Source organism: Sturnira hondurensis, unplaced genomic scaffold, assembly GCF_014824575.4.
Source record: "Sturnira hondurensis isolate 20B ecotype Veracruz unplaced genomic scaffold, ASM1482457v3 Scaffold0012488, whole genome shotgun sequence".
Classification (NCBI taxonomy): domain Eukaryota; kingdom Metazoa; phylum Chordata; class Mammalia; order Chiroptera; family Phyllostomidae; genus Sturnira; species Sturnira hondurensis.
The window spans coordinates 4291466-4363554 of NW_028085119.1; the positions used below are offsets into that span (position 1 = coordinate 4291466).

The 72089-nt window shown below is 42.0% G+C and overlaps 1 protein-coding gene across 4 annotated transcripts; it reads right to left on the reverse strand.

Moving 5' to 3' along the window:
* Positions 1 to 16988: 16988 nt before the first annotated feature.
* MSRB2 (methionine sulfoxide reductase B2) lies at positions 16989 to 46895 on the reverse strand. 4 transcript variants are annotated; one of them, XM_037060809.1, is made up of 5 exons: positions 46758 to 46895; positions 37175 to 37275; positions 32541 to 32617; positions 27056 to 27230; positions 23897 to 24370 (listed from the first exon to the last, which is right to left on the reverse strand). In XM_037060809.1, the coding sequence occupies exons 1-5, from the start codon at positions 46873 to 46875 to the stop codon at positions 24266 to 24268; spliced, it is 576 nt and encodes a 191-aa protein (XP_036916704.1). In that variant the 5' UTR covers positions 46876 to 46895; the 3' UTR covers positions 23897 to 24265. The 4 variants fall into 4 exon arrangements, with proteins under 4 accessions (XP_036916706.1, XP_036916704.1, XP_036916705.1 ...); XM_037060810.1 differs by having other exon boundaries at positions 27056 to 27203; positions 37175 to 37278; XM_037060808.1 differs by having other exon boundaries at positions 37175 to 37278.
* Between the last annotated feature and the right edge of the window lie 25194 nt (positions 46896 to 72089).

Below are 72089 nucleotides of genomic sequence, written 5' to 3' on the forward strand. Positions count from 1 at the left end.
CTCACAGAACACAGAGAGCATAGAGAATGATGAAAATTTAGAAATGGCTTTACAAAACTGAATAATCTAACTTTCAAGGACTTCACTTCCTAATTTCCTGTATTTTTTTTTTGGTGAAAAATTTGCTGTTGTTCTTCTCCAGATTGAATATGGCCAATGTGAGAATAATTCTGATTAACTCACTTTTTAACAAATTGTAAATTTGAACAGACATCGAACCTATTAATGATTAACTCTGCATTTTTTTCTGGGGGGAACAAGAGTGGGGCGGTATGGAGTGGGGAGGGAAAGAGGAGTGTGTGTACATATGAACACCTGTGTCCAGAGTTCTAGAACTTTTTTGATTGAGGTATAATTGACATAAACATTATCTCGGTTTCAGGTGTGCAATAGAATGATTCAGTATATGTATTGTTAATATAACTTTTTAGGCCCAAGATAGAGTCATTCCTGTCTGGGGTACCACATCAGCAAACTCAGACTTAGATAACATCCACGTTCCTGTAAAGGCTCCTCTTGACCAGAAACAGCATGTCTAGTCAACCAATGCCCAAATGCCAAGCCTCTCTACGCCTCCTCAGCCAAGTAAGGTTGACTATGTGGCTCTGGCCAATCAGATATTTTCTAGTTTTCTCTTCCTTGTTCTTTATTCTGTGTCTCATAAAAGCCTCCTGCCTTCTACTCCATTTTATATTAATAGTTTTCAGAAAGGACACTGTTGGCTTCATGAGGTGTTAAACAACTGTATCACTTAAATTGTCTTCTTTAATCATTTCTAAGGTTATATATTGCAAAATAATCACTACAATATCTACTTAACATCTATCCATCACCACCAATAGTTACAGAATAGTTTTTCCTATGATGAGAAGTTTTAAGATTTACTATCTTGGCAACTTTCAAATATACAATGCAGTGTTATTAGCTATTGTCCCCATGCTGTTGCACCTCTAGGGTTTACTTATTTCAAAACTGAAAGTTAGTACTTCTTCAGCCATTTCACCCATGCCTCACACCAGGATTCTAGAACTGAAAGACCCATCTATGTGCGAGGCAAACAATTATTGTATCAGAAAGCTCTAGTTCCTTTGTGCATTTTTTAAATTAATTAATTAATTTATTGATTTATTTATTTTGTCTACTTTAATTTGGATATGAATTTTTGATTTATAAAAATTTACCCCATAGCAATTTTAAATAATCCATTAAATTGACTCAGGCATTGCCCTCACTGAATTTTTTAATTATTTATTTATTTTTTATATATTATTTTAATTGTTGTTCAAGTACAGTTTTCTGTCTTTTACTCCCATCCCAGCCCACCCCAGCCCTCCCCATCTCCCTCCCATTTCCATCCCTCCCCCTTCATTTTTGTCCACGTGTCCTTTATACTTGTTCCTGTAAACCCTTCGCTTTTCTTCCTGAAATTCCCTCCCCTCTCCCCTCTGGTCACTGTCAGCCTATTTTCTATTTCAGTGTCTTTGGTTATATTTTGCTTGTTTGTTTGTTTTGTTTTTTATGTTCTTGTAAAGATGAGATCATATGGTATTTGTCTTTCACTGCCTGGTTTATTTTACTCAGCATATGCTTTCCAGTTCTATCCATGCTGTCACAAAGGGTAGGAGCTCCTTCTTTCTTTCTGCTGCATAGAACTCCATTGTGTAAATGAAGACAAGCAACCCAATTAAAAAAGACTTCCAGCCAAGATGGAGGCATAGGTGGAAACACTGTGCCCCCTCCCCACAACTAAATTTAAAGACAGCAAAGTTTTAATAACAAAAATGCAGCCAAAACAGTGAAAATTGAACTGTATGGAAGTCCGACAACAATGAACCACTCAGCCAGACCGGTAAGAGGGGTGGAGGCAGCGGCAGAGTAGGGTTGGGCTGGAAAGATTCTTCAGTCCGACCAACCCACTAGCGGAGGTGGAGGCAGTTGGTGGATCCCAGGCCTGGGGTGGTGACGGGCGGACCCAGTGAGGGCACAGGGCGGCTGGCTGACTGCGGTCATACATTTGCACACAGATAAACCAAGCAAAGGAGCGAACAGTGAAACAGACCGCTCAGGCTAGGGCCTCAGCGATGGGAATTAGAGCCTGAAAGCACCAACTGGAAAGACTTTCTTGGGGTCAAGAGGCCGGGAGAGACTCCTAGGCTCACAGAGAGTTCGTTGGAGAGACCCACAGGGTCCTGGAGAGTACACGGGCCCACACACCGGGGAACCAGAACCAGAGGGGCCAAATTTGCTTGTAGGAAGCCGCAGAGGGAACAGAAATCTGAGAGAGAGCAGAGCGGAGCAAAGCGCCATTTTTTTCCCCTCTCTGACCCCGCCCCCACATACAGCATCACAACCCAGACACTGGGTCACCAGGCCCTGGTGAACACCAAAGGCTCCGCCCCTCATACATAACAGGTGTGAACAGACCAAACATTATGACTCAAGAATAGCTCAAAGTCCCAGAGCCTATAATTCTTAGCGACCAAGAAATAGCCAACCTTTCCGATGCACAGTTCAAAATACTGGTGATCAGGATGCTCACAGAACTGGTTGATTTTAGTCACAAATTAGAGGAACATATGAAGGCTAAACTGATGGAAATGAAGGGAAATGCAAAGGAAACCAATAGTGATGAAAAGGAAACTGAGACTCAAATCAAGGGAGTGGACCAGAAGGAAGAAAGAAACAACCAAACAGAAAAGAAGGAAGAAACAAGAATTCAAAAATTGAGGAGAGGCTTAGGAACCTCCTGGACATCTTTAAATGTTCCAACATCCAAATTATAGGGGTACCAGAAGGGGAAGAGGAACAGCCACAAGTGGAAAACTTATTTGAACAAATAATAAAAGATAACTTCTCCAATCTGGCAAAGGAAATAGACTTCCAGGAAATCCAGGAAGCTCAGAGTCTCAAAGAAGCTGGACCCAAGGAGGAACACACCAAGGCACATCATAATTACATTAGCCAAGATTACAATGAAGGAAAGAATTCTAGAAGCAGCAAGAGATAAGGGGACAGTCACCTACAAAGGAGTTCCCATCAGACTGTCAACGGATTTCTCAAAAGAGACCTTACAGGCAAGAAGGGGCTGGAAAGAAGTATTCCAAGTCATGAAATCCAAAGACCTACATCCAAGATTGCTCTATCCAGCAGAGTTTTCATTTAGAATGGAAGGGCAGATAAAGTGCTTCTCAGATAAGGTCAAATTCAAGGAGTTTATCATCACCAAGCCCTTATTATATGAAATGTTAAAGGGACTTATCTAAGGAAAAGAAGATAAAAAATTCGAACAGTGAAAGGACAGCAAACTCACAGTTATTAACAACCACACCTAAATCAAAAGCAAACTAAGAGGACAGCTAGATCGGGAGCAGAAACCTAGAAATGGAGATGACATGGAGGGTTAGCAACAGAGCAGTAGGAGGAGGAGAAGTGGGGAGAAGGTACAGAGAATAAGTAGCATAAACGGTAGGTAGAAAATAGACAGGGGGAGGGCAGGAATACTATGGGAAATACAGAATCTAAAGTACTTGTGACACACATGAACTAAAGGCGGGGGGAATGGGACAACTGTAATGGCATAATTAATAAAATATATTTAAAAAAATAAAAAAAATAGGCTAAGGACTTGAACAGACACTTCTCCAAGGAGGACATACAGAGGATCCGGAGACACATGAAAAGATGCTCAGCATCACTAGCTATCAGAGGGATGCAAATTAAAACCACAGTGAGATACCACTTCACACCGGTCAGAATGGCCATCATAAACAAACAACAAACAACAAGTGTTGGAAAAGTTGTGGAGAAAAGGGAATCCTAGTGCACTGTTGGTGAGATTGCAGACTGGTACAAACACTGTGGAAAACAGTATGGAATTTTCTCAGAAAACTAAAAATGAATCTGCCTTTTGACCCAGCAATTCTACTCCTGGGATTATATCCTAAGAACCCTGAAACACCAATCCAAAAGAACTTATGCACCCCACTGTTCATAGCAGCACAATTTATAATAGCCAAGTGATGGAAGCAACCTAGGTGCCCATCAGTAAATGAATGGATCCTTTGTGTATTTTTAAAATGAAAATTTTAACTTAAAACATGGCATCTTTAATCATAGTCTTACCTTCTTAAAACATTGTAAACTTAGGAAGTCTGTGCTAATTTATTTACATTTTTCAAATTGAATAATCATATGAAGTCATGTTATTATGATGTTTTGGTTAGATTTAAGAACTTTGTCAAACCAGAGATTTCTTTCCCTATGGGCATTCTCAAAGGTCAACAGAATTGCATACAGTACAGGAACCGTTTACCTCTGGGACAGAGTGAGACAGAAGCCTCCTACCTAGCAGTCAGGTCTCTCAAAATTCGACTAAATTTAAAGTAGCAAATTTAACAAAATAAATATTAAAAGTGATTCAGAATCCATTCAAAAATATTAAAATGTTATATAAAAATAAAAAATTATGTTTAAAAGCTCTTTAGACAGGAAACCCTGTCAATTANAAGGTCAACAGAATTGCATACAGTACAGGAACCGTTTACCTCTGGGACAGAGTGAGACAGAAGCCTCCTACCTAGCAGTTCAGGTCTCTCAAAATTCTACTAAATTTAAAGTAGCAAATTTAACAAAATAAATATTAAAAGTGATTCAGAATCCATTCAAAAATATTAAAATGTTATATAAAAATAAAAAATTATGTTTAAAAGCTCTTTAGACAGGAAACCCTGTCAATTACATTTTTTCAGTGTTATTTGTATAAAAAAATCACTTATACTTCTGAAGTGACTCATTAGGCCACTAGGGTGTGAATTTTTAAGAAACTAGTGTTTTGATGTGTGTCAGAATCAAACTTTGCTTACACTGCAAGGGAACCCTCAAATTGAAGTTGTGCCTGAAAAAATACCCGAGCAACTTTGTGAGTGTGTTCTCTGATTGTTATCCTCAAGGCTGAAATTTTTTTTTAAAGATTTTATTTATTTATTTATCTTTAGAGGGGAAGGAGAGGGAGAGAAACATCAATGTATGGTTGCCTTTTGTGCATCCCCTGCTGGGAGTTGGCCTGCAGGGAACTGGCCTGCAACCCAGGCATGTGCCCTGACTGGCAATCGAACCGAGATCCTCTGGTTCACAGACCCACGCTCCGTCCACTGAGCTACACCTAAAGGCTGAAATTTTAATGATGGTAGTTGGAATAAGGCAGACAAAATTTTCAGGTATTCTCAAAAATAAATGTGGTCACTATGTTGAGACTGTTGCCTGGGAGCCTTGAGTGACATCACGGAGAGAGAGGTCTGGCTGGAACACTTGCCTCTCTCCAGGTGTTTTCAAAAAATGTTGTACTCTGGGGAACCAGAGGATAGTCATCAGACTAATAATTATCCCCCATTGTAATGCCGCAATCTTAAAGGTTTTAAAACAAAGAACTCAGTAACTATACAATATGACTTGCTATTAAACCACTATGATATCATATTGCATAGACATATAAATATACTGAAAGTATTCTTAATAGAAAACGATGTATTTGAAATTAGATAATGGATATCATTTCAATTAGATAAAGAAGATGTGGTACATATATACAATAAAATATTAGTCAGCCATAAAAAAGAAATCCTACTGTTTGTGACAACGTGGTAACACCATCTACTTAGAAGAATGGCGGGTGGAGCCCAAGGAATGAATGTGGGGATGGGACGTGTGGTTTACAGATTTTTGGCATCCCAGCTTTTCTTGTCACGACATGGCTTAAAGCGCCAGAGAAAGCCCAAAGAGGGCTGTTCTCATTCTGTTTCCACAGGCCGACTGGCAGGGACTGGCTGCATGACCGGGGCCAGTCACCCCTTCTCCTGAACTTCACTTTCTCCATCTGGGCGAATTGGACTTGACTATGATGATCCTTCTTGGTACAAACGTTCTATTTTATTTCAGTGAGACCTGAATTATAGGCATATAATGAATGCTACATACTATTATATGCCAGACTGTGCTAAAACCACCCATTACCTCGCATTCTCCCTCCAACAACCCTCTGCCAGGCCCTGTTCCATCATCTCCAGTGTTACACAGGAGGAGATGGAGGCACAGAGAACTTAAAGAACTCCCCTAAGGCCACACGGCTAGTGAGGCACAGAACCAGGATTCCAAGGGTAGCTGGCTGCAGGGGCTGATCTCCTGCTGCACCACGAGGTCCTGGGGGGTCAGTGTGGTCGTCATCCCTGAGGGCTGTCCCGGGGCTGCGCAGTGGCAAGTGGAGGGCCCCAGACTGAGAGCCGGGCTTTGTCTGAATCCGAAGTCCATGTTCACCACTCTGTGGCAACAGCTCCCACGTGCCCTTAATAACAGCCAGGCCTTGGAAACGTGAGTGTCAGCTCCAGTGTCAGGGCACTCGTTGCATAGACAGTGGCACAGCCACACACAATAGCCTTAAATTACAGGGGAGAATGTTTATGTATATGGGAAGGTGTTCAAATGCATGAAGTGCGGAAAGCAGTTACAAAGCAGTGATTGGCTTAAATTCACGTGCAGTCATGGAAAGTGCAAAGAAAAAGAGAGTGAAAAACAATTCTAGCTTATTAGGTGGACCAACGTGAATGGTCTGACAATACCAAGTCTGATGAAGCTATGTGGAAGTGGGGACTTTTCTAAACTGCTGGAGGGAGTACACATTGGCAAGACCACTTTGGAAGTCAACTTGGCATCGTGAAATATTTACACCCTGCACCCGAGCACTTCAGATTTTAAACACACATCCCCAGAAACCGTAAGGACATGCACAGGGCAACTTGTACAGGGGTTTCCTTGCAGCAATGGTTGTAACAGTAAAATATTTGCTACAACTTAAATTTTAACAATAGAGGAATAAAATACATGTGACATTCGTACAACAGGCTACACACAGCTGTTTAAATAAATCAGTTACCACTACCTACACCAACATGGAGACATCTAAAAACTGTAGAGTGGAAGTAATAGGTTTCAGATCATTATGCACAGTAATTACCTTTTATGTGAGTTATGTAAACACATACACTAGACACACACACACACACAAACACACATATATATATACATATATATAACTATACATATATATATGATAGTAGTCCCTCCATAGTCTAAGTAGACACATTCCAACATTTCCAGTAGACCTCTGTACACACTGTTTTTTTCTATATGTGCATACCTAAGAGAAAGTTTAATTGATCAATTAGGCACAGAAAAAGTTTTACAAGAATAATAGAACAATTATAACAATGTACTATAAAAAGTTATGTGAATGTGGTCTCTCTCATTGATAACCAAGGTGTCTGTACGAAGTCACTGCCAGGTGCTGGGTGGTTGGGGGAGGAGTTGTGTCCACGGTGTGAAGATGCTGGAAAAAGGGAGGAGTCACCTCCCAGGTGAGATGAAGTGGGATGGCATGAGAGTTCATCAGAATACTCATAAAACAGCATGCAATTTAAAACTTGCAATTTAAACTGTTTATTTCTGGAATTTTCTTCTTAATGTTTTCAGACCACAGGTAACTGAAACTGCAGAAAGGGAAACTACGGGCAAGGGCAACACTGCACACACAGCTGTGGCCTGTGTGAGGGTTCAGGCTTTGGTGACCCTGGGAAGATGAGGACGAGGAACGGAACCACAGAGAGGAGCGAAGGGATGCCACCTCACCTGGAGCACTTCGTTCTCACAGACACGCAGGTATGCAAGTGCACACACACACACACAAGCACATCGTTACCAGAGGTTCACACCTGGCCGTACTGCTGGTGGATGGTGTGGGGTGTGTTTGTTAGATACTTCGGTTACTCTACACTTTCTGTATTAAAATGGTTTTCATTGGCCCCCATGAAGTGCGCTTTCATTATTATAAAATAAAAAGTAAGTATTCACATGGGGGGAAAATGACCTCAAAATATTCATAGTGGTTATGGAATTGGGATTATGGTGATTTAAGTTTCTCCTTTTTGCATACCTATATTGTCTAAATTCTCAAAACTGAGTATTTCTCACTTTCATAATAAGGGAAAGAGACATTTACACACAAATCTAGAACCTCACATGAACCTAGAATCCACGTGAGAAAGGAATCTAGAGCCCTGGGTGAGATGCTTTCACCCCCTCCCTCTGGTGGTCAGTTCATCCCCCCAGCCCTTGAGGGTTAGGTAGCTGTTGGAACAAAGTGGAATTAAGACGGACTCTCCCCTGCCGCTTCCAAAAGAGGAGTTTAGGGTCCATAGTGAACTTTTTAAAACGGGTGGGGCGAGGACAGGAGGGTGGCAGACCCCTTTCTGCAGACAAGAGAAAACCGACTCCCACCTTCACTGCCAGGCTGGCTCAGAGCACGTGTCTGAGAGAGGTGCCGCTGAACTACGTAAAACCTGGTTCAAAAATACGAACCCCTTGAAATGACTCTGACTTCTTTACTAAGATGTTTGTATTTGAATAGAAGAATTTGTATTGACTGACACTTGCGATGGGGTGTCCAAGTACACTGTCATCCATTCTGGGGAGGGTGAGTGCGACGGGGAATATTGGGGCACTCTGACACCCAGGACAAAGGTCGTCTAACTACGATCCCTGGAAGTACTTTGTGCAGCCCATAACCCAGGCTCCTGGGCGTCCAACGTGCATTCAGTAACGCAAGGAGTGTTTACTGAGCACCCTCTGGGACACAGGCACTAGGTACACCCTGGAAAAACAGCAGTGACCACTACAGACCCGGGCGGCCCCCTCTGGACTCATCCCCTCCACCGAGGGCACCAGCCCTGCCTCCGGAGATGACTCCAGGGCCCTCTGCTCTGATTCCTCCGTGGTGGGGGGTGGGGGGGTGGGGGGAGCGAGGACATGGACGGGACTGCAGCTAAGTGTTGGGGTAACAGCAGTCCATCCTTAAGAGAAAAAGAATGTTAGTTTATAACATGATTTATGAATTCCAAGTGTAATAAGTGACTCGAGTCCAGGGTGTGTAACAGGATGATCTGACCTGGTTTAGGAGCTCACAGGTGTCCCCAAGGCAGCGACAGTAAGCTGAGGCCTCAGAGAGACGTAGGGCTCAGTCTGGTAAGGGGGAGGGAGGGGGTGTTCCACGCAGGATCCTGTAGGTTTCAAAGTGAGAAGGAGCACCGGGCACATTCAGGGATGCAATGGCGCCAATGTGACTGGAACATAAAGAAAGGATGTTCATATGGTTGTTTATTTATTTTCCTAATTCTTTTTATAAAAGGAAAATCACACCCTGTCCTTGACAGCTGCGCGTCACTGTGAGCATCTGACAGCAGTAAAAGGCTTTCTGGAGGTTCTGAGTAAATCGGCCTGTGGACGCTCCGTTTCCTGGGTCGGCTGGCACAGACCAGGGCCAGGGAGGAGGGAGACCTTCGTGATGCTGCCCCAGGGACAAAGCAACTCTGTCCCAGCTCAGCAAGGCCAGGGTCCCTGTGACTCGAGCTGCTGGGTTTCCACATCAGCTGGGACTGAGCTGAACTCGGTCAGGGTCCCTCTGTGCGTTTCTATGAGCTGATCGGTTTTGACGTCCCAAACTCCTTCTTGCTGCTCCCTGTGTTAGGGTTTTATCTTTCAGCGGCACTAGAAATCCTGTGTCCAGGCACAGTCACAGAGGGGGCCCCGCCTGACTGATCAGTGGGACGGGGCAAATCTGGCCCCCACGGAAACAGGCTTCTTGCCTCCGCAGGGCCTGCTCTGCCAAGTTTTCTGCAGTAGGACTTTCTCCACCATCATCATCACTGGAAAGTCCCTTAGGATGTGGGCTCCACACTCATAACTTGGTGGGGGCAGAAAGCACATCAGAGCCATGAGCAAGTTTGTGCTAAGGACTGCGTGAGCCCACCAGCAGGCAGCACTGCCCAGCTCCTGAAGCCGGACCCCCGACAAGGGCCAGCGCACAGACGCCCACAGCTCCGGGAGCCACAGCAGAGCCGCGGGTGCCACAGCAGAGCTGCGCGTGGCACAGGGACGTGCTTGTACCGGCCAGGGCTCCACACAGCACAAGGGCAGCCTACAGGGTGGACACGCTGCCCCACGCCTGCATGCTCTTTCTGATTCTCTCTCTAGCTTCCAGGGGAGGAAATTATGATAGTTACAATATAGTGCTAAAACCCACAGATTTTGGATTCAGAAAGATCCAGGTTTGAATCCCAACTTTGCCGCTTCAACTCCTTAAATGGGAATATGGATGCCCAGTGCACGGGGCTGTTGCTGGGGCTAAACGAGATGACGTCAGTCAGACATTCAGCATGGTTCCGGCCAGGCCGTGTGTTCTTAGTAACCGTCTGAACCAGGGAAGAAATACTTGTTTCCCCCTTATCCTCCTGCTGGAGCTCGTCTGCTCTGCAGGCTGGGCCAGGGACACTGAGGGCTGGATGTAAGCACCCCCATGTTCACTGCAGCCTTCTTCACGACAGCCAAGGTCTGGGAACAGCCCAAATGCCCATCAGCAGAGGAGCAGATAAGAAAGCCGCGTACTACAGTGGAATTCCATTCACACAGGGGAACACTAGGCAGCAGTAAAAAGGGGGAACTCGTCTTTTGTGACAGCATGGGTGGACCCAGAGACTGTTATGGTAAGTGAAATAAGCCAGTCAGAGAAAGACAAATACTGTACGATCTCACTTATATGTGGAGCCTAATGAACAAAATAAACAAACGAGCAAAATAGAATCCTAGGCATAGATACAAGGAACAGACCGACAGCTGTAGGAGGGGGAGACCCCATGAGGTAAGAAGGGGAAGAGAGTAGCCAAAGGACATGTGTACATGACCCATGGACATAGACAACGGGGTGGGGATGGCCTGAGGGAAGGGGGCGCCGAGGGCTGGGTGCAGCGGGTGAAAGGGGGAAATTGTGGGGACATCTGTGATACTGTGAACAACAAAAATAAAGTCAGTCAAAGGCTTTGTGATTCTGCCCGTTATTATCCATGGGCTTTTAAAACTGAGTAAAGAACGTTTGGAAGTTGGTCCTCCTCAAACCTCAAATTAACATTGCCTTTCACTTCAGACCACCTGTGCCCCTACTGTCTGGTTTGATAAGAACTTTCAAATGACAAAAACAAGAATAAAACTTCCTAATCTCATGCTAGTAATTGAGATGCAATGTGAAATAAAAATTAAAAGAGGTGGTCATTGAGGTTTTTTAACATTCAAAGTACATTATCAATTTCTTATTGCCTCAAACAGTAGTTTAAGGTTCCCTAAATGTTCTTTAAAAGGGACATGGCTATGCTGATGTGTGCTAGTCATTTTGAAGGGTCTCTAAAGAGGACCTCAAATGTGGCCACCAGGCAGTCCATGAGCTGTGGCCACCACGGCTGGCTGCTACCCTACTTTCTCCTACAGGTGGCTGGCATGAAGTTTGCAGTGAATGAAGAAACTCCCAGCCTCACAGGAGAGTTTGTTGGAGAGATAGACCCACAGGGTCCTAGAACATATACAAAACCACCCATCTGAGAATCAGCACCAGAAGGGTCCAACTTGCTTGTGGGTAGCAGAGGAAGTGACTGAAAGCTGGCTGAGAGCTAAGCAAGTGACATTGTTCCCTCTCAGACCCCTCCCCCACATACAGTGCCACAACACAGCAACATGGTTTGCTCTGCCCCAGTAAATACTTAAGTCTCCGCCCCTTACTACATAACCTGTGTGCCAAGACAAAGAAATATGGCCCAAATGAAGAACAAATCAAAGTTTCAGAAAAAATACAACTAAGTGATAAAGAGATAGCCAACTTATCAGACACAGAGTTCACAACAATGTTAATCAGGATGCTCACAGAAAAGGTTGAGTATGGTCACAAAATATAGCAAAAAGTAAAGGCTATGAAAAGTGATATAAAGAAAAATGTACAGGAACCAAAAATGATGGGAAGGAAACCAGGACTCAAATCAATGATTTAGACTAGAAGAAAGAAATAATCAACCAGAACAAGATGAAGAAACAAGACTTCAAAACAATGAGGAGAGGCTTAAGAACCTCCGGGACAACTTTAAATGTTCCAGCATCTGAATTGTAGAGATGCCAGAAGAAGAGGAAGACCAAGAAATTGAAAACTTATTTGAAAACACAATGAAAACTTCCCCAGTATGACAAAGGAAAGAGACTTCCAGGAAGTCCAGGAAAAAAAGAGATTCCCAAAGAAATTGGATTCAAGGAGGAACACACCAAGGCACATGATAGTTACATCACCCATTATTAAAGATAAGGAGAGAATCTTAAAAGCAGCAAGAGGAAGGGAAACAGCTACCTACAAAGGAGTTTCCATCAGACTGTCAGCTGATTTCTCAAAAGAAACCTTGCAGGCAAGAAGGGACTGGAAAGTAGCACTTGAAGTCATGAAAGGCAAGGACCTCCATCTAAGATTACTCTATCCAGCAAAGCTCTCATTTAGAATGGAAAGGCAGATAAAGTGCTTTCCAGATAAGGTCAAGTTAAAGAAGTTCATCATCATCAAGCCCATTGCTTTACATTTTTTACAATAATTTTCATCAGTGATTATTCAGTGTCATAAGCTATCAGCCTATTTGTTAAGGGCAGACTGCTCACTGGGGGGTCCCTGGGGTCCCCAGTCACTTGCTATCCAAGGCAAAATGATATCTAAAACATTACCTCAGGCATTGGGAGTGCTACTGAACTTCCAGCTTTAGTTTAGGTTTCACCAGCCACTGATGGCATTTTGCAGGGGTTTGTGCAGTAACCATACCTCAGCTCTTCTTCCCAATGTCCCTGGCCTTTGGATTGCCCGAGGGTCTAGCCTCTGCCGTCATTGTTCCAACCCTATAATGATAGTTGAGCCTAGGATCCCGGGGACGGGGGGAACACATGTCTTAGACAAGGGGGAAATGGCCACCAAGGGCCTCTAGCGAGGGATCCTCCCTTCCATTCCGAACTCAAACCCAGGGCCCAGGGGTGGTAAGCTTGACCCTGCTGGGGATATTTCTTCTCTATCATACCTCATATTGCTGACTCATGTAAGTGTTGATATTCTGTCCAGATCCCTTTGCCCTTTATCATTTTCATCCCCTGTGCTCACACCCTTTGGGGTATCCCTAGGAATGAGTATGGCAAAAGAAACAAGTATCTTGGGTGTAAAACATCAGCATAGCTGCCTCTGGGCGTCTGAGAGTGAGAGCCCACTGAGCAGGCAAGTGCCTCCCCCACCCCAGAGCAGCCCTGGCCTGACTGCAGTATGCACCCCAGTCCTCAGTGTTCTGCTTGGGGACAGTATGCGGGGGTGAGATGAGGCAGGACAGCCACTTGCTCACACGGAGGACCGCCAGTTTTGGCAGCTCTCAGAGACTCCTCTAGTCCATTCTTCTGCCTGAAATCAGAATAATACCTGAACTGCTGTGCAAAGTGATCACCTTGTTTTTGCAAAAGAGAAACCATTTCACATAATTTCCACCCATGAAGACCATCTAGTGGAGGGACTGACCTAGGGATTCAGGAACGGTGGGTATGGTCGTGGCCGGCACTAGCTAGTTGAGTCCCTCTGAGACTCCTGTTTGTTCACCTGGAAAGTCCACAGGGGTTGGATCCAATGGCTTCTCATTCTCTTCTTTCCATCGCTGGCATTTTATGGTTCTGGGAGTCTTTTACCCTGGGAATAATCCTAATGGGGTAGTATTTTTAGGCAAAGCACCTTGTGGGCTGAGGTTGGGTTCCGGGGAGAGCACAGCAAGTCCTCTGCCAGCACTTGCTCTGGGCGGGTGGTTATTTATGAAGACGTTCCTCCCAAGGAATGGAGACTCAGGGGAGTCCTGGTGACTCCCGGGGGCGTGTCCTTAGGACAAGGTATCAAGTTCAGTGCTCATGTTAGTAGATGCACCAGCCCTGAGAGCTGCCTTCCAACACGTGAGGCGCCTTGTGCTTCCAAGTGCTGCAGGACCCGTGACGACGGCGCCCTGAGCGAAGCTGTGCCTGAGACTGAAATCAATCAAGCAGCCGTGTTTGTGTCCTAAAGGGTAGAAAATAGATTATTTTAATTGCTAATTGTTCCCGAGACCTCTAGGTCTTGTTTAGGTCTTGCCTAGGACAAGATATTTGTGTTAAATGTGGCATAAATGTTTTTGACGGACATGGTGGAGGAATTACAGTTTATTCAGAGGCTGACGTGCTGCTGATTGAAGTACAAAGAAGAGTAATCAAGGTTGGTTTTTTAAATATGGCTTTTAACATTTACAAGGAAAATGATTTCGAGGGCTATGTGCTGGAAAGAAATAAGCTGTAGACAGTTACCAATCAGCCAAATACTCCGATTACTAAGAATATTCCCTCCACTCTCATCTCTTACCACCCCTCCCCCATGTTCAACATCTCGATGTAGGAGGAATTATTCTTTTGTTCATAACTCTCCGGGAAGGAGAAAAAGGGTCAGATGGAAGGGCATCCGTGCACTGGGACTCCAGGACCTCATCTTGGATAACTTCACAGCCAAAAACCTTCCTCCCTGACACAGGCAGGGGGGGCAGCTTTGTGAGAGGCGCGCATTCAGATGAAATGAGCTGAAGCCGCTCAGTGGGCCTGCCCTGGAGGCCAGCCTCCCAGCCCTGCTCTGCAGAACTAGACTGGATGGTGGGGGCAGGGCTCAATTTGCATGTTTTTAATATGGAAGAAAGGTAAGAGTATGAGAAGAGGAAATTGGACGGATGTAGAAAGCAAGTGTGCGGACTACCGATTCTTCCAAGAATGTAGCCTAGGGTCCAGGGACTACGAATATCATAGACACGGTGGAAATAGTCACCTACAGGCTCTGGAAGGGTTTCCTCCCTTCCACCCCTGACTCAGACCCAGGGTTCAGGTGTTGTGAGCCACACAATCGCAGCCCGACTGCCAGACCGCTGGGTAAGGAGGGGGAAATGGAGATGGACGGCAGGCCCCTGGCCAGTGATCCAGTCAGGCACGTCTATGTGAGGAAGCTGCGTTGGGGCGTGGGTGAGCCCGCTGGGTGGAGACACATCGATGTGCGGGGCGGGCGATGCCTCCTGAGTCACAGGGAGAGAGCTCAGACGCTCTGCTTTGGGACCTCAGCCGATGGGTCTCTTCACTGACTGGCCTTGATTTGTATCCTTTAGAATAAAACTGTGGTAATAAGCACTGTATTTTCCTGAGTTCCGTGAGTCATTCCAGCGAATTATTGCACCTAAGGGGAGTGGCAGGAGCGTGCCTGAACTTGAAGCCGGTCAGTCAGAAGTGCGGGTAGCCTAGGTCTCCCAAACTGGCAGCTGGCCTCTGACATGAGGTCAGTGTTACTGGGGACTGAGCCCCAAACCTGCGGAGTGGGTGCTGACTGGGAGCTGGTATCCGAACTGCACCACCGCAGCATTGCAGGCAGTACCGATTTCACATTTTATTTGTGCTGTTTAACACTAATATTGAATATTATGTGATAATAGTAATATTTCATTTACTTTAAAATAACTATAAATTAATCTACTTACTACAGTTGACATACAATATTACATTAGTTTCAGGTGTATAGCATAGTGATTAGAATGAAGTGATCACCCTGATAAGTCTAGTACCCATGTGACACCATACGTGGTTATTCCAATATTATTGGCTATATTCCACATTCTCTACTTTATATCTCCATGACTATTCTGTAACTGCAAATTTGTACTTATTAATCCCTGCACCCTTTCACCCACCCCCTTAAGCCTCCTCTTATCTGGCAACCATCAATTTGTTCTCCAGATCTGTGAGTTTGTTTCTGTTTTGTTTGTTCATTTACTTTGGTTTTTTAGATTCCACAGGAAATGAAATCATATGGTGTTTGTCTCTCTCTGTCTGACTTATTTCACTTAGCATAATACCTCCAGGTCTATCCATGGTGTTGCAAATGGCAAGATTTCATTCTTTTTTTAATCCTTCCTTCAGGGCATTGTTTAATTGCTGTTAGAGAGAAAGGAAGGGTGTGTGTAGGGGGACGCAGTGGGAAAGAAATATCCGTGTAACAGAGAAACACCAATCGGTTGCCTCTTGTAGGCTCCCTGACTGGGGGCCAGACCCACAAACTTCTGGTGTATGGGATGATGGTCCATCCAACTGAGCCACACTAGCCGGGGCAAGATTTCATTGTTTTAAATGACTAAGTAATATTCCATTGTATACAAAATGGGGAAAATATAGGTTTACAGTGAGTATGCAAAACACAAGAGTTTACCCTTGTATTATTATTTATTAATTACCATATTGTTTTCCATATGAACCCCTATTAATCTCCTTTTGCCCACCCCATATGTCCCTGCATTTTTATCTGTTTATGTATCGATGGACACCTAGGTTGTTTCCATATCTTGGCCATTGCAAATAACACTGCAGTGAACCTACTGGGGCATATATCTTTGCAAATTAGTGTTTTGGATTTCTTTAGATTAATACCCAGGTGTGGGATTGCTGGGTCACATGGCATTTCTATTTTTAATCTTTTTAGGAACTGCCATAATGTTTTCCATAGTGGCTACATTAATTTACAATCAATCCCACCAACAGTGCACGAGGGTCCCCTTTTTCCCACATAATCACCAACACTTGTTCACTGATTCATTGATGATTCACTGATTTATTGATGGGGTCATTCGGAAATGTGGGAGTTGCTTTCTCATTGTGGTTTTCAGTGCATTTTCCTGATAATCTGTGTGTTCACCTTCTTTTCATGGGTTTGTGAGCCATGAAATATCATGTTGGAGAAACACCTATTTATACTCTCTGCCCAAAATGCTCTCACATTTTGATATTTCTTACAGATCTTAAGATATAAGTTAAAACAGTCACTTATGGGATGTTTTGGGTTTTTTGTTAACAAAGACAAGTAGATGTGTAACCAACCACCAACACATAATCCAGTGATCATTTCTTTAGCCATAAGTCTCTGTAGTTATTCAAACCAGTCACTGGCTCCATGTTCTTAGTATATATATACATACATACATACATACATAATATGTGTATGTATGTGTGTATATATATACATGCTTTTTACATTGTGTATATGTGTACTAATTTGATGATGAAGAGGTAGGCATGAAGTTCCTGAATAGGAGGTTAATCTCAAAGTCATTAATCCATCAAAATGATCAAGATTCTCTTCTGTGGCCGGAGAAAGCCACACCTGCAGAGATAAAGATGATGGTCTATCAAACTCCTGCTATCCTTCCACCTGGGCTACTCGGCACTTCAGTGTGAGTGGCATGCAGTTACTCGTGCTTCACACAGCAGAGGCCTCCAGAAAGCTGGGTGGACTGAGGCAGCAGTAACTGCTTCTCTTTCGGGGAAAAGTCCTTAAGTGAAGACGGACTCAGAGTGAAAGCTGTGGGGAACACTCCTGTAATTGGGAAATTGTGGGGGACAGTGCTACAGAGGTGGACACAGGATGGGGCGAGGGGGCTTTCTGACTAGTCAGTACTTTCTGGATTTTCTCTTTTCTAACCTCTTAGTCCAGGGAACTACATTTGAGATTCCATGAGATCCCAAGAGTCTGAATTATGTGATTTCTGACAATTAGGGTGCCTTCAATTTCTTTGTTTCAAGTGGGTGAGATGCAGAGAAGGAAGGAAGGAAGGAAGCAGAGCCAAGCAGAGTTTCCCTCCTAGAAAGAAACAAAAAGGCACAAAAATGGAAATCAACATTTAATGTCAAAGAAAAATGGCTACCATATAAATATACAACTGTTCTTGCTGGAATTCCTTCCCTTCTAGAATAAACACATTTCCTCAAATTACTATACAGGGATAAAGAATGATGTAGTAGAATCCAACAGACCAGCAAAATGAAATGGGCACCAGGGATTTTTTTTAACCAACAGCATAATAGCCAGCAAATGGAATATGTGGTCTTTAATAAAAATTTACATTTTTTATAATATGATGATAACCAGTTATTAATGGTGATTTATATTTTTGTAACAAGATCCCAACTGGTCTTCTGGCCAGGATGGAAGCATAAGTAGATAAACTTTGCCTCCTCGCACAACCAAAAGAAGGACAATGACGAATTTAAAAACAAAAAAACAATTAGATCTGCCAGAAAATTGAACTGTATGGAAGTCTGACAAACAAGGAGTTAAAGAAGAAACATTCACCCATACTGGTAGGAGGGATGGAGATGGGCAGGCAGAGTGGAGAGGATGGACAGCAAGGCAGTGGCTAGAGATTCAGCAGGCAAGGTGGAGGCTGACAGAGCAGATGGTCCCACATTTGTATGTGGGTAAATGGGAAGGAACTACTGAGATTGAGTCAGACCATGCAACTCAGGGTTCTAGGGCCAGAAAAGAAAGCCTCAAAATCTGTGACTGCAAAAATCTTTGGGGGTTGTGATGGCAGGAGAGACTCCCAACCTCATAGGAGAGCTCATTGGAAAAACCCACAGGGTCCTGTAACTTACATAAACCCACCGACCTGGGACTCAGCACCAGAAGGGCCCAGTTTGCTTCTGAGTAGCAGAGGAAGTGACTGAAAGCTGGTTGAGAACCTAGTTGGCTGAAGTGTTCCCTCTCTGACTGCTTCCCCACATACTGCACCACAACTCAGAAATGTGAGTTGCCCTTCCCTGAGGAATACCTAAGGGTCCACCCCTTACAGGTGCACCAAGATGGAAAAATATGGCCCAGATGGAAGAACAAATCAAAGTTCCAAAAATAGAACTAAGAAACAAAGAGATAGCCAACCTATCAGATGCAGAGTTTAAAACACGGGTAATCAGGATGCTCACAGAAATGGTTGAGTATGGGTGCAAAATACAGGAAGAAGTGAAGGCTATGAAAAGTGAAATGAAGAGAAATATACAGGGAACCAACAGTGAAGGGAAGAAAACTGGGACTCGAATCAATGATTTGGACCAGAAGTAAGAAATAAACTTTCAACCAGAACAGAAGGAAGAAACAAAAATTCAAAAGAATGGGGAGAGGCTTAGGAACCTCCTGGATAACTTTAAATGTTCCAGCATCTGAATCATAGGGGTACCAGTAGGGGAAGAGGAAAAGCAAGAAATGGAAAACTTATTAGAAAACATAAAAAGATAATGAAGGGGAACTTCCCCAATATGCAAAAGAAATAGACTTCTAGGAAGTCCAGGAAACTCAGAGAATCCCAAAAAAGTTAGACCCAAAGAAGCACACACTAAGGCACATCATAATTACATCACCCAAGATTAAAGATAAGGAGAGAATCTTAAAAGCAGGAAGAGAAAATGAGACAGTTACCTACAAAGGAGTTCCCATAAAACCATCAGCTGACTTCTCAAAAGAAACCTTGTAGGCAAGAAGGGGCTGGAAAGAAATATTCTAAGTCATGAAAAGCAAGGACCTACATCAAGATTACTCTATCCAGCAAAGCTCTCATTTAGAATGCAAGGGCAGATAAAGTGCTTCCCAGATAAGGTCAAGTTCAAGGAGCTCATCATCACCAAGCTTTATTATATGAAATGTTAAAGGGACTTATCTAAGAAAAGGAAGATAAAAATATGAACAGTAAAATGACAACAAACTCACAACTATCAACAACTGAACCTAAAACCAAAAGTGGAAACCAACTAAGCAAACAACTTGAACAGGAACAGAAGCACAGAAATGGAGATCACGTGGGGGCGATCAGTGGGGAAGGAGAGAGAGGAAGATGAGAGGGGAAGATACAGGGAATAAGAAGCATAAGTGGTAGGTACAAAATAGACAGAGGGAGGCAAAGAATAGTATAGTCTCCCCATGGACATGAACTGAAGGGGGGAATGCTGGTGGGAGTGTGAATAAAAGGCAGAGGGGAATAAAGGGGAGAAAAAAATGAGACAACTATAATAACATAATCAATAAAGTGTACTTTAAAAAGATCTTAACTGGCTATAATATAGTGAATATACTTTAAAACCCACTAAAGTTTGGAAGCCAGAATACGGTAATCTGTATTCATTGTCAGCCTCCAGCACAAAACATCTTGATTCACCCAGTACCACAGAATGAGTCCAGCAAGACTATTAGGCATCAGCCAGAACCACCATATTCCAATCATTCACCAAAAAGGCAGAAACAAAGAGAAAGAGGAGAGGAACCCATTATAAGTTCTCTAGGCCCATTAGGAAGCATGGAGCCATTCCCTTGGCCACACACACGTGAAGGTACAAGAAAAGTGATATCGTAGACATCAAGGGAATGCCCCACCAGTGTCACTATGGCAAAACCAGAAGAGTCTACAATGTTACCCAGCATGCCTAACCTTAGTGTGAGGGGTAAACTAACAAGGTTAAGGGCAAGGTTCTCGCCAAGAAAATTCATTTTTATTTTAAGCATATCAAGCCTGAAGAACATGAAAGAAAAGAGTAGAAAAATTATGGAAGAGGTTATATGATTGCATAAAATTATTAACATTCAGTAAATTGTACAGTTAAAATAAGCACATATTGCTATATGTAAGTAATTTGAAAAACAAGAGTCCTTGATTCTGATCATGGGCCGTAGGAGGTAGAATAATGAGAAGAGGACTGGGCATGGGGTCTCGGGACCTGTGTTGTAATCCTGACTTGGCTTCTTACCCATTATCTGATTTGGGGTAATTTGCTTAAGCTTCCTGAACTTCCGTTTCAAATATAAAATACAGATAAACATTCTGTCTTTGTCTCCCTTACACAGATGTTTGTGAAGGCAAAGTTAAAACTGACAACTAAAAATTGTAGGTTATTACTCAGGAGCAATGTATAGTTAACAGTGTACCAGCACTCTCATCCAGAAAAGCTACCAGAACTGGGTAAAATACGGAAACTATCTCTCCGTAGGCAGCAGAAATCTTCTGCAGTAGAGATTCCTATATTCATTTTCTATTGTTGTTGTAACAAATAACCACAATGCAGCATCTTAAAAAACATATTTATCTCACACAACTGTGAGAACAGGGTCTTGCTGGGATCAAATAGATTTCTGGAGGCCCTAGCAGAGAATCCACATTTTTGCCTTTTCTGGCTCCGAGAGGCTATTGACATCCCTTGGTTTGTGGCTCTCTTCCTCCACCGTCAAAGGCAGCAATATAACATCTCTTTGCCCGTTCTTCCACCAGCACATCTTTCTCCATCCTCAGCCGGGACAGTTCTCCACTTTAAGGATTCATGTGATTAGGACAGACCTCCCCAGATAATCCAGGACAATCTGTCTCCCTGTGTCAAGGTCCTTAACCTATTCACATCTGCAGAGAACCTTTCACAGGTCTGAGGACTCGGGTTTGGGTTTCTTTGGGGAACATTGTTCTGCCCCGCAAACTCCAGGGAGAGAAGAACCCCAGAGGCCACTCGTATCCTGGGATCACTAGCCAGTCATGAATTCTGACAAGAGTCTGGACTTCATGCCCACAAAGGGCATCTCCCAGGGGACACAGAGATGAGCAGAGCATTAAGCAGACTTGGAGCCCTAGGGAAATGGCTAGTTCTCCTCCTAGAACATTTGAATGTGGGGCCTGTGTGGGTTAGGAGGCTAAAACCCTAAGTGGAAAGCCTCTGAAATGCAGAGCATTGTTTTTCATCAGTTTTGTGAGCAGAGATTAAAAGTTCAAACTGCTTTACGATGAAGGCCTCACAGAATACACAGGCTCTCAGTTGACCTTCAGGCTGGAAGGTCAGGGGTAAAACAGAGGTACACTGAGCCTTATCAGGTGTACAACCAGCTTCTGGATATGCAATGTAACACACTGAATTGAATTAAATTCCTGTCGGATTGAAATGAAACAGTGGCCACCACTCTATCTACTCATCACAGAGAAAAGCGTACCTCTCTAGAGGAAGGTAAGAGTGCAATATATGCATTTTTTATCCTCACCTGAGGACATGCTCATTGATTTTGGAGAGCAGGGAAGGGAGGGAGAGAGACAGAGAGAGGAAGATGGATGTGAGAAACACCAAATGGTTTGGTCTTTCCTCTGATCAGGGACCTGTACGTACTCTAGGTATGTGCTCTGTCTGGGAATTGAACCCACAACCTTTTGGTTTATGGGACAATGCTCCAATCAACTGAGCTGCACAGGCCAGGGCTTGGGGTGCAATATTTTAAAGATACATAATATCTGAAATTCAATTAAAAAACTCCTACACATTCTAAAAGGCAAAGAACACATAATTAAAAATCAAAAGACAAAATACACCCGCAGGTGATCCAGATACCAAAGTTTAGATAGGAAGGGCTTTTAAAACTATGCTTAATGTGTTCAAGAAAAAATAAAAAATATTAAGAAAAACACACCTATGGAGAACTTCAACAGAGAAATATAATCTATAAAAGAGAATCAAATGGCTATTTTTAGGACTAAAAGAAGTACAATTAAAATTAAGAACTCATAAGATGTATCTAAGAGCAGACTAGATATGCAAAAGGAAGAAATGGGTAAATTAGAGAGCATATTGACAGAACATTTCCAAACTGAAGTACAAAAAATGTGAAAGAATGAGAAAATATAGAAAACAGCTTTAGAGGTGCATGGAATGTGATGATAAATGGTCTAAAATTTGTGTAATTAAAGTTCCAGAAGGAGAGTAGGGAAAAAGCAATACAGAAGAGATAATAACAGAATTTCCCAAACTAGCAAAAGTATCAACCTAAGATTCACAGAGTCTATGAGTCTTACATTCAATAAACACAAAGATAACCACACATCACAAACTTATGAAAACCAAATGAAAACAGAAATTCATAAAAACAGCTGGGGAGGGAGGGAAACACATTACTTTCAAAGGATCAACAATAACTCTAACCAATGACTTCTCAGAAGGAACAACAGAAGCCACAAGACAATGGAACTTTAAAATACCAAAAACTTTAAAATACCAAAATAAAGTTTCTCCAATTTGGAATTCAATATCCAAGGAAATCAATTCCTCGAAAATGAAAGGAGACCAAACTCACAAAAATTTACTAAACATGTGCAATTTTTATATATAAATTTTTCCTTAATAAAGCTTTGAAAGTGAAAGGAGAATAAATACATTTCTCACCAACAAAAACTGAGAAATTTACCACTAAGACTCATGAACTAAAAGAAACAGTAAAAGGAGTCCTTCAGGCAGAAGAAAAATAATCGCACATGGGATTTCAGGAAGAAATGAAGAGCAACAGAGAAGTTGCAAACATTCAGGTAAATACACCTGATGTTGGCACACACATGAACAATGTGTGGGGTTTCATGTGTGTGCAAAATTAAACACGTGACAACAGTAACATGAAATATGGGAGGGTGGTAATGAAATTTAAAGTGTTCTAACATTAGCATTTTTAGAGAAGTAAATAGGAAAGTAATAATTTTCAGATGGTCATAACAAGTTAAGAATGTATGCTGTGATTTCCAAGGCAGTCACTAAAAGAAGAAGTAAATCATGTATTACAAGCGAATCAAGAGAAAAATGGAATAATTAAGTTTTCTTTCTGCCCATAAATCCCAAGTAAAATGATTCAAACACTTTCAATAGTAAATTATTCAAGACTCTCAATTTATAGCACACTTCAGTTGCCATTGGTATTAGCAATAAACAAATGCCTACAACCATATGATCTATTTATTTTTTGGCATTTGATTCAGAGTCTTTTTTCATAAAAGAGCAAATTCATAGGCTTAGACAAAAAACAAACATAAATTTTAGTAAATATTTGATCTTGAACATTTTGAAGTTTAACTTTGTAGACATTTTTACTCATTATCGCTGAAATCTAACACACTCCCATCGGAACTTATTTGAGGGCCACAAGGGTGGACCTAGAATGTTCAAGACATTCTAAATTTTGAAAAAGAATCATGCATCCCACCCACAGCCGTATGTGCCTCCCAAAGCACAGCTCTTCCATGATCCTACTCCGCGGTGCTTCTTTCATTGCTGGCTTGTCGATCAGTCCCCTATTTCCCTTCCTCTTTTGCACTTGACCCCTCATCTGTACACGCCCATGAGGACTTAACCACAATGGAAACTTCAGGGTAGTTTTGTAGAGAATTTTTTGCTTATCAGCCTCCTCATGTCCCCAAAGAGTCATGCCCTCAGATCCCAGGTAGAGCCTACAGGAGCCAATTGGCTGGAAATGGCTGTCCCTCTGCCTTACTGTGAGACTCCATAGTCAGAGCAGGAGTCAGGGTCAAGTTCATTCCAGACAAATAAATTATTAGAGAAGCTATGACTTGATTTATGTCAGCAGCAAACTTAGCCCAGTTTGGGATTAAATGAACAAGTCAGTCAGGCGAATTTTGAAAACTGAGGGTTAAACGAAGGAGAGGCAAGGGAACGGGACTCTTGGAGAGAGTCAGGGTTTCCCTGGTTTGAACTTCAGTGCCACACTGTTGATGCAGAACCTCTGACCAGTGGGCCCAGGTCCATCAGGAAACACATGGCCAAGGTGAGCTTCACACTGCAAAGGAGAGAGGCCTCTGTCATTTCTCCAATGAGAAAAAGCTCTTTACATTATAAAAGTAGACAGACAAACCCCATGTGGTCACCCAGTGTTTGACATGGGTGTGGGGAAAAAGTCTATTGAATTTGTTTAAGAAATGAAAGAATGTAGAGGTCAGCAGTGGTAAATAGCTCTCTGTTTTATCAGAGAGAATTCGAGCATGTTATTGAGCTTAGGCCTTGATTAACTCATCCATAAAATAGGGATAATAATAACTGTAGCTATTTAATAGAATTGTGTGACAATGAACTGATATAATGCATAGAAAGCATTTACACAATTCCTGGGGAGTTACTCAATAATGTTGTAGCTAGTGTATTATTATTTTTAATTGAAAATAAGACTACGTGTTTATCTGCTTGCCTTGGTGTTTTGTAAAACCAGAACATTTGAACACACAGGATATCAACATAAATCTGTTGTCCAGACTTAAGCACTGTCTTCTACCTAGCTCACAGAGGGAACAGTGTGCTGCTGTCACCTGCAGTGTCCCTCTGATTGTCACTGACATGCTGCGGACTGGGGAGGAAAATGAAGAGATGCCAACCACACTAGGCCTTTGCTGCCTGTCCCTGTTCAAAAGAATGTGAGGGGCCACGAGATATCAGCTCACACCTGTCAGAATGGCCATCATCAATAAAGCCACAAACAAGTGTTGGTGAGAATGTGCAGGAAAGGGAATGCTTGTGCACTGTTGGTGGGAGTGCAGGCTGGTGCAGCCACTGTGGAAAGCAGTATGGAGATACCTTAAAAATTAAAAATGAAACTGCTTTTTGGCCTAGCAATCCCACTTCTGGGGATATACCCTAAGAAATCCTGAACACTAATTCAAAAAAATGAGGTCTGTCCGGAAAAAATCCAGCCATCATTAATATAATGAGAACAGTTTACACACATTGATGTAATCTGGTATCCAGAGTGAGTGGACTGGAATGTGCATAAGTGAACAGTGACAGCTTCATTGTACTAGTCAGTGGGGCCACTGAGTGAGCATGTGTACTGTGTGGTTCTAGGATGCAAAATAAGTGAGTAGAGCAATGAATCTGCATCAAATTTTACGTTAAGCTTGAACATTCCTCCATAAAAACTAATCACATGATTTAGAAGGCCACAGACATGGGAAACTGGTGATCGGCAGCTTCATCACAACAATGTACCCACTCACGCATCATGTCTCATGCAGAGTCTTTTTGCGAAACCATCAAATCACCCAGCTGTCTCAGGCCCCATGCAGCCCAGATTTGCTGCCCTGTGACTTCTTGCTTTCCCCCAAACTTAAATCATCTTTGGAAGGGAAAAGATTTCAGACTATCAGTGAAATTCAGGGGCAGCTGACAGTGATTGGGAGAACTGTGTGAGGTCCCAAGGTGCCTACTTTAAAGGGGACTGAGGTGTCATTGCCCAAAGTACAATGTTTCTTGTATCTTGTACCTTCTTCAATAAATGTCTCTATTTTTCATATTACATGGCTGGATATCTTCTGGATAGACCTCATATATGCATCCCTATATTTACTGCAGTGTTATTTATAATAGTCAAGATCTGGAAACAGCCTAAGTGCTCATCAGTAAATGAGCATATAAAAATGTGTGGAACATTTACACAATGGAATACTACTTGACCATAAAAAAATCTTATCTTTTCTGACAGCATGAATGGACCTGGTGATTATTATGCTAAGTGAAACAAGCCAGTCAGAAAAAGATAAATACCATATGATCTCTTATGGTGTATGATTCCACTTATATGTGGAATCTAATTAAAAAAACAAAGAAACTGACAAACAAAATAGAAATGGAAACATGGGTACATGGAATAGACTGACAAATGTCAGAGGGGTGGGGATGGAAGGAACTGGATAAAAGAAGGTAAAGAGATTAGCTAAAGAACACATATGCTTAGTCCATGGACAAAGAAAATGCGTAAAGGCTACGGGAAGGGGGAGTGGGGGCTGGGTGGAGGTGGGCAAAGCGGGGGGATGGAGAGCATCTGTAATAGTTTCAACAATAAATTTTTTTTTAAAGGTGAAGGGATCAAAAAGTTACAAAACAGTCACAGGAATGTAAAGTACAGGTGGGTATTAGAATTATCAGGGAAATCACTGCATAAGCTACAGAATTGTCTAACCGCTATGCTGTACACATGAAACAAATACATATTTAAAAACTACAGAAAATAGTGTGGTGATAGCCAAAGGGCAATAAGGGAAGAAGAGGTGAAAATGGACCACGGGGGGATAGATGGGGGTGAAAAGAGACTTTGCTTTGGGCGACGGGTTATGACACAGTGAGCAGATGATGTTTCATTGAGTTGTACAGTTGAAAAGTGTATGATTTTGTGAACCAGTGTCACCCCAATAAATAAAAACAGAATGTGAAGGGCCAACTCTTTCTTTCATATGCTCACTCAGCTTCCAGCTCTGGGAGGCTAGAAACAGGAGAGGCTATTAGAGAGTGGCCCAGGAAGGTTCTTCCTCTAACCCACCGAGAATGATGGGAGAGAATGATGGGAGAGAGATCGAAGCAGCCTGAGTAGAAACCCGATGGGCTTCGGGGACAACTAGATGTGACAAGGACAGAAAGCTCTTTGTGGCACTTGGGGGAGCATCAGGGAAAACCAAACAGACAAAACAAAGAAACTCACTTGCTTGCAGACAACCTCTGTGCGAACTGATCCTAACGAGGTGTCCACACGTCTCAGGATTCCTGTGTTGCTTTCATCAGAGCCAGACGTTCCATGGGCCTCAGAGAATGAGGGCCATCCAGTGCCGGAGCAATACTTTTTCTCAGAACTAAGGAAGACATTCCCAAAGCTACAGCTGCTAGGACCGTTATTAGCATTTATGCCCCAACCAATTTTTCTACCGAGCAGATCTGATTCCCTCCCTCTTCTGCCACATCCCAGGGCCAGTTTTGCGACAATCAATTCTACAGGAGTTTTGCCTACTGCACCTTCACTATCAAACATAGTCCCATTGCAATGAAAGGATTTCTTGTTCCTTTGATTCTACAGGCTTCCCTCTCAAAGTTCGACAAGGACCTAAAAACACTAGGAGCTTTATGAACTGTGTTGCATATTAAGAAACACAGATTGGATCCATGAGCCCTAAATGTAGAAAAGGGGGGCCATTACAATAAAATAACAGTGGTTGAAGGAGGTCATCATGAGTGTGAAGTGTCAGAGAAGTGTGAGATCTGATGAAACAGCCACTTTCAGCAACAAAAACTTGGGTTTAACTAAACACAGACGCCTGACTGCCTGCGGGAATCCAAGAGCTGCCCCTGCCACTTCTTAGCTGTGTGAAATTGGGTGAGCTGCTTCACCTCTCTAAGTAAGCCTCAGTTTTCTCCTCTGTAAAATGGAGATAATACCTACCTTATGAATATGCTTTGAGAATTTAAATTGCTACTCTGTGGAGCACATGGTAAATGCTTATGAATGAACGTTCACTATAGTTATTACTATTATTAATGAAGACACCTGGTCGCTCTGAGTGGATCACTGCGGTGAACCTTCCTGGGGAAGGCTCACAGGGACCAGTGATGCTGAAGGCTGGGCGGGCCAGAGGAGGAGGAGGGCAACAAGCAATCTGCCCACCAAAGACCCACAAAGTGCTTTAAAAGAAGGCTCTCTTAAACGGCACTAGGAAATGAGATTTTTCCATTTTAAATGGCAGTGAGATGGCGCTAAGGAAAAATGAGAAGAAATTAATTATAAACCTTGTAAAAAAAGCTGAGTGTAGTGAAAAAAATCTGGCAAATAATCATGAACAGGGAAAGCAGCTCAGTTTAGACCACAAACCTTAGTAGAAATATCTAACACAATTCAGCGATTCTCCAACATTCTGGTTTCAGGATCCTTTAACACTAAAGAAGTACTGAGGATTGCTGAGAGTTTGTGTTTACATGAGTTGTGTATATCAATATTTTACAAATTATAAATTAAAACTGAGAATGTAAAAATATATACATATTATTTTTAATTTTTTCTCCCGAGTCACTTATTTTTACAAACAATAACTTCATTACATATATATAAATATATGTAATGAATATATATATATGTAACTTCATTACATATATAAATATATATATGTAATATATAAATAACATTTTTAAGAAAAACAAAACAAGACAAAAAATAAATGACCCTTTGACGGGTGGTTATATTTTCCAAAGTGAAGCACACAGCGAGAAGAGTCACACTGTTTTACAGGTTGGCAAATCTCCTTAACGTCTAGCTGAAGTAAGGACTACTGAGTCTTCACATGTGCTTCTGCGTTTGCTTTGCTGCAGCGTTGTTCCCGTGGAAGGAGAGGAGGCCTTGCAACTACGTAGTTAAAAAAGGCAGGACCTCACAGATGCCCTCCAAGGTCCCAGGAATTCTCGGGATCCTCAGACCAGGTTGGAGAACCACAGGTAGGACTTTGAGGAGTAAGGGTTTTGACTTCTGAAAGACGTGGGTGTGAATCCAGGCTCTGCCTATTACTTCTATGTGACCTTGGAAAGTTATTTAATCATTTAAAGCCTCAGCGTCCTAATCAACAGATTAGTAATGGCATCATTGCCTCACAGGGTTGCTGAGAGGACTAATTGAGATACTTTCTGTATAACATAGTGTCAGACACTTGGTACATAAATCAGTAGCTATTATTTTTAATATCACCATTATTGTTAATAACAGATATCCATGAAATTTGAATAGTTGTGGGTCCAATTACAAGTGTCTGCACATTCGGGTTGGATTTTTTGCAATCATTTTCCAAGGGTTCAGAAACATTCATCTGTGTCACTTTGGCCCAGGAACAAACATCTTAAGTATCATCTAATCATATCCTGCCCATCCTCAGCATTGTGTATAAACTAGTGATCATCAAGGAAGTTTCAATGGAGAATTATGAATATAATAAAATTTTTTAATGAATGAATCTAAGACTTATAAAAAGTCATTTAAAACATTTTATGGGAAACAATAAACCTTTATTGATGTAATTAACAGAAACTGGAGATTTTGCCAAGTAATATGAGAGGGCCATCATACATCACTCAAGACTGGGAACCTAAATATTAAGGCCAATTAGAAATTTCAACATACATATTGAAATGATTAACAGATTATAAGGCCCATCCTTGAAAAACTACAACCATTCTGGATCATCTCTTCTCATATACACTCTGGTTTATGATTTATTTCTGGAAATTCTACAGCCCCCCAAACCGATAGCTCAGGCACCTGGTGATAACTTGCAACCTAGGTATCTTAGAAGAATTTCCATTTATTGAAGGAATCGCAGCTCAAAAAAGGGTCTTAAACAATGTTAGTTACCAGTAACATTTAGGACTTTAGATGTTAAAGAAAAGGGAACTAATATCCAACTCTCTGTTTTCTTCTAAGATTTATGACCAGGAAGTGTATGACCCAGATTTTCATAAACACTTCTGGAATCGGTATCGAAGGGAGGGAGAAGGAAGGTGGAGAGAGGAAGCGGGAAGGGGGCAAAGTCACAAAGTGACAGTCTGGAGTCCTCAGGGGATCAGTAACATCCTGAGTATCCTAGACCCTGGAAACCCTGAGTTAAAGGTCTCTGATTTGGAGAGTCAGGAGCTCTCCCTGAACACACACCACGGTGGTTCCACGTGAAGCCAACTCTGTGGGCAGCTGCGAGCCCGCCTGCCAAGAGGCAGTGGTCCCACATCCACTCAACTCTTTAGCGATGTAGTTTTGGGTGACTGACTTTCACCTCCTTTTGACTTCATACAAGCGTTTGAAGAAACGTTTATTTTTCTCTAATCTGCCCCCTATAATTAAGCCTGGAAAATTGGGACACAGTGAGGGAGGAAATGAGGGGCAAAACAAGAATACATTCCCAAGGCTAGCCTCTTGAATGACAAGTATGCTCCGTAATATAGCCTTCATTTATAAATTTTCATTAATTAGAATATATTCCCAAGAATTCCTCATGATCAAAGATACATTCATATACTTAGCTCCGAGAAAGATTATCATTGCTAACGCTGCTGGTACTGAGTGCTTGGCCTCTGCCAAGCATTTCTCTGAGGTTCTTATATGTGTTAACTCATAACCAGGTTAATCCTGTCAACGACCTTATAAATTCAGTACTGCTGTCATGGTCATTTTACAGGGGACCTAGTTGAGGCACAGAGAGATTAAGAAATTTACCAAAGACCAAAGGGCCATGGAGCGAGGATGTACTTCTAGGCAGCCTTAACCACTGTTACAGTATAACAAATATCTTTAAAAAAAGAATATTCTGGGACCTAAATATTCTTATGAATATATTCTTATTTCTCTTAGTCTTGGCTGCACCAGCAGCAGCAGCAAAATAGAACAGAAACAAACTCCAAAATCCTTTAAAAAAGAAAATGAAAACTATTCAACTGAAACTAAGTGTCTGAAAAGAAACAAATAAGGTTGGTGAACTGGCAGTTCAGCCAACTGGCCACTCGGTACACAGGCTTTTGGAGAACCAGCCAGCTCTCCTGTCGGTCTTGGCCGCTTCACCACCTTAGGGACCTGGGGCTGGTCAGTCAACTTCCTCAATTTGGACTACCACTGTGCCACAACAGCAGCCGGCCACACATACCCTTATAAGTTAAATTAATTAAAATTAAATAAAATATTCAGCTTTTCAGTGGCATTAGCCACAAAGTGCTTAATAGCCATATGAGATCAGTGGTCCACAGTGGACACAGCAGACATAGAACATTCCATCATCGCAGAGAGTTCCACCAGACAGAGTCCTCTGCCCCGGTGTCCGGGGTCCTCCTTGCTCCCACATTCTGTGAATCTGTGCCTGACCTATGTGGTGAGAGGGTGGTCGGCACTGGGTAGGAAGAAGGTCTCGACTTTACTATTGCATAAATTGGAACACCATCGAAGGAAAAAACCCAAAAAATAAAACATAGGAGAATGCTCTTACAAGGATGGCTTCTAATCATTTGTCTTCACAGTCCAAAGACAGAAATAGAACATCTGCCTGGTTACCATACAGTAATAAGGCAGTCCTTGATACTGTTACAACATGGTCCTTTGGCTTAAAGCAGTTTGGCCATCTCAAGATCCTACTTCTCTTTAATAGAACCAACAGTCATGGCACAACTGTCTCAAAAACATGCACCCCACATTTTACTGTGTCAAAATTAACCTTTGTCTCCTAGTTGTCCCCAGGCCATTCTTGGCTGACTGTCATCTTAGATGTCTCCTCACTGGCCAATGACAGAATGAATGAATCTGGGCAAAGGCCTGCCCTTCTGTGAGCATAAAGAAAAATCAATCCTAATCATTCCTCAACCTTGAAGGCGGGATCTGGCTTTCCAAATTCCGCCCACATTAGCAGGAAAGCCCAGTCTGCCCAAGGCCCAAAGGACATAATGAAGCACTGCCTAATGGAAGACTCACAGAGTTGGCTTGATTTATATTTTATTCTAAACCAATTTAGGGTTGATGCAAAAGAAAAAAACAACATCTTTGAAGTTCTGAAAAACAAGACTTCAAAGATGTTTTCCTTTCTTCTCCACTGAATCTACTTTTTTTTAGACTGTTTCCCGCATGTCTAAACAAAAAGGCCTTTGTTGAGAGATTTCAGATCCTGATTGCCTTAAAAGAGGCTTTGAAATCAAGGGACAATTAAATTTACTTTCAGCTACATAGAAGAGGGCATGGTATTCACTTCTGTCAAGCACTGTAGGGAATCTGTCCTCGTAAAATTCTACATTTCCTAAATTGAATTATAAATCCATTTTCCCGAGAGAGATATCATTTTAATCACGTGGCTAAGCAAATACTATTAGGGTTCAGATTTCTTTAAATACTTTCCCAGGGAAAAAATGCTAATAGCTTTTCTTTAAGGTACCCACCAAGTTTTATTATTTTGCTATTTCTTGGGGATACAGAAAGAAAGAATATAGGCTAAGAAGTCTTGTTAATTGTTGTAAATATTACAAATAATTAAGACAAGCAAGTATCTTATATAAATAGCTCTCCTTATAGCAACCATGCCAGATGAGAAGGGCAATTAAAAACAACATGGGTGTGCTTTCATCCAAGGCATCAAAGGAGGCAGAGCTGAGGTCTGTCCTCCTCCAGATCTCTGGATCCTTTATCTCACCTGAAGAGTGGGCTGTCACAGCACACGCAGTGATACATTCCTGATTCCCTGTTATTCAGGTAGATTCCACTGAAAGGCTGAAAATCAATTAGATACATTACGTTCAGGCTTCTCATAACTCTGGCAGGAGATGATACAGTAGATTTGAATCCAAGATGGAGTACCCAAACAGGGGAACTTTTGTACCAATTTGACAAAGAGCAAATATCACCAGAGAGAAAATTACCACACACCCAATGAAGCAGCCTGCAGACTTATTTATAACCCATCCTTTATTGCGCAAAATATCCAAATTACGACATTAATAATGTCCTATATTTACATAGCACCTTTCATCCAGGAACATCAAAGTCTGTGAAAAGGGGAGAGAACAGTCCCCTGGATTGTGTAAGATTTCTCTCCATTGCAACAGAGTCAATGCAACAGCAATGTAGTCCCCTGTCGAAAACACTTTGAAATCTCCAATTAAAGACGCAATATGAATATATAAGAAGTAGAGTCAGTGAAATCAGGGTTGTGCCTTCACTATGCTTCACATAGTGTTGAGGACACTGCATACTTAATAAATGTTAAATAATGAGGTAGATTCTCCCAGTGCCTAAGTGACGGCACAGATGAAATCACTACGTTAATTGGGGCTTTGGAGCCTGCAGGTGTAAAGGTCTTCTGAGAGGAACACAAGGAAACTTGAGGCAATGACTAAGCTGAGTCAATTTTTTAAAATGTTATTTTGCAAACTGGCAAAAAAATTCACTGGCCAAAAAAACGACCATTTTTGTCCAATTCTTTTTTTTTTGTCAAAGAAAATTAAAGAAAAAGAAACCCTTGCACTAGCCAACTATGAACCACTGTCCCATTTTATGGGCTGGAAGAGAAGCAGAAGAACAGAATGGCTCCCCGAGTCACAGAGCTGATCAGGAAATATGCTGGACCCTTCCAGCCACTCTAGATTTCCCAGCTCAACAAATTCACAGGTCAAACATTCGAGTCCCCTGTGGTGGTATTAACAGCACATTTCCAGTGAGCTAAATAATGGACAATATCAATAACCTCCTGAGCCTACAATCTGGGCACTTTGAATGTTTCCCTCTTTAAAGACCTTAAACTTAGCCGGAGAAATCTGGACAGTAGTGAGCTGGTCGTTTTTTGGCCTGTCCCCTGGAATGCTCATTCCCAACATTGGGAAAGAGGATCTATCAGGCAGTTTCACATCCCTCCCACCCGGGCTGATGAGACACATATGCCCCAAAGCTCCCAGTTCTGAAGTTGATCTAGAAAAGCCCAGTCACAGGATTCAGACAGCCAGCTTAGATTGAAAATATAATTTTGTCATTGTAGGGGGCAGCTGGACAGAGGAAGTAACAAGGAACTGGTATTACAACTTTAAAATACTGAAATGAAAAGGAAGTGCTAACTGACATATTTGATGAAATGACATCTGTGAGCTGCCTCTTTGCCCGATTTCCTGATGTCTCCTTCTTCCCTCCCCAACTTTTTATGTCCTAGCTCTTACTTAGGGCTAAACTCAGCTTCCATCTCAATTGTTCATACTAGTGTTTACTTGAAAACCTGGTATGTGTCCAGTGGAAACTTAAACTGGGTGTGCACACGACATCTATGTGAAGAATGGGCTGGAGCAGGGGCACGAAAACACTGGAGGCAAAGAACCACCAAAAAGCCAGTAATACAGGCCTGGACTCAGCTGTGGCAAGAGCAGTGGCAATAAAAAGAAGAGGGCGAGTTAAAGAATTATTTAGAAGACAGAGCTGAAATGACTGTATGGGAGGAGAATAGGTGAGAGACAGAATGACACTCAAGATACCCGTTGGGTTTTCAATGTCTGTACTACGGACTGAGGGTTTGTTGAAGCCTGAGTACCATGTGATGGTACTTAGAGGTGGGACCTGTGGAAGGTGACAAGGTCATGAGGGTAAAGCCTTGATGAATGGGACTGGCACCCTTATAAGAAGAGTCATGGGAGAGAAGCTGCTCTCTTCCTCCACTATGTGAGGACACAGAAAGAAGGTAGCCATCTGCAACCCAGGAAGAAAGCTCTCTGCAGTCATCAAATTGCTGGTGCCTTAGACTTCCTAGCCTGCAGAACAGTGAGAATAAATGTTGTCTAAGCCCTGCAGTCTATAGTATTCTGTTACAGCAGCCGGAAATGACTAAGACAGTCTGGACTGTCTTAGAGAATTCTTCCTTCTGTGATCTTGTTAATACAACAAACCTGCTGGAAACAGATGACACCTTGGAAAGGGATAATTTGCAGATAATTTAATATAGAACCATTTACAAAGGTGGGAAGCCCTGGCTAGTATGGCTCAGTGGATTGAGCACTGGGCTGGTAACCAAAGGGTTACTAGTTTGATTCCCAGCCAGGACACATGCCTGGGTTGCAAGCCAGGTCCCCAGTAGGGGGCACATAAGAGGCAACCACACACATTTATATTTCTCTCTCTCTTTCCCTCCCTTCCGCTCTCTCTCAAAAAAAAAAGTGTGGACAGGGCCAATGGAAACCAGCAAGGGAGGGTGAAGCACCCCTGGGACAGTGACCACAGAACACAAGTCCTCTGCTAGGCCTGTGGGCCAAAGGAAGGGGCAGTTACCAGAACCTGTGACACTGCAACTGTAGGTGAGGGCTGCCTGCTACAGCTTCAATCTGCACCGGAAGGACAGAGCTCCAGAGGGGACCCTGGACCCCAGTTCTCCATCCTGCCATCTGATCTCTCTGGAATCTCCCAATGGTAAACTCAATCAGTAATCAGAGGGTAAGGGAGATGATTACTCTTCCAAAAGCTCAGAGTGCGGTAAAGCAAGAGGCAGGCAGATCTGGAGGACAGACAGAGGATGGCCAGCATAAAGCCTACCTTCTCCTGATATTTGACTTTTAGTTACTGCTCAGCCAGGATATAAATTCCTTCATCACGCCTAGTGGAGGGCCAGCATATTATTGCTGTCCAATAAAAACACATGGAACTCAATTTTAATTTGGAGTCACCAATCAAAAAGCATAGATGTTCTACTTCTTTTTCCTTGGCCTTATGAAGCTAACAAAGGCTTATAGTTCTGCAATATTTTAAAAAGTTAAATGTGGAAATGGATCAAGTGGAAGGAATTTATAACACTGGTTAAAACAGATGAGGCTCATTTTGTAAAATGGCCAAAAGCAGAGAGTATAATGCACCATCTGTTTGAGAATCCCACAGTTTTCTTCTAAACATCAGGCAGCTCATCTCCAGGCCCTGTACGTATACCAAGCTTTGCCTGAGAACAGGTCTGGCCTAGAATAGTCTGGGAATGCACACAACTGTACCGAGTATCATGTATGGCTCCCTTATGCCACATGCAATAACAGCAAATATAGTCTCTTTCCCAGTTAAGGCTTTATTAAAATCCCACCCACAGGAAGTTTGCAAAAATACCAGTCTTTCACAAAAATCTATTGGGATCTGCTGGCCTGTCTTATGACTTGAGCACAGAAGTAGAGGGCAAGACCATGATTATAAGGCCACATGCACATGGACAGCTACTTGAACTTTGTAGAAACTGCTAAAGTGAACTTACAAATACTCTACAATTTTGCAAAACCACTGTGCTATAGTCCGCTCTGTGGGGTCTGCTGCACAAATTAAAGCATCTAATAGCCAAGTTCAATAGCTATATTCCAGTGGCCAATTAGGGTCTAAGACAGGCCACTTGTTAAGAAATGCAGTGCTGTAAAAGTGATATTACAATGAGGAACCACTTAGGATTGTTCTCTCAGGAAGTGAATAAAGGTTAGATTCTTCAATGTAGTCTAAATAATGTTTTCGCCTCTTAGTCTTCAGTCACTTAACACTCAGGCAATTTATTTTCTGAGTATCAGATGCCATGTTATGTGCTAGGGATGTGCCAGCAAGGGCAAGTGCAACGAAAGAAAAGGACCAGTAAAGCAAACCCACACTGGAGCTGAGGAAAGGCTTCCCTGAGGAAGTGAGGTTTGGGCTGAGAGCTGAAATACAGGTTTGCATGAATTAGCGGGGGGTGGAGCGATGGTGATGGGAAAGGAGAATGCAGGGTACAAGGGCCCTAGGGGAGGAGGGAGCCCAGGTGTTTGAGAGCTGGAAGGACAGTGTGGCCAAAGTTCAGAGATTAAGAGGTAAAATGGCAGGATTTGAGGATGGAGGTGGGAGGTAGGGGCCAGGGCCGTTAGGGCCTTATTAGCTATTTAAACAGTTTTCTCTTTACCTTGAAAGCAGTGGAAAGCCACTGAAAGATTTTAAGCAGGGGGGTGATGTGGTCAGATCTGCGTTTTGGGAAGATCTCTTTGGGGCCGGGTGGAGAATGGCTAGACGAGGAGCACGAATGGCTGTGAGTAGAGGAGTGGAGGCCCCTGCAGCCCAATCAGAGATGGTGGGAGCCCGGACCAGCAGGGCAGCAGCAACAGTGGTGAGGGGTGACTGGGGGGCAGAATAGATGGTGAGCTGATGGAGGGCAGAGAGTGGCCTGTCCAGGGGTAGGTTTCTGGTTTCTACAGCTGGTGGGTATCAGTGGTCTGTGAGGAGGATGATCAGTTAGGTTTTGTAACTAGATCTACCCCAATCCCACTCTCTATGCCTCTAATCAGAAAACTGTAAGTCGGTTTAGCTTACCGGTTCAGTTCCTTTTTCTCTGGTGACATGGAACTGCTCTGGAGTCAGCTTCTTTCGCCACTCACTCTTGGCAAGAGATGGTTCATGCTTTGTAAGAGACCCTGCTAAATAAGATTTTTTAAAATTAAAACAAAAAGGCACAATGACCTTTTGATCCTCAGCCTTTCTCCTACACTATTACCCAGCAGAATAAGTCATTCCCTCCCCTCTCTCCCACTCCTTCATTCGTCACAGAAACCAGAAAGCCCCAGTATAAAATGCTTTAATTGAGTCATTAGTTTAATAAGAAATGAGTAATAAGTACAGAGCCAGTTTCCTAGTCCCCCTGGGGCACAGAAGCTAAAGAGGCAGCTGAAATATGAAACAATGCAGAATAAATTCTCCTCAGGTACCTAAGGGAAGAAATTGATCCTTCTTCCATTACTATGTTCAAAGCACTAGTTCCTGTCAGGATACAGCTGGGAGTAGTTGAGAGATTGGAAAGAAAAGAAGTTTGAGCTAGTGGGTTATTAAACTCCTCTCCCTTGCGGGTTTATAAAGATATCTCTGATTTTGTTTGTCAAGGAAAGACTTTATTAAAAATCCTTCTTGTGTGGGGAAAAAAAGAAGAGACCCTTAGAGCATACACTTTTGAAAGGGAAACAGAGACCCACCAGAACCCATTCTAATGCTTCAGTTTTTGTTCACAATTTGTTTCCTTTCTCCTCCTTTCTCTGGCCTCCATCTTACTACTTCTATTCCAATGGATGCAAACAAAATAACTGGGACCAGACAGTATATTTGATTCAAAGCAGCGAACCTGCATGCACCGAGGGCCAACTCACAGTTATGTGCAGATTTTCAACTGCACCCCTAAGCCCCTTGTTGTTCCAGGGTCAGCCCTATTCTCTTCAGCCAAAGGGGGATAGGAAACCAATATATATATAATGAATGTTTTAATCATCCAACATTACGAATTTGAAGGGATCTTGTAATTTGTCCACCTCAATGAGAAAGCAGAGATCCAAAGGGTGAATAACCCGGCCATTGCATTGAAGACAGAATGTTAAACACCTGTGATCTCACTATCACGAGTCAAACATGTCAGAACCTCACACTGGAAATTCATTTTGGTTACAAAAGATTCCTAAACACTCTTTCAGCAAGAAAAGACATATATCTTCATCATCAGGTTATAATAATGTACATTATTATAATATACATTATATTATAATAATATAAATGTATATTATTTCGGTATAATATTATATTATACATTATATTATAATAATATAAATGTATATTATTTCGGTATTGCATACTCTTGATCCCTTATGGTTGTTTACATTTTATTAAAGGGTTTTTGCCTGTTACATATACTAAATGTTGGCCTTTCTTAAATAGTTTCTATAAGGCTACAGAAATTTATTTTTTACTATGGAAATATAGCTCAATTCAGGAACTCATCTCTTGGGGAGCAAGCAAAATATATTTATGTGACAATTTTTACCGCTCAGTAGCTTTCAGAGTTATTAGGCAGAATGCCAAGTAATAAATGGAGAAGGAATGATAAAATTTTTTAAAATCAGCATTTTTGAAATCAATAAAATAATAACTGATTCGATCAAGAACCATCAAGGGGTTCTAAACCACCTGGGTGAAAGCTGTTGAAGAATGGAATAGTCAAACATTTTCAAAATATGATGCCAAAGATTATTAATTACAAGGAAGAAAATATTCCTTTAAAATGGAAAAATGTAGAAATTACCACCTTATCCAAGTAAGCAAAGTTAGCATCAGCAACATGGACAGCATGTCACAGGGTGTGACACGCTGAGGACACAGCCTCACCCCCACCCCCCACCCCTGCAATCAATGCACTGAATCTGTTCTCCAAGGGATCACTGAGGACTTCTCAGTAAAACCTAGGGACATTTCATCCTTTCATCCTTATTTACTTCTCAGCAGTATTAACACTCGATATTCTCTCTTTGGGGGTGTGTTCTGTTCCCTTGGCTTCCATGACACCAAATTCTCTTGAGCATCCAGTTACTCCCTATCAGTCGCCTCAGTTTCTCTTCCTCTAGCCACCCCGGAATCTTGGTGTGCTTCAGAGGAATCTATCTGTCCTAGGCTTCCTTCTACCATCTCTCCACATGTGCTCCTTGGGGTTTTATCCATTTGGTAGCTCCAAGAACCATCTACATGATGAGACTCCCAAATCTACTTTTCTTTCCATGCTATATCTCTCTGCCGAATTTTAGATCAATATACAGGGGTGGGCAAAAGTAGGCTTACTTTGCCTACTTTTTGGCAAAGTCAGTTGTGAATGATGATTTTTTGAGTTAATAAAGCTATTGTAACAATCTTAACCTGCATGTCTTTTTCCATGTGAACAACTTTGAACCTACATTTGCCCATCCTGCGCAATCGACACCTGGATATCTCCACTAGGATGTCCCATCTCAAACTACATGCACAGAAGGCCTTCTTCTGCCCACCCCACCTGAACCCAAATCTGCTCCTCTCCTCACATGTTTCAGACCAGAGAGCCAGGTCATTGCCCATGATTCTTCCATTTTCCTTGCACCAAGTCCTGTTGGTTCTACTTCCTAAATGACTCAGATCTGTTCATTCTCATTTCTCTGCTACCACCCTACATTAGGCCACCATTACCTCCCACATAGACATTACAAAAGTCTCTTTTGTAAGACCCTGTGGATCCTGATCAATTCCTTTTTCTCACTGCCCCAAACTATTCAATACAACATAATACACTCAAGTGAAATTCCAAACTCCTCAATGTGACTTGCAAAGCCTTGTGTGATTTGACTCTGGTTAGCACTTTCAACTCCTCCCTTCCACTATGCCCCACTCCTTCTGAACTGCAATCCTCTGAGTTCCCCAGAACGCGTCAGGTTTTGCTCAGCATTTTACTTGTTAAGATGGAGTGAAGACTTCCAAGATCCCTATATTCTGAACCAGAAACTGGAGGTCTCCAACCTCTGTTCTCAGTTTACATGTTACATTCTCCAAGAGACCTTCCCTGACCACCATCCTCCTTCCCCAAATCTGAGCTGCAAGATATTCCTCTGTGTTCATGCCTTGCAGTATTTCCTTAATAGGCTATTTAATCACAATAACTGCAGGGTAATTTGTCTGGATGTCTCATTAGTCTAGAAGCTGGAAGTCTGAAATAACTGTCTTTGTTCAATGTATCACTAGTATATATTACAGTGCTTTGGCATTTAATAAATATTCATTTTTTCATTCAGTCAACAAGTATTTATAGAGCACCTACTGTGTGCCAGATAATATTCTAAATGTTATGGATACAGGGGTAAAGAAAACACACAAAGAATCACTGCCTTAGGAAGTAGAAGTAAAATTAACTAAATAAGTAAAGAATATAGATCTTCAGGTGATTTTTAAAAAATCACAAAGGTGATTAGGAAGTAAGGATGTGTCTACGTATGTATTCATGTCTGTGTGTATGTATGTATGTGCACATGTAAACACACAATTTCCAATGGAGTAGTCACAAAAGACTACCAATCTGAAAGAATATATGCACCCATATGTTCATAACAGTCATTTACAATAGCCAAGATCTGGAAGCCGCTCAGGTGCCCATCCGTAGATGAGCAGATCCAAAGGCGGTGGTCCATTCATACAATGGACCACTCCTACAGCAGAAGAAAGAAAGAAGCCTTTGTGACAGCATGGACGGACCTGGACATTATTACGCTAAGCGAAATAAGCCAGTCAGAGAAAGACAGATACCACATGATCTCACTCATACGTGGAATCTAAAGAACAAAATAAACTGACAAGCAAAATAAAACCAGAGGCATGGATACATGGAACAGACTGACAGATCTGAGAGCAGGGAGTCTCGGAGGGGGTCACAGAGGGGACTGAAAGAGATTCACCAAAGAACATATATGTGTAGCTGGTGGACACAGACAACAGTGTGGTGCAGTTGGGGGAGGTGCAGGGGCTGGGTGGAGGGGGGCAAAGGGGAAGGTAAGGTAAGTGGGGGACATTTGTAATAATGTCAACAATAAAAATTTAAAAATAACTTTAAAAAGGTGACATATCAGCAAATACTTGAGGGAAATGAGCAAACATGCCATGTCAATACCTGGGAGAGGAGCACTGTAGGCAAGAAGAAGAACAGGTGGAGTGGGCCTAGCACATCCGATAAACAGCAAAGAGAACAGAGCCACTGGGGTGGAGTGAGTAGGGGAAGGTTAGTGAATTGAGAACAGAAAGTTAGTGGAAGCCAGATCATTCAGGACCTTGAAGGCTATTGTGAAGACATTGGCTTCTATTCTGAGTAAGTTTGGAAATCACTGGAAGTTAGCAGAGGTATGGCCTGACCTAACATTTAAAAAAAAATCAGTGGCTGATATACATGTAAAAACCATTGAAGCCGGACAAAGGCTAAAGCCAGGAAAACACAAAAGAAACAAATAATCTGGCTGAGAGAAGGAAGAGACGGGGGTCAGGGTGGATGCAGTAGAGGCGCTTAGAAGCCGCCAGACACTAGACACGTTCGGGTGGCAGAGCCAGAGGGTGTGCTGGTGGATCAGCTGAGGAGCATGAGAGAAGGAAAAGGGTCAACGGTCACTGTTCCAAGGCTCTGGTCGTGTACTGGACAATGGGAAAGAGGACAAGAAGAGCAGGTTTGGAAACTTGGTGTTGGATGTAAGTTTAAGAATGTCAACTAGATATTCAAATAGAGAGGTTGGGTAGGCAGTTGGAAATATGGACTTAGAGTTCAGGGAGAGGCCCTGGGAGAGACATAAATTTGGGACTCCTCAGAATTAAGATGTATTTAAAGCCACGAACCTGGACAATCCCCAACTCAGTGAATGTAGACAAACAGAGGCCAAAGAGCTTGACCTTGAGGCACTCTAAACATACAGGCTGATGCTATGGGGAGCCACAGAGAGAAATGGGAAGGAAACCGAGAGAATGTGCCGTCCTGGAGCTAAGTATTTTAATAAAAATGGAATAATCTACTGTGTTGAAAAATCAGGAGATGACTGACAGACCTGAAAAAGAGCAGTTTAGGTAGAGTGGGGGTGAATCTGATCGGAATGATTTAGTAAGAGAAAAGGAGGAGGGAAAGACAGAGGTGCCTCTGGGTCAGTCTCTTGAGGAGTTCTGGGGGTAGCTAGAAAGGAAAGTGAGGTCAAAAGCATTTTTTAACACGACAGAAATCATAGTACCCTAATGTGCTGATGGGACTGATCCAGTGGAAAGGATAAATTGATGATTTAGGAAGGAAAGGGGAGAGCTGTGGAGCTACGCTTGACCTAGAGTACACCAAATACGGAAACCAGTTAAACAGAAAAATTTACTGACCACATAAGCTTTGGATAACTGTTCAAGATAAAAGTAAAGGTGGTTTACAAAGCAATGCAAGCTAAACTGCCAACAGAATGATGAAAACATTTTTAAAATCATTTTAGGCTTGGTTATCAGGTGGAGTTGTTTCTGTTGCTGTTTTAAGAGCAATTGGGATCAGAACTAATTTTAATGAGTGTGAACTACATGCTTAACCCAAAGGGAAGTGGGAGGTACTCCACTTTAGACAGTGTAAAAAACTGGTGGGTGCACAGGTGTAACTACATTTTGTAAGCCCTCAACCAAGGGCAAAATGCTAAGAGCTGGCCTGTGTCAGTGTGTCAGAATGTGATCTAAGCCAGGAGTGGTCACACAAAGGCCACTCCAAAAGGTGAAAATTCAGAAGGTAAGAGTAAAAACAGGCTTTGCTAGTTAGAATGAACTGTCCTTGATTCCTCCTCACAGCACCTAAACTCTGTCCTTGAGGGGAATTTGTGAAATCTGAATCCGGGCTATTACCGACATCTAGCAATGAAAGGAGCAATGGAGCACAATAATAAAAGCTCTCCTTACCCTTCAGATATCTGTCCTGCCATGTCACTCCACACATATTCTTGGCGTTGGCAAAGATCTTACATTATTGCATTATTTCTAATGGATAGCTAAGAGGAAGTTCAACTATTGGTGTTACAGTTGGGATTTAGAGTTCATAAAGCTGCCATTGTCTTCCTATCTATCTCCTTTTGGGAAGGAAATGGGATGGGATCAGAGAAAAAAAACAAAACCTATTGTCTCCTGAAAGTATTGCCCTTAGTGCCTTTCAACATGCAGTACAACGTAACAGCTGACAGTAGAGAGGGGAATTCACGAAGGGCTGCATTCCGTGGGACTCCCATGCTTTAGCTCCGAACCTAAGGCACGCATCCCAGCTCCCTCTTCCTGGCTTTCTACTTCACTACACCTGTTAGAGGGTGACAACCTGTTTTCAGGCACCCACCTTCTCCCTCTGCTGCAACTGTTTTTAGTTAAAAATTTACGTTTAAATTGTTAAACAGAATAATTACTCTTTCATCTAAATACAACAAGAAACTACATTTGTCATGGCTCTTCTAACCCTTACCTATATGTACCTTTCACACTATTATTGTGTGTGAAAGGTTTCATGGGTGGGCATCAGTGTCAAAACTAGTTGATGAAGCACCAATTCAAGCATCAATTACAAACATGTTGTTGCCAATCTGCCAGCCTAGGTGACTGTGTCAAGGGGAGACAGAGTCTGCCTTGACAGCCAAATGACAAATGGTCTGTTGGTACTCTCAGGCCAGGATATATGTGATCTGCATCACTTGAAGATGTTTAAACTAGGTATTGAGAGCTGAACTGTGCACACCCACCCAGCCCATTCATATGTTGAAGTCCTAATCCTCAGTGCCTAATAATGTAACCATATTTGGAGATAGGACTTTTAAAGAGGTGATTAAGTTAAAATGAGGTCGTGAGGATGGGCCCTAACCTAATCTGACTGGTGTCCCTGGAAGACACACTAAGGATGTGAAAGCACAAAGAAAAAGCCATCCGCAAGGAGAGACAGGACTGGGAGGGTGAGGAATCAACCCTGCCCAACACTGATCTTGGACTTGCAGCCTCTAGAACTGTGAGGAAATATATTTCTGTTTTCTCAGCCACTCGGTCTAAGATATTTTGTCATGGCAGCCGGAGCAGAGTAATCCACTGTGCTTTAGGAAATGACTAAAGTTGCGTTATCAGTAAATTCTCTGCAGTTTTACCAAAGAGCAATTTAGGTGCATGTACATACAACATAGAGCAAGGGAACGAGTTAAGTCTTTCTTTTGGCCACCAGTGGCTGAAGAGCAGGATTCAGGTTGGTCCCCTAATGCTACTGAGTGTGTGTGCATGCAGATGTTTTCTGTCCTCAATCCATATCACCTGCACCTTGTATGGGTCCTTGAACCTCAGGTCTTTCAGATTCCCTCTGCATTCTCTTGCTATCTTCACGATCAAGTCTGGGCTGCTGCTGCTATTGCATTTGATGGCTACACAGCTCTACCTTGAACTATGCTTTGATAAACTTAGATTCATTTGGGTTCCTTTCTCTCTTTATGCTGTGATTTGCACAGGCTCTATTTCTTGTCGGTCGTGTGTTCCATAAGGTAGGCCTTGATTTGCTCATATTTTTAAAACACTCTCATACTCATATGATCACCCACCTCCTGGCTTTGCTCACCTTTCTGGCCACAGTGGCTATGCTGCAATTGTCCCGCATAAGCCATTTCAGTAACTACTTGCTGAAAATAAAAGAACCTATAGGAAATGGAGTAAAAAGATTCCCCGCCTACTCTAACTGTAGCATTAACCTCCTCTACCACCTCAGTGACTGAACTGTTTTAAACTTCAGTTCAGATGGAGTCCAAGCAGAGATTTCTACAAAGAATGTTTTCTTGAAACAACAGATTATTTTTTCCAAATACTTCTAACTTTCCTTTTCAATTTGCTCTTCGTCTGTTTAGATGACAAAATTATAGGGGCCTTGTCCTTGTATATCACAAGTCTCACTGCTGGAGAACAGTCCTCTGTCACTTTCAATGTCTTCTATTTTTTTTTCTTCAACCTTCCTGAAGTCCACACCACATGGGTTAAATGTGGGCTACACTTTCATCTTTTCCATTTCTTTATGTGTAAGTGTAACTAACATTTATTGTGTGCTTACTAAGTGCCAATCATTGTGATAAAATACTTTAAATTATTTTTCCCATTTATTCTGTACAAGACTACTTGTCATTATCCTTATTTTGTAGAAGAGAAAAAAAGAGGTTTAAACTTATCAAGTTCAAGATGTGCCCAAAACACAGCCATTAAGTAACACTGTCCACACCAAAGCTTTTAATTACCTTTTAATCATTTTCAATGAATGCCTAATAGTTTGTTGAATTGAACTTTTATGGTTTGTGCAAGCATTCCTTAACTGATGAACATTGGACACCAGCCAGGTTCTGGTTCTTAAACAGTGCTCTTAAAAATATCTGCACATATAGCTTTGTTCCTTTGAATTACTTCCTTAGGATCTACGTCCAGGAGGAGGTGTCTGATAAGTTACATAACTCTAGTTTTGTACTGGTGTCTGGCCAAAATTTCATATTGCTGAAAAACTTCAGATTCAAGGACAATTCATTAGGCTGTTTCCGAGCAGCAACAAGTATGTTTGTAAAGGACACGTTTCTGCTGAAACCACTAGCCTATAAAAGGGGAAAGAGAACTCCAGCTAACAATTGTGACGTTCTTAGCAAATTAGTGCTTGGCACACAGTAGACAGGCAACAAATATCACCAGATTGGCTGATTAGAGACACCAAGGGGTTCTGAAGGCCATAACCGGAAGTCATGTTGGATCAGCCATCACTCCATAATGCTGGTGCTTCTATTTAACACTACATTGTGAAAACTTCCAGGAATAAAAAGTTCCAAGTGACTGGGTACATTTTCAGCAGCATTAGGTATCTCTAAAATGTCTTCAAAGAACACAGAAAGAACTGGATTCAGAGATGATCTGGAAGCCAATCCACAAGGGCCACTAAATTACCCTGAAGCAGATCTGAAATACAGGGGATTACATACTAAAGAGTGAAATGTAAAGGTGACCCAATCTAGCAGAGATGCCAGAGGCATTTTGCAGAAAACGTACACACTTTCCCCTTGTCGGTCTCAGCCCCTGACAAGCAAGGATTCAGTTGAAAGGGTTAGCCCGTGTTTCCCTGGGTCCTGGAAACATCACAGAAATAGAACGGGGCTGGAAGCCAATCCACAGGAGCTCCAGATCTGAACTGCCTGCTTCGAGAAGCGACTCGAAGGGCGCGGGCACAGGGACAGTGTAAACGACGAAAAAGATGAAGGGCCTTCCGGGGAGAGCGCGGTGTCCCACTGTTGCTCCCCCACTGCGGGTCTCCAGCTAGAGTCCCAGGATAAGTGTCAGGGCCTCCTGAGCCCAGAATTTTATGCAAAAGAAAAAAAAATGTGTGCACATTCTGGGAGAGAATCTATAGCTCTCCTCCAATTCTCAGTGACTCCCCTTCTGTCCCTCCAAGTTTGCAACCCAGTGTCCCAGCCGGGTTCGGACCGGCATTCGGGCACTCAAGTCCTGGCCACCGAAACTGGAAGAACTGAAAAACGGGAGGCGGCGGCGAGGCCTGTGAGGGGCTGCGGGGCCTGCGAGGCCTACGAGGCCAGCGTCCTACCTGCGTCCCCGTGTTTGGCCATGATGCCGAGGACACCGCTAACTGGTCGGCTCCGAACAGCCCGCAGAAGTGCCTCTCGGCAGCGGAGACTCCAAGAGCCGCGGAGCAGGCGGGCCATGACTCCAACTTCCTCAGTCCCCGCCCTGCGGCACCACCCCGCCCCCCCCTCGGCCCCTGCGGCCCCTGCGGCCCCGCCCCTGCGCTGCCGCCCCGCCACTCTCGAAGCCTACGCGTCGCGGGTCCCTCCTCCTACGCCCTCCTGCCCCTGCCCCGCCCTACCCCTTCCCCCTTCCTGCTCTGCCCTTTGCCCTGCCCCACACCACCCAGGCCCGCTCCACTCCACTCCTTCCCAGCCCACACACTGATCTGTCCCAGTTGGTTTGCGTTTCTGAAATTATATGTACAGAGAACAGTAAATCAGTTCACATTTTCTTGAGTTGAATATACATGAAATCAAACAATATGTACTTAATTTTGTCTAACTTCTGTCACTCAGCATAATTATTTTGAGTGTAACAGTTCACCCCTGGTTAGTGCTGAGTAGTACTCCATTTATGGATATATCATAATTTACCTAGTCACCTGCTCATAGATATGAATTTATATAGTTTCCAATTTTTCCTGATTGGAAATAAAGCTGCTGGGGACATTCCTGTACACATCTATGTGTAGACATGTGTTTTCTTTTCTGTTGGGTAAACCTAGAAATGGAATGGCACCCAAGGTCATAAGGTAGTTGTAACATTTTAAGTGACTACCAAAGTGTTTTCCAAAATGGCCCTTCCCTTTCCATTCCCACCAGCTGATATGAGAGTTCCAGTTCCTCTACATTCTTGTCAGCACTTGAATATCTAGACTTTTTCACTGTAGCCATTCTCATAGTGTGTGGTGGAATCTTACTGTGGTTTTATTTTGCCTTCTCTACTGACATATGATGTGGACATCTTTTTCATGTGCTTTTCTACGGAGGATATATTTTCTTTGGTGAAGCATCTGTTCAAATCTTTTGTCCACTCTTAGTGGACTGTTTCTTACTGAGTTCTTTATATATTCTGGTTACAAATCCTTTATCAAATATACACTTTCCAAAGACTTTTTCCCCACTCTGTGGTTTGGTTTTTCTATGTACAAACAGCATCTTAAGAAGAGCAGTTGTTTTTCATTTTTATAAAGCCTGGTGTATTTTTTCTTTTGTAGAACATCCTTTTCAGTATATTTAAGAAATTCTTGCCTGACTCAAGATTTTTTCCTATGTTTTATTCTAAGTTTTAAAGGGTTTCTTTGTGTTACATTTAGATAATTTGGAGTTAATTTTGCGTAGGCCAAAATGTTTTGTTTATTTTGTTTTTCTGCTTGTTTTTGCTTTTGTATATGAAAATCCAATTGTTCCAGAACCATTTGTTTAAAAGACTCCCCTTCCCACACTGAACTGCCTTTGAATATTTGTCAAAAATCAGTTTTCCAACAATGTGTGGGTCTACTTCTGGCTGTTCTTTTCCGTTCTGTAAACGGTTTCTCTGTCATTCCACTGGTACCATAATGTTCTGATGACCACACTTGGAATCAGCTAGCGTCAGTGCTGGATTTTTCTGCTACTTCCCAGGGTTGTTTTGGCTATTTTAGATCTTTTGTACTTGAACATAAACTTCAGATCCAGTTTAACTTCTACAGTTTTGATTGGGATTGCATTGGCTCTATCCATAAATTTGGGGAGGATTGATATCATAATATTGAATCTTCTGACTTATTTATAAAATGTACCTCTCAATTTATTTAGGTCGTCTTCAATTTTTCTCAGCAGTTTTACAGTTTTCAGGTTATAGGTTTTATACATCTCTTGTAATTTCAGTTTTTGATGGTTTATTTCTTGTATATAGATTGCTTCTCAGCCTTTTGGCTATGATCAGGTGATTGGTTTATTCTTTGTATCTAGATTTGTATGTTCTACCCTCTGCACAGAGGTTTTCTGCATAGAAACCATGTTATGTGTGAAGAGAGAGTTTTTGTTTTCCTTTCCAATACAGATGGCATTAAAATTTTGTTATTATTACACTGGCTAGAAACTATACAATGTTGAGTATAAGTGGTGAGAATGAACATCCTGATCTTAAAGGGAGAACAATCAGTCTTTCAGATTCAGTGTGATGTTGGCTATAGGTTTTTTCATAGATACTCTTTCAGATCAAGGAGATTTCCATCTGTTTGTAGTCTGCTGAGAGGTTTTTATCAGGAAGAGATGCTGAGTTTTTATGCTTTTTTCTACTAAAGGGGAGAAAAATGGTAATGGAAAGAGACTTGATTTGAGGTGGTAAATACACACTATAACATACAGATAATGTATTATATAATTGTGTACCTGAAAGCTATATAATTTTATTAGCCAATGTCACCCCAATAAATTCAACATAAAGAAAGAAAAATGCTGTATCCTGCAGCAGTTAAGATAATAATAGTTTTCTCTCTGTGTTCAAATGTTAAACCAATTTAGGGTTCCTGTCATAAACCTTACGTTATCTGTTTTATTATCCATTTTATATGTTGTTGTATTTCCTGGATTAAAATTTTGCTTAGAGTTTTTGCTTCTATGATCATGACAGATAATGTCGCTGGTGTTTTTCTTTTCTTTTTTTAACTTCCTTGTAACGTCTGTCTGGTTTGATGTCTGAATAATAAAGAAACTGATTCTGATCCAGGGAAGTTAAGCAGTATGTCCATGGTCACACCACTAATTAGTGGGAGAGTTTGTAAAGTACTCTAATGTTTCGAATTTAGAAACTATAAAGGAATAGCAGAAGTTTAACCTAGCCATCTTCACTCCCCAATCATCAAGTTAAGAAAGGAATTTAACATGTGACGTTGTTCTAAGACCCAGTTCAGGATATCTTCCATTTAAAAGATGCACGGCGTTGGTCAAGCATCCAATCTGTCTTAGCTTCAGTCTCCTTATCCCTAAAATTTGGTTTTTACAAGGATAGGAGATGATATATATTTAAAAATCCAGTGAACCCTCGGGCACGTAGTTGGTTTTAATAAATGTTAGTTATTGTTATGAAGAAGTAATTAGGAAGACAGTGATGGGTCAGCAGAACTGATAACTAAACCATGTCTGCATTTCTCTGCACCCCACACTCCTAGGACATTCTAAATATGGAGGGGGTACCTCTCTCCCTGTTGCTGTTCTTCCTTGAACCTGCTGTGAGAACTCTTGCCTCATCTTCCTGGTTTTGAAATGCCACCTCTGCCCACGACCTTTTGTCTAAATCCAATTTAACCATCAAGATCACGCACTAATCTCTAATTAGCTGTATCATCTTAGCCTGAACAGAACACAGTTTTATGTTATGCCTTCCACCTCATACACTGAGTGGAGGAGGCAGTGCTAGTTGCCTGCCCAGTATCTGTTCTCCTCTCTTTATTTAAAGGAAATATTTTATTTTATTGGGGGTAGCAGTGTGCCTAGCTAAAATGTTAACACCCGCCAACGAGCTCCCCTGTAGGTGGTGCTGGGCACTCCACACGGTCTGGGCAATGATAGAAGCAGCTGTCACCAGGTCTCCAGGAAAATTAGAGAGGACTCGACTCAATTAGCACTGCCCTTTGCTCTTCTTTCCTTTCTTTCTTTTTTTTAAAATTACTTTTTTAATTTATTGATTTTTGAGAAAGAGGAAGGGAGGGGGTGAGAGAGACATCAATTTTTTTGTTCCACTTATTTATGCATTCATGGATTGATTTTTGCATGTGCCCCCGCCTTGCTGCTTCAGGAGGACGGTCTAACCAATGAAGCTACCTGGCCATGGCTCTTCTTGTTCTTCATGCCTGGAAGTCATGATGGCTGGAGGACTAGCAATCTTCTGATGTGTGTGCGGTAATGGGACCCACAACCTGATATTAAAACAGTAGATGTCAGGAAGCGGCCTGGGTGGCTGATGACACTGTAGAACCAATATAATGGCCCTGGACAGCCTACCTTCAGAATTCCCATCACATAAAAGACAAATCCATATTTTCTTTAAACCACCGTTATTTGAATTTTCACTTGTGCTTTATTTATGGTATCCTGAATATGATATCAAGACTCTCCAGAAAAGGAAAGATTCTGTAATTTTATCTTTTTGTGTATCGAACATACTTCCCTGCAGACTAAAAGTGAACAAGAAACAACTGTTCGTAATAAAATCCTTTAATACATAAGTTAGACTGACCCAGAAAATAAGACTGGTTCAAAAGCCAATTTGCTTTTCCTTTTCTTTTTTCCTTGGAGAGAAAAAAAAACATTCAGGAAACTATGATGTAATGGAATAAGTTCTGCACATTTTCTCTCCACTAAAGAAACCATATGCTCAAAGTTCAATATCAATGATCATTTTTTCCTACTACAATCTAAAAAATTCCTAGAAATAAGCCAACTAGGATATATCTGACATCTGTAAAAGGAGTTTTAAATTGTAAAGGCAGTGAATGAAGACTTGAAGAAATGGTGTGATAGAAAAAGTGTATAATGAGATAGGCCCTGGGTTGTTTTTTTTTCCAGCTATTCCTCTAACCTGGTACAGGTTTGGGCACCTGGATCTGACCATCTGTCTTGGCCTCGGGTTGATCACCTGCAAAATGGCATGTGTGCAGGGCAGGGTAGCCTAGGCCTCAAACTTGAATGATACCTAAACTCTTTTAAGTCTGTAATCCTATGGCTTTTGGTGAAAAATGGAAGTATATGCTCTCCTGTTGACCAAAAAGTTGAAGTAGTAAAGATTAAAATAATGTTCAAGTTAATTAATAGATTTAAGCAATATCATTCATAGTCCCAATGGGTCACTTTAAAAATATGACAAAGTAATAACTAAAATAAGCGGGAAAAACATATGAATTATTGGCTTTGGAGAGGGGCAGAGAGAGAGAGATGAAACATCGATTTATGGTTCTGCCCATTCATACATTCATTGGTTGCCTCTTGCACGTGCCCTGACTAGAGACCAAAAGTATCCTTTTGTAATGAAGGTGATACTGGAGAAGTGGCCTTGCCACTCATGAAAATGCCTTATTAAGGAACAGGAGTTATCAAAATGGTCTGACCAAAAACCAGGCCAAGGAGATAAAACAAAGATTATCTAAACTAATGTAAATTTAATCTATTATAAACAAAGAAATATAAAATTATTCAATACACATGTTCCGGGGGAAAGTGACTATTAGTATGAGAAAAATAACCTTAGAGTCTAATGTTTAGGTTGACAACTCACTTCAACCAAAATAATAAAATTTTTAGTTAAAATAAACAATGTTGTTGCACTTATCCATTCTGGAAGAGAAAGGATTTCAGACCATGGATGTAATAAGAGGAATTACCAATTAACTGATGATAAGGTTGACTGGTTCAGGTGCATGAAAATTAAAATACATACATACCAACAACAAAATATTAGGATTCTACACACACACACACACACACACAGGAACAGCATTCAATTTATTTAGGTTTTTGTTTTATGTAATCAATAAAGGAACTGCCCATCTCTTGTTAAATTTATTCATAAAAACCTCTAACTTGTGTTGCTATTGTGTGTTCAAATATTCTAATTTCTAATTATTTTGTTCAATGTCTGTTTCAGTGCAGTTTTAATATGTTGATATTTTATCCAATAATCTTGCTGAACTCTCCTCTTACATTCAACAGTTTGTCGTGAAGAGTTTCTCAAAATTTCTTTTTTTATACTTTCTTTTTTTTTAAGATTTTATTTATTTATCTTTAGAGGGGAAGGAAAGGAGAGAAGGAGAGAAGTATCAATGTATGGTTGCCTCTCGTGAGTCCCCTGCTGGGAACCAGCCTGCAACCCAGGCATGTGCCCTGACTGGGAATCGAACCGTGATCGTGTGGTTCACAGGCCCACGCTCAATTCACTGAGCTACACCAGCCAGGGCAAGTTTCTCAAAATTTCGATGAAAACAATCTTATTGTTACCTCATCTTTCTTTCTTTCCAATCTTTTTATCTTTAGTTTCTTATTATGCTAGCTTGGACCTCCAAAGATTATTAAATAGGTGTAGTGATAATAGGCATCTGTTCTGTTCCTGACCCTAAAGGAAATGCTTCTCGCATTCCTCCAATACACATGATGTCTGCTGTAGGTTTTTAGTCATCTTTACTAGGCCGTAGATGTTCCCTACGATTCCTAGTTCACTAAAAGTTTCTGTTATGAATGAGTACTGAAGTCTATTTGTTGGCTTTCCTGTGTCCAGTGAGATGATCAGATGACTTTTCTTTTTTACCACGTTAATGTAGTGTTTCACATTGTCTTACATGAATAGATTGTCTACAGATGTTAAACCATTGTTGAAATCTTGAGATCAACTCAGCATGGTCATGATATATATTTTTACACATTTTAAACAATATGCAATATTTTATTGAGGAGTTTAACAATTATATTCAGAATCGCGTTTCCTTTGCAATTTTCCTTTCCCATGGTGCCAGTGCCTTTTTAATCTCCAACTTGCGCTAGCCTCACCAATGAGTTGAGAAGCCTATGTATAGTTTTCAAAGTCAACTGCTATGTTAATAATTTTGTTTAATATTAATAGCTTAACTATTGTTTGTAGTAATTTACTTACAAATTGAAGAAGATACTATGTGTCTATTTATTAGTAATTTTAATTGTGAAGATGGTATATATTTAATAAAACCAATTTATTGGTTCTGTCCCCATGTCTAGAGGTTTCCTGGCCAGATAGGTATGGCTGACACTTACTTTTTCCCTGAGGCTTAGTTCCCCCTCCAGAGGACTGACATACTTACTGCTCTGAAGTCTGCCATCATTTCAGGTGTCATGGGTTGGCCCAGGAAAGTTTGGGTTGACCTTTGATCTCCTGGGCCATCTTTTCTCCCTCCCCAGACTATGCTAATTTATCTTCTTTCATTAAAATGTGAAAGCTTTCTCTGCCTTCTGTGCTCCTCTGCGTCTTGTGCTTTCTGAGACTAATCTAAGCCTGTCCCTATGTTCTTCGAGGGAGTCAGCCCTTATCTGACACTCAGGAATGATCCAGAGAGCTGCATTCTGACGCATGGTAATTTCCCTCTCGGTCCCTCTCTCCACTCACTTTCCTTCTCAGGAGCCTTTCTGTTTATCTCCACAATACAGTTTCAGGATATTTTCCACTGGCTTTTTGTTCCATCTTTACAAGTACTCAAGCCGGTCCTTAAAACCCAAATACCACCCTCCTCAGACTGAAGAATATTTCAGTACAGAAGGAGGTCTAGGATTTCCCTTCAGGGGCATTTGAATTTCACTGGGTCAACTGGACAAGGCTTTCTAAGGAAACATCATTTGTGCCTTTGAGCACCTTCAGCACCTTCTTCAAAATCATGGTGGCAAATCTCTGAACATATTTACAGGGGATGGTGAATCTTCTCTCTCCAGATGGCTTGCAACAACAGGCTAATCCCACTTCATGTTACTGGTAATTGAATTCTCCCCTGAGAAGGAAATTGTATGAGATCCATGAACATTTGATGTATGGATATTTCTAAACAGCCTGACTGGGAAAAGATTAAAACAGCCTTGTATTCCCAATCCCTCAGACCTCCTCACCAGCAGGACCCAGATTTTAATCTGCTCCAGGTGGCTAAACTCAGGAAGGCTTATAGCTCTCAGCATCTTCAATTAATGCCAAGTGTAATCATAGTCGGCAGAGTGCAGGGTGTGCTGGCACATTTAAGGGATGGGCACAGAACCTTTCTGCCAAGTCCTCAGTGTATTATCTTTTGATTGCACTTTTCATAATGAAAAGCTACCATGATTAATGAGCTATAGACAATGAGTGATCCCCTACACTTAAAAATTAGAGCCGTGGAGAAAGGAAAGTAAGAGCAAAATATTCTGCACAGCCTTGGGGTTCTCGACCTCAAAAGCTTTGTGCAAAGCCTTTCTTTTAGGCCCTTTGCCATGCAGGCAGCTGAGTCTGATTGAGATGTGTTACATCTGCATGTGCATTTGCTGCTCTGCATCGATGTGTATATTTGTTTTAATTTTGGTCATGAGCTCAGAGGCATTTGGAATTGGCCACATTTAAAAGTAAAACAAAAGTATCCAAACATTGGATTTGGGAAATAATCACATAACTGGACTCCCCTTTGCCTGTTTGATTAGCTTCTGGTCCAAGGCAATCTGAAGCAAGATGTTTCCAGAGCTCATTAGGGGACAAGTCTACACTGGAAGCTGTGACCCCTTTGACACTACCTTCATTTCAGCAAGTCATGAAAACCCAGTCTATACTCTAGAATGGAAAAGGAAGTGCTCCTCAGAAAAAATTATTGTGATGCTATTGTAAGGTTAAAAAAAGTGACGCTTTCTAAATTACGGCAGAAAAACAAGGAAATGAGTGTTGCAAAGCCGATGAAGGGGAAAGCAGCTCTTGCTTGTGACGCCACTTTAGAAATACTACCAAAGTGATGGAGTAAAGGATCATAAATTTGGAGTCCACTATCATAGATTTACAACGTTTTTCACATAGGTAATATCTTGGTTTTTATGACTTTCAAGAAGTCAGGAGAGAACAAGAAATAGTTTTAATTTATTTTGAATAGGGTAAAAAACAACTTAGTAAGTCCTTGACATTTCTCTCAATTTTATGAATTATTAAAGTTTGTATTTAAATTAGATTTTACTAGTCATCATAAAATGGTGTGTTGACTTCATTACACATTGTTTTTTAAAGATTTTATTCATTTACTTTTAGAGAAAGGGGGAAGGAGGGAGAGAAACATCAATGCAAGAAACACCCATTGTTCCTCTCGTAGGCAACCTGACTGGGGAATGAACTCTCAGGCCAGGTATATGCCCCCAACCAGGAATCAAACCAGTGACCATTGGCTCTGCAGTATGACTGCCCAACCAACTGAGCCACGCTGGTCAGGGCTACACATTGTTTTTAAAAGCTGGAGAAAGGCAATCTTAATTCTGTGTTATCACACATGGCATAAAAATCTTTGTAATGACTGTGTTTCATGAGACTCCCTACAGGTGGGGTACATTGTAAATCTTCCATTCCACAGTTTATAGATGGACATAACAAAGCACGTGAAGGTTATGTCGATGATGTTCACGTTACAACAGAAGAGATGGAATAATTAAAGGAAGAATTTGCCTCCACGTGTGAAGCCCAGAGCCCTCCAAGTGTTTTGGCAGAGAAGAGCTGCGGAAAGGGGAGGGAGAGTCCACACATGGGTCTCAATGCTGTCTCTCTGGATGTCCCCTGCCCTTTTGAAGCTCTGCAGTGTCCTCCTCTTTTTCTGTAAACAACAGCAAAAGAATATATGGGGCTCCTCTTAGCGCAGCCTGGGCAGAATGGCATCTTTTACAGAATGAAATGCAAAAGTTAAATCAAAAGGAAACAAACAGAGAATGAAGGCTCCTTCATTCACCCATCTTCTCCCACAATCTGATCTCACTGAGCCCAGATTTCCTTCCTCCCTGGCTTCCTTTGCACACAAGCTCTTCCAGTGTACCCTCTGCAATTCTCTCTACCATAAACAAACGCCCACTTTGAGGCTCAGGTTACTTATGTCCACAGTACCGATGATCTGTTCCTCAACCCTGCCATCTGTCAACCTTCAGGTCACTCTCCCACATTCATTGAGGACATTTGCACCTGGCTCATCATCTTTCCTTCCAGCCCAACTGCTGGGCGACCTCGGGTTCATCTAGAGGACTGTTCGCCATCTTAATGGCAGTCTGTGAGGCCCCACTGTTGGCTTTCGAAGTTGTACCACTATGTTTTATTTTTTTAAATGGTTGTTCTAGTGATTACCACATATAGCCTCAATTTATCACAGTCTACTATACCAATTCCAATATGAAATATTAAACTACATCCTTCCAGTTACCACTCTGTCACTGTGCTATTGTTGTTGTAGATCTTAAACAGACACCTCAGGGGCAGGCAAACATAGCTTTACAGTTCTGAGTATGTGACTTTATTCTTGTATTGTTATTTATTAATTATTGTATTATTTTCCATACAAACAACTACAAACCTACTTTTGCCCACCCCTGTGTACATCTCACAACATAGTGCTTTATTTTTCTTTAAACGGTCAATGTAACAGTAAAAAAAATTAAACCAAAAAAGTTTTTGATATTTACCCCTTTTTGGCATTCTTCATTCCTTTGTATTACTATGAATTTCCAACTGATAGTCTTTCCCTTCTGCATAAAGGGCATTCCTTAATATTTATTATAGAGGCAGAACTGCTGGCAATGGTCTCTCAACTTTTGTTTTGGAAAAATCTCCTTTTCCACCTTCGTTTTTGAGAGAGATATTTCTCCTGGTTACAGAATTCTAGGATGACAACTCCACCTCTCTCCACACACACACACGCACACACGCGCACAGCAGCACATTGAAAATGTCATCTTATTGACTTCTGGCTTGTACTGTGTCTTATGAAAAGCCAACCATCATTTCTATTCTCTTACACATAATATGATCCTCCTGCCACCCCCACCTGCTAATTTTAAGGCTTGGTTTCCAGCATCATGACTATGATGTGCCTAGATGTGGTTATCACTGTTTTTTTTCTACTTGAAGTTAGTTGAGGTTCTTGAATGAATCTTTGGGTTAAAATTTTTCCACAATATCAGAAATATTATGGTCATCATCTTCGATTTTTTTCTCCCTCATTCTTTCCTTTTCCTCCTCCTCTGTGACTCATTACATCTATATAGATTACGGGAGGCGGTCCCACAGGGCACTGGGGCTCTGTTGATGTTAATTTACAAAGTCCTTTCTTTTCTCCCTCCTTGTGCTTCTGTTCTGAAGTTTCTGTTATTTTGTCTTCAGGTTCTTGGGCCATGTGCAATCCAATATTAAACCAATACAGTGTAATTTATATTTCATTTTTCAGATCTGTAGCTTCCAGTTGGTTCCTTTTTTACAGTTTTTCTTTCTAGGCTGAAATTCCGTATCTGTTAACTCTCTAAGTTCATTTCTTCATTAAATCCTTGAACAAATTTATAATATGTCTTAACGTCCTAATAATCCCAACACGTGTCATCTTTGGAGCAGTTCCTATTAACATTTCTCCTGGTTATGAGTCACTTTTTCCTGCTTTGTATCACATATAGTAATTTTAAAAATATATATACACTTTGAAATTTTATTTAGTGCTAAATTTTGATGTTTTTCTTTAAAGAATGTTGGGTTTACTTGGGGCATTCCATTGATTTACCGATGGATCGATCAGTTTGAACCCGCTGAGACTTACTTTAGGCTTTGTTATGGCGGGTATTGGGAGCTCCTTGTTTTTGATGTGGCCTTTCTAGACTGTGAGGTTTTCAGCAAGCTCTCTCCACTCTGGCTAGTTGGAACTCCAACATTTTCCAGCTCTGCGTGGCTTCTGGAGGTTCTGTCCAGCTTAGACCCTCCAGTGGCTGTCCTCTGCCCGCCAGGGCCTTATCTTGCACCTACACAGTTTAGTCTTCAGCAAAGAGTCCAGAGGACCATCTGAGAGTGCAAGGTTTCTGGAGCTCCTTCTCTGTCAGTGTTCTCTCTCCCAGTTCTAGGTTGTTAATTCACTTTAACAACCCTGAGCCCATTCTCTGTTTCCTCAGCCCAGTGAAACCACTGCTGTCTGTCTGGGCTCCACTTTCCTATGCCACAGTTTGGAAAGTGCCTCCAGGAAGATTCTACAGTGAATGTGCTGTTTCCCTTTCCCCAAGATCACAGCCCTGTACTGGCTCTTGTCTACTGCCTGAAAACAGTGCTTCATACATTTGCCCAGGCATGTCATTTTTATGTTGGGAGGGTGGATCTGATACTTATCACTTCCTTTTGACCAGAAACAAAAGTCAGCTCAAGAGTTTTTAAAAATACAAACCTCCACGTTTGGGGAAGGAATGCTATACTTTCATTTGTTCATTCATTTTCCTAGGGTGACACTAAAAACTTTCTGCTCTTTCATTTTTTCTCCTTTCCTCTTCCTTATATCTAGTTCCTTCTTTAAAAATCCTCCTTAATAGGAGTTTCCAAGGTTTGCTTATATGCAAACTGGAATTTTTGGAAATAAAGGAGAAATTATCTACACTAGTAAATTTGCATATACTAGAATTTTACTTAAGGGGAATAAGAGAGAGATTTATGTATGTGAAGCATATAAACAGCTAAATTTAGAAATCAAAGTAAGCATAGCTTGCAGAAAATTTGCTTATCTTATTTTCATCCCAGTTCCATGTTTATGTTCATACAGACAATCTTATTTCTCACTGTCCAAGAGTGGTCTCAAAACCATGTCTTTTGCTCAGATAAGGCTATGAGACTCCAATTTGAGCTTCCTAAATTCCCTGAGCCGTTCAGTACATTTTCTAGTCTAGGAAGGCATCTTAATCCCATGTGAATGGCAGGATTTTTATGGTTTATACTCTGAACTTGATCACCATGAAAATGAAACCCCACCTTCAAAGCTGTACACACCACCACCAGGACAGATGGTAGTCAATCTGTTATAGGTTCATGAAATAATATTTAACAAAGAACTTGAACACATAGCACAACAGGCGTTTATCCTTCCAAGACTATGCGAGTATTGTGTTGAATATTAGAGTAGGAGGGTCCTTAGCAGTCACCAGATTCAAACTCTTCATTTTGGTTTCGATCAGATGAGTCCAGAAAGGCTGATGTTCCCCCCGGTGTCACACACCTAAAGGACCAGAAGCAGAGTGACAGCTTGTGTCTCTGAACTTGAGTGTAGATGCTTTATGCTTCGCTTTGCAAATGAAAGATTCACTCATTCTTGTTCCTTTGTTTTATTAGAGGCAGATCTGGTTTTCAATAAGTTCCACCCAGTAGGAGGGCATGGTGGGATAGAAATGACTAAAATGATCACGTATCTACTTTGTCTTGAATATGATGATGCATCCCAACTTCCTTAATTCTTGGTTTATTGCTCTAAAGGCCTGTGTTTTAATTGAACATATTCATTTTTGTTATAATGACATTTACAGACATTTTATTTAAAAGTATTCATTTTACTGCATATCTTAGCTGAATAAGCAGGTCATTACAGCCTGTTTTGATTACATTTTACCTCACTTCTCCTTATTTACCCAGATCTGCCTGGCTTTTGGATGACTGAATTGCAAACTAAAAAGCAGAACATCACACACCATTGCTCTGAAAGTCAAGTTTATGTAGATCTAGCAATTATCCACATGGGGTATCATCTATTTTTATACCTTTGTAAATAAATAATGTTCATTTGAATAAAAAATCACTTGCTTCTTGATTACTTATTGTTTATAATTTTATAGAACTTTATATGTTTAAATAATGAGTTAAAGAGGCATCATATGAAAATTCTCAATACTATAACTGTTACTTCATTTAAGGATGTAATTGTAAGTAAACAAGTATTTAGTAAGCGCTGGTGAAAGGTTATAAAACCACAGACAGGATATTATTGTGATCTTCACGTCTCTCACAAAGTGGGCAGTCAAGATTTAAATCCTGATTATGAAAGCCTAATCTTGGATAATCTGGGAAGTCAGGCATAGTTTTATAGAACTGAGATTGAAAGTAGGTATAGAGAGAGTATTTTTGAAGCTGGAAGAAAAGAATCCACAGAAAGAGAAGCAGAGCAAGCAGAGAGTGCAAGCAGGTTGGGTGTGGAGATTACTTTAGGTGAGATAATTAACAAGAACCAATGACATCGAATGGTCCTGAATTCCAGGCACTGTACCCATCCCTGTACATACTTGCCCTTATTTAACTGCCCAGTGATGAGGCAGTGGTTGTTATGTGACTTCAGTAGGAAATGGACACGATTCCTGTTCCTCTTTCATAGGTGAATCAATTCAAGTTCACAGAGGGAAGTGATTTGACACAGTTTCCATAGATAATAGTGATGGTGGTGATAGTGGTTAGGATTTGATATTCCAGAGGCTTTGCTCCATTTCACTTTAAAAAAAAAATCCTCATTGGAGGATATACTTACTGGTTTTAGAGAGAGAGGAAGGGAGGGGGAGAGAGAGGGAGAGAAACATTGATATGAAAGAGAGACATCTATCACTGGCTTCTTAAACCCACCCCGACTAGGCACCAAACTGTAACCTAGGCATGCGCCCTGACAGGGAATTGCACCTGTAGCCTTTCAGTTCATGGGATAACACCCCAACCACCTGAGTCACACCAGTAAGGGTCGTTTTATATACTCTTAACCACTCTGCTCTAATGCTGCTTTGACAAGGGCATCAAATATGATATTTTATCTATTTGTGTTAACTGTGGAGCCTACGGGACTGACTCCTATTTAAGATTTTGCAAATAGCGCTAACATGCTATACTCTCACCTTCCTTGAAAACCAGGCTGCAAAGGTTTATGCTTGTGTAATATTACACTTCAGTTTCTATTCAGTGTGACGTTTCTTAAACCCAGCCTCTCCCCAGGTTCTAACTTTAAGTCTGCCCCCTGACCTATATTATTTTGAGATTATTATCTAGTTGTGAATAATTTTATTTCATTCCCGTGATTATTATAGCTTCTACTTTTGAATTTCTTACTTCCATTTCCTAGAGGAGGTGACAGTTGAAACCGGTCTGGGAGAAGTCAAGTTGAGGGGGCGAATGAGCAGGAAGGAGAAGCCTCATCCCGGGCATTGCATTTGCTGCATGAAGAATGCTTTTACTGGCACAAAATTACTGGTTCATTGTACACAGTTATGTCTAGGTTAGTATGTGATGGTTGGGTGGTGGATCTCCTCACAGTCCAAGTGTAATGTGGCTTTAGCAGAACCCTTTTGCTCTGTTTATTCTGTTCTGATAAAAAATAAAACCTGAGATGTGATCATATCTGAATTTCTACCTATCTTATGCAGGTGTATCACATTAAATATAAACAAAGAACACCGAACATTCAGATGAGATATCGGAGGCTAATAAGATTCCCAAAGAAAAACGTTACCGGGGTAACCAGTATTTAGTTAGTCTGTAAAGGCAATCAATTGATTAACACTTCAACTCACCAATACTGTGGCTATTTACTCATGGAACCAACATTTTTCCAGCACTTATTATATGTAAAGGTAAGACACCCTTTTCTGTTAAAGTGTCCATGTGGTTTAATAATAAGTCAGCAACATTTTTTGAGTGCCACGCTGTGTGGAGACAGATATTTATGTTTAATAGTTGCCATAAATGCTTTCATTAACTCTGTTTGTTAGGACATCCCTTTCCAGGAAAATTCCATTATTCAGTTTTCTAACTAGATTTTAGTCATTGACCAAACTATGTAAATTAAAGTATTTGATACACATGCACACACATATGCACACACGCATGCCACTAATGAAAAACTTCAGTCATGCTGCATATTAATTAATTTCTCCCTGAGGAATGCTCCATCGATCCTAACATATACTAATGCCTGACAAACCAAGCCAGCTGAGTTTCTTCTGGGGCCATGAGGTAATATTTTCCTGCGTTGTAAGGCAGGCTGCAGAAGCAGCTGTCTTCTGTAAGGCTAAGAGATAGTGTGGCTCACAAACAACGAAAGAGCAAACCACGGCTCACACAGTGATAAACAAGGGGAATCTGGAAGGTCCCACGTACCCATGTGTTGCCTTTTCTTCTCCATAGTCAACCCTCTGAGAAGACTGAAACAACATCCTAGTTCTTTTCCTGAGGACTTTTATTTTAGTCCAAGCACTGATGAAATCAAACGTGTTCCACAATAGGACTTAAGCAAACTGTCTTCCCTTTCTTAAATTTAACTCTCTCCTTTTCTCTAAAATAATTATTTATTGAAATAGGAATGCTCACAAGAAGGGGGGACTGGTCTCTGATCCCTGTCTGAAGGCTTAACAAGTTGGAGTGATGAGAGAACTTTTAAGAATACTTGACTCAAATTCTCTGGAGTTTGGTCCATACAAGCACATGCGAGCTGTTGCCAGTTTCAGTCTAGAGCATTCTGAAGGGGGAAGGTCTAGTGCTGTTCTTTGCACCAGTAAGTTTTGAACCAGCGACCTGAGTGGGGTACAGCTTCACCCCAACCAACTTCTCTGTGCTGCATAAGAGAATAAAAAGGTGTCTTACCCACATGAAAGAGTATGGAACCTAGAGAAAGGGTAGGAGCTGGGGACCTCCCGAAAGGCCACTGAGCCAAATGATAGGGTGCTCCATCCTGAGAAAGGGTCGGAACTGTGGACTTCTGGGGCACCTAAAGGGAGATTATTGTTCGAGGAGTCTTCAGTGACCAAGAGGACTTAAATGAAACTAAACACCATCCAATGAAAGGTCTTAAACCACCCATGTGGCATCTACCACATCAGACTAGGAGACCAGTTTTAAACCAAACCACTTGCACTTGAGTGAATATTCAGCTACGTTATTGCAAGTATTCAAACATCGGTTCCTGAAAAACATTTCATTATCATCACTGCTACTAATCAAAGGCTGTGAGCAGAGTGCTGCAGTGGTACTTCCCTACCCTTCCCCAACCTCCCCAACCAACAGCAGCTAGACCCAGGAGTGGGGCCAGCAGTCCTCTCCATCCTTCCACCACATCCAACATGCTAGGATGGGAGGAAGAATGAACAAGCAAACCACACCTCAGACCCCAAGCCTTTGGGGCCCAAACCTACCCTGAACTGGGGACAGAAAAAGCTTTGAATTTAGCTGTCTATGTTCCTATGACTGAAATTAATTGGAAATTATGGATTCTGCCTCAGATATCATTAAAAGAAGGGAAAAATTCATTTCACACAGTACCACTGGAAGTTGTGGTTGAGGGGAAATAATACCTTTATATCCTCAAATAACTAAAATTCTCTGATATTAACATGTGTAATTCATTTTAGAAAGATTGCCATCCGAGGTGGCTGATTTTTTCTGTGTGGGGTTTTAAAGAAGCAAGGTTTGTCTATCTAGAAAATTAATTTATGAGTTACCAATATTTTTTCAGACATGTGAAGTATTAGTATACTTCCTGTTTAAAATCTTGTCTTCAAACACAGAGAAAACTTACTGGAATCTGAGATGAATACTGTCATAAACAGAAGAGGTTTCTTACATGGAAGATACCTGTCTCTTTACCCATGAAGAAGGTGGCACATTTAGTCCCTTATGCTTGGCGCCTTGGGCAGCACTGTTTCAGATGCTGACCACAGGGATAAAATGCACTTTTGTATCTTACAAACCTGAGCCATTGAGCCCCTCTGGCCTGGAGGCCCTGTCCCCACATTCCACGAGGAGAGGAAGTGGAGCTGATGAAGAATGATAGAACAAGAAATGGATGACCCATTCTTGCTCTGTCTCACATGAGTTTGAGTGAAGAGACTTGATCATCTTAAGCAACCCAGTCATCACCACTAAGACCAAAGTAAAAGTAGACAACTTCCAGTAACATGTGCATATCAGTTACAAGCCTGAGCCACTCTGTTCTTGTTGGTCATTTGGTAAAACCTTGGTTTTGTAACACTTTTTTCATAATTTGCATTTTTTAATCTGATATTTGAGGATTTATAATTAAAAACAAATTTTCCTTATATTGAATCTTTTAAAGTAAACTACTTCATCATTATGTGGCTGTAGGAAAAAATGAATACAGTTTTATTTTGTAAAATGAGTACAGGAAATGAAATTGTACTCATTGTCAGTGCTCTGCCTCAATGTCTGCTGTGTGCCCAGAGCCTTGGAGACGAGTGTGTCATGGGGCACCATAAAGGATAGTGAGAAAGGATAGGTGCAGTGAGCTGGGCAAAAAAGTAGAAAATGTGACAAATGAACATATGAATGCGTCTTTCAGATTAATCTCTGACTTGCTGGTCAAGAGATTGAACTTGAGAAAGGCTGTAATAAATCAGCAACTGCTCACACTCACTGACTACTGAGCCTACTGAGCACAAGACCCCAAATGAATCAGCTGTGGGCTGGTTTTGAATCCAGAGATGGGAAGTGTGTCTGCAGCCTGCTGACACCAAGGAGGGTGTGCAAGAGGGCAGGCATGACCTTCATGGCAAGGAAGTTTCAAACCATGAAAACATAGTTTTAAATCGCCCTATCTTTGTACAGCACTTTGTAATCTTCTTTTACCTCATCTTCATTCTCATGCTGGCTGTGGAGTCTGTTTTACTACTTGGAAGAAACAAGTAGTAACTGACTGGAGATCATCTAACTGGAACCATGACTCCAACGCAGGTCTTCGGGCTCCAGTGTCCTTCCCCGATGAGCTCACCCAGAAGGACAATGTTAACCCGACATGGCCAGGGCATCTCCCATATGCAGAAATGTGCAGGAACATTCTTTCAACCCAAGAACTGGGAAAATCTTTTCTTTGGTGAATTGTGGCTTTTTTCCTCCATGAATAATATAAATTTTGCATTTCTCATGTTTTTCTTTGCTGACAAGCACAGAGCCCAATTTCTGGCTTAGTCTCCTTGGGAAATTGCATAAGCTCTTCCGGTCATATCTTCCCATTCTACCCATATTATCCCTCATCCTGAGTCTTATTCACATTTTCTTATTTTAAAGTGGCATGCATGTTAAAAAGCCTCTTCAAATTATTTGTGGGACAAAGTAGGATATAAATATATAAATAGAAAGAGGAAATATGTGACATTTGACAGCTTTAGGTTTCTGGAAGCAGAGCTATCATTCCGAGTCCTACGAACAACATCTAACTATCCATCTTTTTACCCATGTTTGAATGACTAACCAGCTATAAATAGTGATGTTGCGGAGCCTTCAAGTGCCAGTGCCTGACAAACATCTCATTGTAACAACTGCTTTTTATCAAGTGCTGCGAGCACAGTGCTGCCATGGCTGAAGGATAGGCTCGCGTTCTTCAGGTTCACATCGAGGAAATCCCCACTGGGAAGAGGTGTAAGTCTGGACTTTCCAAATAATCACTCCCCGTTGGGAAGGAACACTCTTGTCCTGCGGTTGTTTCATCTGCAGAGTCTCATGCCCTCCCAGTTCCGGCTCAGTCTGCGCTCAGTGAGAATGCCTGGCTCCACTCCTTCCTCTCGGATCCTCAGATTGCTTCTTTTCCTTTCCTCCTCTCAGTTCTGAAGTGCCGGGACCCCATACTTCATAATCTTACTAGACCATGGCATATATAGTCTGGAAACTCAAGGGAAACATGGCTATTATTGGTAAAAACCCAGCCTCACCAAAACATATAAAGCACATGACATATATTAAGTATGTTGAACAACATGAAATTCAACTGTGAAATACTGTGACAGAACTTTTAGAACACACGAGAACCTATGCCCACAACTGAATTTGGATGTTCATTCTGACATTTAGAAACAAAACAATACAATCCAATCATTAAGAGTCCCACCTAGGCAGTTATAGAGGTGGGCCTTGGTATATGGTTGTCATCATTAACTACAATAGAAAGTAATCGTTGAATGAACATAGATTGGGGCTAAGTTCTTTGCTGAGGGTGTCAAATCTTCAAAACCTTGTCTGCGGAGCTCATGGTTAAGGGCCTCTTCCTGATACAAAGGACTCAGCTAAAGCTACACCCTGCATGTAGAACTGCACATTAATTACACATATAATTACACAGCAGCCCATTTGTACTGTCAGCCTACAAATCTGGTGGCCAGTGAGTGAATAGAGAGTTGTTCTGATGCAGAGATAGGTAGAAATTCTATCTCTTTTTAAATCTAAACACCCTGTGCTAAAACGGGCAATTTAGTGTAATAAAGCTATCGGATGCTTCTGAGTCTTTCTACTTGCTTTGGAATTGTCACACTTACATCACAACTCTTTACTTTCATTCTTTGTCCCAGACATCTTAGAGGTCTGCTGACTTTGAATATATTTAGTGTACAGAAGAAGAGAAACAAACAGTTGAATGTAGCTTTATTTGGCTCAGATGCCCTCATTGTGGTGAGGGCTGCCGTTGTTTTAGTGTTTTCCTGGTTTCTGGTGGTAATATTTCTAGGGCATGAAGAAAGCTAAAATGGAAACTCCATGGGTTATTAATGGGGAGATTTTCATTTAGAAATTGTCAAAACTGTGTATCTTCTTCATTTATAAGTCAAAACGGTGGTTAACTTTTAAGGAGTAATCAGTATCTGCTGCGCTTCTTGGCACAGGAATGTTGGGAAAGAAAGGGTCCTGCTAGACTAAGTGGGCAACTTCATCAGGTTCTAGGTCTGTGGTTCTCAAAAGGTGGCCCCAGTCAGCAGAGTCACAACAACCTGGGAACTTATTACAAATGCAGGTGCTCAGGTATTACCTCAGCTGTACGGAATCAGGAACTCTGGGAGTAGTGCCCAGCTGTCACCAGACACAGGTGCCTCTGGTGCCCGCTGAGGTTGGAGAACCACTGCTCTGGCGGTCTGGTGTGATGACAAGTGCCTTGCCTTACACCAAGCTATGAATGCACTTTAGATTCTCATGCCAGAATATATCCAGGTTTAGCTAATGCGAGGCAGTAGTTAATGGATGGAATATTAGGAATTACTTTTTTCAAAAAAGTGGCTCGTGGTTTGGGGAGCATAACTCCTTTGCCTTAGTTAACGGTGTCAGTAATTACTGAACTGTTTATAATTAGACAATGATGCCAGCACATTGGGTGGCTAGTAGCCAGTCTTCTGGAGAGCTGCCTGAACATGGGCACAGCCCACACCTGACTGTCCTACCACAGCAAAAGGCACAACACAGACCAACAACCAGACCTAGAAGGGCACATGGCTTCTAGAATGGCATTAGACTCAATACTGCAGGCAGAAGTATTTTAGCCCTTGATTATCCAATCCCCCTCTCCTCTCAGTTTTCCCATGTGCTTGAAAAAGAACCTCCATGGCCCTCATTTTAAATATATGTCCATGTCTGAGTTTTCCAGTGGTTTCTATGAAATTGTGACAAGAACTTTATATAAAAATAAGTGCTGGCATCAACATTTTTAGTGGATCTTTCTGGGAATAGCCACGGTAGTGTGTGCACCCAAACTGACCAGGGTCTTTCCCCCTTCTAGAGCTTCCTTCCTCATGAGGTGAGCAGGCGCCAAGAAAAAGGTGGTGCTGGGAACTTGCAGCCCCTGCCTCCTGCCCTCAGTATCTCCCTGACCCTGAAGCAGCGGCCACCGCCATGCCCCAGTGATGGCCTGTCCTTCCTCTGGGCCATGTGCGGGAATTGTTGGTCTGTCTTGGGAAATGTTACCATTTCTCTTACTTTCTCTGTTACTTTCTCTGGGTCACTATGAGACCCAGAGACCTCAAATCAAACCAAATTGAACAAAGTAAGGATGAGCATTTATCAAATCAGACCAAAGAATAATTATTGCCTGTGTGAGCCCATTAAGACACGGTCACACTGGTCACATATTTATGTCCTGCAATTTGTCAGGAATTTTTAAGCCTCTACTAATGTTACCTTAAAAATGTCTAAGTGGAAAGACTGTTCCCATCCTACCCTGAATCTGAGCCTGCAGCTGAAGCAAGGCCCCCCTAGTCTCCCAGAACAAGCAGAGGGTTATTCATGGAGGTGCCCCACCCCTGCAGCTCATGTGTGTACTAACATCTGTTAAAACTGCTTTTGTACAGGACCGCATGTAAGATTGATGCAGGAACATATCGCTCGGGCCACATACAAGCTTTTAAGATTTCATGATGATGCTTTCCAGAGTTCTAGGTTATGATGACCTGATGTTCCAAGTTACAGGTTAAAGCAATCTACTTTCATCCCAGGTGGCTGTACAGGAGAGGTTTTCATGTGGAACAATCTGCCATTTAAAGACAATGGGGTCTTCAGCTGTGGAGGAAGCCTGACCGTTGGCCAGGACTCCTGCAGGGCCTCCGAGAGCAGCTGTGTAGCCCGACACACTGAGGCTCTTCAGAAGAAGGGTATTAGGCTCACAACAGAAATGTTCTTTCCAAGTTTAGGGTCTGTAGCTTTACTGCCCGGGGAGGGTGACTGTAGAGACGCAGTGTATACAGCAAATACTGACCATCTGACTTGCATATCCTCCCAAAGAGCATTATTAATGCTCTTGAACTTACACTCATTGCTTTTGAACTTATGTACACTTGAACTCACATTCAAGTATAAACCAGCAAGCTCACAGTGCAACAGGCAATGAGCAGTGGCTCTTTGCTTAACAACTTTTTATCCCCGTCTACCTTCTTAGAAAAAATGTTTTCAGAAGTGAGGAAGCAGAACAGGTTTGTTTTTGTTTGTTTGTTTGTTTTTTGAATTATTAGAACACAACCATGATTTTTTCAGCCTACCTAAAGACACTTCTCTTTCTCTGTGGGTAAGATGATTGTGTTTGTGGGACTTTTCCCACTAGGGGGCGCCAGCACCTCAGACTCGCTCGCCTCTGAGACAAGAGCCAGCTGCTGGGTCCGCTGCTGGAGGCTCTGCGGGGTGGGGAGGAGGAGGCCCTGGAACTGGGCCTGGGGAGACCTTCGTCTGTTGACTAATGGCCCTGACAGAGAGGAGCCTGCTCGCCCCCAGAAGGAGGGGATGAGAAGGAGGTTCAAGGAAGAGGTAAGGGATTGAGAAAACTGGTGACAGGAGGGGGTGCGAGAGGGAGACAGGATGGGGAGGACCGGAGGAAGGAACAGGTGAAGGGGAGGAAAGGGACTCTGCTTTTGTGGGGGGCGGGGCTCCGGAGACTCGGCAATATGGTGCTTTTGTGGACCATATGATGTGACATGGCAGGGGGACAGGGACAGAGACAGGTGTGCGCTTAGCTAGGAGACTGGGATGTCCCCCGGGTCTAGAAAGTCTCAGCCATCCTGTTGGCCAGGGTCTCCCCCCAATCCTCCCAGGCCCTGGTCACCCTGCACCTCTGTGACTTCTCTCTGCTGCCCTCCCACCCCCACCGCGGGAACAGACAGCAGGTGACTCCTGACCACACACTCCTATGGGCTGGAGTCAAAGCCCTGCAGTCCATTATCCTGATGACCCTGAGCTTGGCAAGTTATCCAACTTTCCAGCCACAGGTTCCATCTCTAAAGGGAGGTAATCATCCGGCCCTCACAGGATTACAGAGACAAGTGGATGATGTGTGTCAATGCTTAGAACAGTCCCTGGAATGTGAGTATTCTAAATGTTAATATTATGACCATTTGCAATGATTCTCGGCACCCTTTATACTCTCTATAAATGATAAGTACCTTTGAAAAATATTTTATTTATTTATTTTTACAGAGAGGGAAGGGAGGGAGAGGGGAAAGGTGAGAGAAAGAGAGGGAGAGAAACATCGATGTGAAACAGAAACATCGATCATCCGTCTGTTGTCTCTCGTATGTGCCCTGACTGGGGTTGAACCCACAACATACAGGCATGTGCGCTGACCGAGACTCAAACCTGTGACTCTTCATTGTGTGGGATGGCACCCAACCAACTGAGCCACACCAGTTGGGGCCATGTGCCCCCTTTGGCTTTAATATCTATAGGATGTTGGTATGTTTAATCTTAAATCATCAGGCCATTCTGGAGGCAGAGATAAAACCCATCTTGACACAGCGTTCAATCCCAGAAGATCACGATGTCCATTCTGAATATTATCATTTGCAGTGTCCTTTCCGTACTGAGGGTTTCTGACACACGGGTCAGTGGACCAACTAACTGGGGTTGGAACAGAAAGCCAGAGAACACATGGAATCTGTGGCCAGAGACAAAAGGCTGGCCGCGGTGCCAGCCTAGTATGACCTCACTGCGGACTAAAAAGGCCAGATGCCCAGTTTCCCATCACTGGCCTCCTCATGGGGCCCAGGGCCTCTGCAGATCAGTGGCCTCCCAGATGCTGTCTTGGGGAGCGGTGGGGTGGGAGGCAGTGTGGGGGAGGGGGTCTGCCCCATGGAGCGTTACCTGAAGGAAGCTGGGTCGTCCCAAAAGAAGTATTAAATGACAAGTGGCACATCTAAGTTTCGTCCTTGCTACTCTGGTTATCTTGGCACACGCTCGTAAGGGGTGGAGGACTGAAGGCCTGGTTTATTCTTTCTCAGAACCTCATTTTGTATAATATTCTCTCTCTGTTTTTACCAAGTGATAACAAACATCCAGTTTTAGTTTGCAAAGGGAGCCTAAGGTGCCACAACCCCCCTAAGACTTCAGCACACATCTGCTCCCCACTGGCAGTGAGGACGTCTTTCTTCAGCTGCTGGCTGTCAGCCTTCTTTGCAGGCTCATTCCAGTTGGCCAGGGATGGCTGTACGGGAGGCCATGTGGTATTATCCACATGCTATGTAACCAAAATTGTATTTTCACGGCAGAGAGAAGAGAAGCAGGACTCCACGTGGATTTCAGACCAGTTCCTGATTCTCAGGCCAATGTCCCATATCCAGTTTCCCCACCCTCGTTTTACATTTCAGCAACAGGCAGTGCCTTGCAACCTCAGCGTTTGTTTGGCCAGTGTCATTGGAGAATGCAAGAGGGTGATTTGTGGTGGGAGAGATGTGTTAACTGGGCCAAACTGCTATCTAACATCCCCCACATAAACCATTCCTGCAGGGCTGGAAAAGGAGCTGAGCCCTTTGGAAAGTTTACCTTTCATTTTCTGAGGCCTTCCAATTTCTTGGTTGCAGCTGGACGTGCTCTCAGAGAAGAGGAGATACCCTGGGAAAGCAGAGAGATGCCCTGTCATCCAGCCCAGCTGGGGGCAGTGGGGCCTGGCTCCCAGGTCTGGAGGCAGCTCTCAAAGCCCAAAGATGGAAGAATCCTGGGCTGACTGGATTCTCCAGGAAGAACCTTGTACAGCAAAATTATCTCTCAGCGTCTGTGCATTTTATCTTTCCCAAGTATTTATTAAGCACAAACATCCTTTCCCAAGTATTTATTAAGCACCCTCACGTGGCAGACACCACACTCAGTACTTAGGATCCATCTGCCATTATTTCCTTGGAATTTGTTTTCCAGGCAAAATGAGATGTGGATGATTAGCAATCCTTACTTCTCTATGCAGTGCTTCTTGTTGAAAATGCCTGTAACTTTTCCACACATGCCCAGGGTTTTATGTGTGATGGGTAGAGTTCTTGTGACACATTCCAAATAAAGTTGAGGACTGAAGGGACTTGTGAGAAATGTAGTGTTTACTTTTAAGGCTTTTCCTCAGTCATTGGGAAGGAGTTCTAATTGGCAAGCAAGAGTCCCAAACTAAGGAAAAATTAATGGGGGTGGTTGGACCTAGGTCATGGTGCCTTAGCTTCCTGGGAAGCATTTAGTTGACTTTCAGCAGAGAGACTGAGCAGCCATGGCATACTTGCAAATTTATCTCCCTGAATTATGGCTCCCATCTGTTCTCGCCTCTAATTACAAATGCAAAAAATAGCTAATTTGCAATGGCATCATAAAAAGAAATATGAGTGATTTAAGAGCTGCT

Coding starts and splice junctions, on each gene's coding strand:
- MSRB2 (XM_037060808.1), bottom strand. CDS start 46,875: ATGGCCCGCCTGCTCCGCGGCTCTTGGAGTCTCCGCTGCCGAGAGGCA. Junction 37,279..46,757: donor GGCCAAACACGGGGACGCAG/GTAGGACGCTGG, acceptor AATCTTATTTAG/CAGGGTCTCTTACAAAGCAT. Junction 27,231..32,540: donor TGTGACAGCCCACTCTTCAG/GTGAGATAAAGG, acceptor CGGTCCTAGCAG/CTGTAGCTTTGGGAATGTCT.